Source organism: Triticum urartu, chromosome 1A, assembly GCF_056163025.1.
Source record: "Triticum urartu cultivar PI428250 chromosome 1A, HENAU_Tu73, whole genome shotgun sequence".
NCBI lineage: Eukaryota > Viridiplantae > Streptophyta > Magnoliopsida > Poales > Poaceae > Triticum > Triticum urartu.
In genome coordinates this window covers 145,692,501-145,764,589 of record NC_141873.1, presented here as the reverse complement: position 1 = coordinate 145,764,589, position 72,089 = coordinate 145,692,501, and the positions used below count along the sequence as shown (strand labels likewise).

Here is a 72,089-nt window from a genome sequence, read left to right as displayed (position 1 = left end):
AGGCCCAGCCAACTCCAACTCCCCAGGCGTCGCCAGCGTTACGCAGGCTTCGCAAAGGACCAAGGCCTCCAGTCTCTGAGTCTGAAGCTAAAGCTGCTGAAGACATTCCGGCTGCATCAGCCGATGAAGAAGAAACACCAAGCGTTGTTACACCCCCGTCTCACCAAGAAGCTGTTCTTGAGGAGAACGTGACTGTGACCGACCCTCCAGCTCATCAAGTGGAGGTTGAGAATCTCGAGGCTGCCACCACTAACACCAATGAAGCCAATGACGTTGTCATGGCTAAAGCTAGTGTGGCGCCTTCACCAACCCAAGCACCAGAAGTCAGCGAAGCCACTGATCCCACTGCTTCTGTTCCTGCGCCTGCTGCTGGTCCTCAGTTCGACTATCATGTTGAGCACGGGCCTCAGGTCCAGAAGCCAATCCCAAGATTGCCCAGGTTTCCCGGTCCTGCATCAGCACCTGGATCCTTCAATATCAATGGCTTCAAAGCAGACAACACTTTCTTCAATAGCTCCAGGAACCCCTACTCAAGGGAAAGAATATCATCTGATCGGTTCTGGAGCTATCCGCAGCGAAGCTATTACTCCTGCATTCTATACAATCAAGGTCGCATCTTCCCACATAAGCGTCTTGACATTGAAGCAATAGTTGGTCTGCCCTGTCTGGAAGAAGCTCTGGATTGCTTCAAAGAGGTTGGATTGCTGCCGTTCGTCACCGACCAAGAGCATTGGAATGAAGAGTTGCTACTCCAATTCTATGCCACACTTCACATATGTGGGTACAACAGAGATCTGAAGACTTGGGTCTTGGAGTGGATGACAGGAAATGTTCATCACGAAGCCAAAGCCTTTGACATCATTGAGCTCACCAGTCTGCCCACTCCTGGCGATCTCTACGAACATGGTTGTCAGCTTCACAGTGAAGCTGTGGAGAGCATCTTTCAGAAGCCTGAACCTAACATGAGTCAGATGCTCAGTATGTTGAAGCCATTGCCCCAAGATGCTGCATATCCCACGGAGTTCTTTGTTGAAGACCTTGAGTATCTGCCAAGGACTATCTATCACATCATAAGGCGAACTCTCTGGCCCATCAAAGGACATTCTCCACATGCCAAGCTGGAAGGTGCAATGAAGACTTTGGTCTTCTATATTCTTCATGGCAAATGCTTCAATGCACAGGACTTCTTCATCCGCCAACTTGCTGCATCAGGCTCTGATCTTTTTGGCTTGAAGTTCTACGCTCCATGGATAATGCGGCTGATCAAACTCCACTCCGCCATCTCATATCAGCCATTTGCTCGCAATCATCGGATCTTTCTGCCTGATGTGGATATGTCTGTTGAAGCAATTTATCCTGAGCCGGCCAAGGAACCTCTAAGTCTTCAGAATGCGGAGCATCAAAGTTTTTCTCAGAACATTGAAGGAGTTGAAGCAGTCACTCGTGTGTATCCTTTGGCTGGAACTACACGTGCACCGCATCCTTCTCTCACTGAAGCCACTGATAGCACAATTGCCCAACGACCCAAGAAGTGCACTCATGTTCTCAATGATCGAGATCTTCTTGTGGCTCTTCATCAGAAACAGGATAGGCATCATGACTGGCTGAAGCGTCAACTGCAAAGCCTCTTGGTGGATGTTAATCGCATTCGCAATCTTGCCACCAAGAATGCTTTTGTTGCACAAGAAACCTCTCGACGCACCTGGAAAGGGCTGACGCTAATGTGCTCTGAAGATGATCTTCAAGAGGATGGCTTCTCTGAACGCTTTAAGTTTGACTCCACACCTCCTCGAAGGGCAGTGCTGCGACGAACTCCATCTCTTGAAGACACTGAGTTCTCTTCCTCTGCTGCAACTGTGAATGCCAGAGTGATCGAGGATGAAGACGATGCTACTTCACCGCCACCTCCTTGAGCACGCTTCGACACTGCTCCAAGTTCTTCTGCACCGCCGAACACCACTGACGACCCTGCTGCTTCACCGACTCTTCATGGGAACGAGTAGATGCTCTTTGTCTTCGAACCTTTTTGGTCCTTACTGACAAAAGGGGGAGAAGCATATGAGTTTGATAGTCTTCAAGCGGGTCCATATGGGCGGGTGCTTTATATTTTGCTTCGTGTTTACAACTCTCGTTTTGAAACATTTGGTTCTTTGAGTTGTAACACTTAAACTCGATGGTCGTCTGCTACTTATTTGCCACCTTGTGATGCGATGATAAATTCCGCATGTGCGACGATAAATTCCGCACTTAGATCATTTTGCAGACGTCCATTTTCCATTATGCATGTCATTATCTTCACATACCTTCACATGCATAGTGGATTGTCATCATAAGTTGAAGAGGATGTCCACAAGCACAACCTGCCATGTGCATTTGCATTCCAAAAGCAAATTACTTATATGCACATCTTTAGGGGGAGCCCTTGCAACTTATGAAGACAACCTTATCCTTTACAATTTCACATATTATATTCCCCGTTGAAAACTTCAACTAGTTTGTCATCAATCACCAAAAAGGGGGAGATTGTAAGTGCATCTAGTGCCACCCCTAGTTGGTTTTGGAGTATTGACGATAAACCTAGTTGAGGGACTAATGTGTTTGTGAGAATTGCAGGATAACACAGGTAGAAGTCCCTCATTGATTCGGTTTTCCTACCAGAGATGGCCCCTAAAAATGTATGAAGACATCGATGGCAAAGGTGGTATATGAAGATATTCACATTGAAGACTATGACAAGAGAAGACGTGACATGAAGCATATGGAGCTCGAAAACTTAGATCTTTCGTAGTTCTGTTTCTTCTTTATTGAGTCATAGGAACCACCGTACTGTTAAGTGGGGTCCAAGAGAACCAGTCAGAATGACTGAAGTGATGCTTAACCAAAACCTATGTCTTCGAGTGAATACTATGAGAGCGAATCTTGTCCAGAGTCGGACAAGTCAGCTTTGCTTGTAGCCCAAGTAAAGTTGCCGTGTGAGTTTGAAATCTGACCGTTGGAACACGTGTCAGTTCCTTAGTGACCTAGGGTCATTTCGGACAAATCAGGTCGGGTTTCCTAGTGGCTATAAATAGCCCACCCCCTACAACCATAAACGGTTGGCTGCTCAGAGTTAGAGTACGGCTTTTGTCGTTTGAGAGCAACCCACCTCGAAGCCTTTGAGAGAGAATTCCTTGCGAGGATAAAGCCCTAACCACCCAGAGCCAGAGAGAATTGGGCATCACTTAAGTCTTCTTGTCTGTGTGATCTGAAGACTTATTACACTTGAGGACTGTGCATCCTCCAGCCAGTTAGGCGTCGCGTTCTGAGCATCCAAGAGACATTGTAGATTGCCGGTGAACAAAGTCTGTGAAGGTTTGGGAGTCTACCTTGAAGACTTACCAGAGTGATTGGGCGAGGTCTGTGTGACCTTAGCTCAAGGGGATTACAGTGAGGACTGGGTGTCCTGAGCTGCGTGTTCAGGACTGGGTGTCCGGGACTGTGTGTCCTAAGGTTTAAATACCTAGCTGCCCCAACCAGACGTACAGTTGTCACAGCAACTGGAACTGGTCCAACAAATCATTGTCTTCAACGAGTCACTGGTTTCATCTTCCCTTCCCTTTACTTACTGTTGCTCCTTGTGAAGTCATTGTATGTTTGCACTATCTTTTGTCTTCACTCAGTGACTGCATGTTCTGTATGGCTTCATAATATCTTCCTACCTGATCCTTACTACACTGCTGCTATTAAGTCATTGTGCTTTCACTTTATTGAATACTTGACTATGGCTTGCCTAGTGTAGTATTACCTTCCGCTGCATGGTAATAGGTTTATTTCTATCGTTTGTCTTCATAACTTCCACGTTTTGAAGACTTTCATAAAAATCGCCTATTCACCCCCCCCTCTAGTCGATATAACGCACTTTCAGCCCATAACCGCGGGCACGGCTTTCGAAAGTTCAAATCCCTGCAGGGGAGTCCCAACTTAGCCCATGACAAGCTCTCACGGTCAACGAAGGAATAGACCTCCTCCCGAGACGTTCCGATCAGACTCGGTACCTCGGTTCTTCAAGACACTTCGACGGGTTAAAACAAATCCAGCAACACCGCTCGGATGTGCCGAAAAATCCCGATAGGAGCTGCACATATCTCGTTCTCAGGGCACACTCAGATAGGTCAAGCTACGAGTAAAACCAACCCTCGAGTTTCCCCGAAGTGGCCCCGCAGGCTGCCTGGTTCGGACCAACACTCAGAGGAGCACTGGCCCGGGGGGGTTTAAAATAAGATGACCCTCGGGCTCCGGAACCCAAGGGAAAAAGAGGCTAGGTGGCAAATGGTAAAACCAAGGTTGGGCATTGCTGGAAAAGCTTTAATCAAGGCGAACTATCAAGGGGTTCCCATTATAACCCAACCGCGTAAGGAACGCAAAATCCGGGAACATAACACCGATATGACGGAAACTAGGGCGGCAAGAGTGGAACAAAACACTAGGCGAGAGGCCGAGCCTTCCACCCTTTACCAAGTATATAGATGCATTAAGATAACATGGCAATATAATGATATCCCAACAAGAAAATAATGTTCCAACAAGGAACGGTCTCCAATCTTCACCTGCAACTAGCAACGCTATAAGAGGGGCTGAGCAAAGCGGTAACATAGCCAATCAACGGTTTGCTAGGACATGGTGGGTTAGAGGTTTGGCATGGCAATTTGGGAGGCTTGAAAGCAAGTGGTAGGCATCGTAGCATTGGCATAGCAAAAGAGCGAGCAATCTAGCATAGCAAAGATAGTAGTGATTTTGAGGGTATGATCATCTTGCCTGCAAAGTTGTCAGAGTTGACTGGATCCTCGAAAGCAAACTCAACGGGCTCCTCGTTAGCGAACTCGTCTCCCGGCTCTACCCAAACAAGACAAAAAAGCAACAAGGACACAATCAACCACGTGCAAGGATCAAACAATATGATGCAAGGATGGTATGCTATGCGGGATGCGATGCGGGATGCATATGCAAGATTTGACAAGGGATGCATGAACCTGGCCTCAACTTGGAAACCCAAGTGTGCCACTGGAAAGATGAGATGAAATCGCTTGAAAACAATATAAAGAACGCCGGAATCGGAGTTACGGTTTGGAAATGGCAAGCGATTCAAATATGACACCAGTCTGTGATTTACAGCAAGTAGCCATCTAAATGCAACAAGATGAACATGCTACAGCACCCAAACATGACAACAAAATACATGGCAGGGATGCATTCAAGATGCTTAACAAAAGTCTAGCACGGAGCTATAGACAAATCATCCATTAACAGGTTCAAACAAGCATGGCAAAAATGCATATGGTAAACAGATCTCAGACTTAGTGAAATTAACACTTGTCTGGAATTTCAGATCAGATAGCACTCTTCGGAGCAACAACACTACATGCTACAGGACCTGAACATGGCAAAGTAAAGCATGGCATGGAGCTACTCAAAGATCTTAACAAAAGTCCCTTAGTGACCTTGAGCCAAAAGGGATCAGAAAATACAATTGCAAGCATGTGAACATGGCAAAAACATAATCAGTTCTCAGACTTTGTGAAAACTGGAGCATGCTGAAAACAGATATCAAATAGGCATGTTTACGAGCTCGATGCACTCACTACGGAGAAAGTCACGATAATCTAAGCATACACCATCAAGAATACACAAAATGCAAGCTAGAAATGGCAAGAACAATAACATAGCATGCACGGAGCAACTACAACATCATCGGCGAAATCGCTAACAAGTAGACAATCTGCCCAGATTCACGAAGTAGAAAAAGTAGAGCTCGATTGACTCAAGCTAGGGTGCTCCATAATTGCAACCAAAGACATGGATGGATAGAGCACTACAAGATTAACAAAACATCCTTACTGATCATCCTCAAAAGAGGCACGGATCACTAGGAAACAACATGAGCATATGGCCATATGAGATAAACATGTCAAGGACTTAGTGGAAATGCTAAGTCCCTGAAATCAGCATTACCAAGTGCCTCACTTGGCAAGCTTGTACTAGTCACCACACACATCACAAAAATACATGGTTTGCACCTCTGGAAAGATGTCAAAACCCTTAACAAAACATATGTAGAGCTCCAGGTCATATCATGCACACAATAATCATGGCAAAAATGACAAATATCTAAATGGAGCAGCAGATCTGGCAATTATCTCAAGTAGCCCTCCTCTAACAGCATTTCGGGCATCAAAATGAACTCAAATGAAAATTATGCAATGGAATGAAATGATGTGCTCTCTGAGACAAACATTTTGATATGCTATATGCCCAAAACGGAGTTACGGATGCAAAGTTACGATGTGATGAACAGGAGCATATGAACTAGGATTTCGGGAGAAAGTCAACCACGTCTGGATCTGGATCTGGGATCACTGTAGCATCACGCGAACCGAGGATTGCCGGAAATGGCGATGGGGCCGCCGGAGTTGACGAGGAGGCGGCGGGGAGGCGCTCCCGGGCCGGATCTCGCCGGATCCGGCCGCCGGGGAGCCGGAGTGGCGGCGGGACGGCGCCCCGCGGCGAGGTGAGGCGGCGAGGGGGCTCCGGCCGGCGCGGGCGCGGCGCGGCTGAGGAGTTTCGGGCGGCGGCCGGCAATGGCGCCGCGGCGGCCGGGCGCGGCGAACGGCGTCGGGCGCGGGGGCAGCGAACGGTGGAAGGAGGCGGCGGAGGCCGGGCCGGGAGGGCCCCGCACGGGCCTCGGGGGCCCGCGGGGTCGGCGGCGAACTGGGGACCGGCCCAGGGACACGTGGCGCGGTGCGATTCGTCCGGCGGAGCCGGGCGGACACGTCCGACGCGCGGATTTTTGTCCGGCGGCGGCGGGAGGAGGTTTTCTAGGGTTAGGGGGAGAGGAGACCCGGGATTTTCAAGAGGGGATCTATATATAGGCATAGAGGGAGCTAGGAGAGTCCAAATGAGGTGCGGTTTTCGGCCACGCGATCGTGATCGAACGCTCTAGATGATGGAGAGGGTTTTGGTGGGTTTTGGGCCAAATTGGAGGGCTGTTGTGCTGCAACACACACGAGGCCTTTTCGGTCCCTCGGATAACCGTTGGAGCATCAAACGAAGTCCAAATGGTACGAAACTTGACAGGCGGTCTACCGGTAGTAAACCAAGGCCGCTTGGCAAGTCTCGGTCCAATCCGGAAATGTTTAATCCCCACACACGAAAGAAAGGTAGAAATGACCACCGGAGGAGAACGAAGCGCCGGAATGCAAAACGGACAACGGGGAAAAAGCTTGAATGCATGAGATGAACACGTATGCAAATGCAATGCACATGATGACATGATATGAGATGCATGACAACGACAACAACACACGGAGACAAAAACCCGAACCCGAGAAAATAAAATAACTTAAAGCCGGAAACGTCAAGAGTTGGAGTACAAATTGGGTAAGTTACATCCGGGGTGTTACAACACTCCACCACTACGAAAGGATCTCGTCCCGAGATCTAGGACTGAAAGAACGCCGGGTATTCAGAACGGCGGTGATCCTCGCGTTCCCAGGTAGCTTCACGGTCGGAATGGTGTGACCACTTGACTTTGAGGAATTGGATTGACTTGTTGCGAGTCTTGCGTTCAGTCTCTTTGAGAATAGCAACGGGGTGCTCACGATAGGAGAGATCTTCTTGGAGCTCAATGTCCTCGAAGTTGACGGTGCGGTCAGGAGTCTTGAAGCACTTTCAGAGCTGAGAGACATGGAACACATCATGAACATTTGCAAAGTTTGAAGGAAGCTTGAGTTGATAGGCGAGATCGCCTCTCTTGCTGACAATCTTGAAAGGTCCCACGTATCTGGGGGCAAGCTTCCCTTTGATACCGAAGCGACAAGTACCTTTCATAGGAGAGACGCGGAGGTAAACATGATCTCCGGTCTCGAAAGCCAAATCACGGTGCTTACTGTCATAGTAGCTCTTCTGGCGGGATTGGGCTGCTTTGAGGTTATCTCGAATGACTTTGCACATTTCCTCTGCCTCTGTGATTAACTCATTACCCAAAAGCTGACGTTCACCGGTTTCGGACCAGTTGAGAGGGGTACGGCACTTCCTGCCATACAGAATTTCAAATGGGGCCTTGCCCGAACTTGCTTGAAAACTGTTGTTGTAGGAGAATTCAGCATAAGGAAGACAATCCTCCCACTTCATGCCGAAGGAGATCACACAAGCCCTGAGCATATCTTCAAGAATCTGGTTGACACGCTCGACTTGACCGCTAGTTTGAGGATGGAAAGCTGTGCTGAAGCGGATGTTGGTGCCCATGGCCTTCTGAAAAGAATCCCAAAACTTGGAGGTAAAGATGCTGCCATGGTCTGAAGAGATCACCTGTGGAATACCGTGCAGAGAGACAATTCAAGAGGTATAGAGTTCCGCCAATTGAGTGAAGTGATTGACTCTTTGATAGGCAGAAAATGAGCCACTTTAGTGAGTTTGTCGATGACAACGAATATAGCATCATTGCCATGCTTGGACTTTGGAAACCCAGTCACGAAGTCCATTTCAATGTGGTCAAACTTCCATTCTGGAATGGCAAGAGGTTGGAGGAGACCAGCTGGCCTTTGGTGTTCTGCCTTCACTCTTCTACAGACATCACATTCATTCACGAACTGAGCAATCTCGCGCTTCATTCGAGTCCACCAATAAGCCTGCTTGAGGTCCTGATACATCTTCGTGCTCCCAGGGTGGATGGAGAGGAGAGAATTGTGAGCCTCGTTCATGATCACTTTACGGAGGTCACCTTTGGGTACAACAACACGATCCTTGAAGAAGAGAGTGTCCTTGTCGTCAAGGCGGTAGCACTTGTACTTGGGTTGACTCTTGGCAATCCCAATCTTCACCTTTTTCACCATAGCATCAAGAAGCTGAGCTTGGCGAATCTGGTCTTCCAAGGTAGGAGAGACTTGAAGGTTGGCGAGGAAACCTTAAGGAACAACTTGCAGATTAAGTTTGCAGAAAGCTTCACAAAGCTCGGGTTGATAAGGCTTGAGAATAAGACTGTTGCAATAAGCCTTTCTGCTCAATGCGTCAGCAATCACATTGGCCTTGCCTGGAGTATACTCGATACTCGGATTATACTCTTGAATCATTTCGACCCATCGAGTTTGCCTGAGGTTGAGATTAGGCTGAGTGAAGATGTACTTGAGACTCTTGTGGTCAGTGAAGATGTCCACTTTTCTTCCCAATAAGAGATGTCTCCAAGTCAAAAGAGCATGCACAACTGCCGCCAACTCGAGATCATGAGTGGGGTAGTTCTTCTCATTAGGCTTCAACTGGCGAGAGGTATAAGCAACAACTTTCTTCTCTTGCATCAATACTGCGCCAAGACCTTGGAGAGAGGCATCACAAAAGACCTCGTACGGCTTGGATTCATTAGGCGGAGTCAGAACTGGAGCAGTGATCAACTTCTCTTTCAAAGTGTTGAAAGCAATGTCACACTCCGGAGACCAAACGTACTTGACGTGCTTCTGGAGAAGATTTGAGAGAGGCTTCGCGATCTTAGAAAAGTTTGCAACGAATCTTCAGCAATAGCTTGCGAGACCGAGGAAGCTACGGAGTTGCTTCATGTTCTGAGGAGGTTCCCAATTCACAATTGCAGACACCTTCTCAGGATTCACCGCAATGCCCTTGGCAGAGATGATATGACCAAGATAAAGAACCTCATCGAGCCAAAATTCGCACTTGGAGAACTTGGCGTAGAACTTGTGTTCCCTCAACTTATCGAATACCAAACGCAAGTGCTTGGCATGATCTTCCTTGTTCTTCGAGAAAACCAGAATGTCGTCGAGATAGACCAAAACGAAGTCATTGGTGTAGGCGTTGAAGATGAAGTTCATCATGCGAGAGAACGTCGGAGGAGCGTTGACAAGGCCAAAAGACATGACAGTGTATTCATATGAACCATAGCTTGTTCTGAAAGCCGTCTTGGGAATATCTTGCTCACGGATTCGAATCTGATGATAACCCATACGGAGATCAAGCTTGGAGAATACTTGGGAACCTTTGAGTTGTTCGAACAGCTCATTGATGTTGGGAAGTGGGTATTTGTTCTTTATGGTCTTCTTGTTCAATGGACGGTAATCAACACAAAGTCGGTCCGTTCCATCCTTCTTCTTCACAAAAAGAACACCACAACCCCACGGAGAAGAACTAAGCCGGATGAGACCCATTCTCTCTTGAATATCGAGTTGCTTCTTTAGCTCCTTCAACTCTTCAGGTCCGAGCTTGTAAGGACGCTTGCACGCTGGTTCCGTGCCAGGCTCAAGATCAATGACGAATTCAACTGGCCGGTGTGGAGGCATTCCTGGAAGCTCTTCTGGAAAGACGTCTTGATATTCGCAAACGACTGGAATTTGCGAGATAGCATCGAGTTCACCCTTCTCATTGAGAGAAAACAGACGGATGGTATCATCACGAGCGGCAAAGACAATTACATCCTCAGACGAATGAGTCAATTGAATATGCCTGGCTGCACAGTCAATATGTGCCTTGTGCTTAGAAAGCCAATCCATTCCGAGAATAAGATCAATATCTGAGTTGCCAAGAACCATTGGGGAAGAAAGAAACTTGTAGTCGCCCAAGGTGATAGTAACATCTGGCACCTCCAGACTTGCACTCAAACGTTTTCCAGGAGAAACGATATCCATTTGTTTACCCAAATAAGACGAAACGAACTCATGCTTGGTAAAAAATGGCTTTGACATGAAACAATGCGATGCACCAGTGTCAAAAAGAACTCTTGCAGGAATATTGTTAACAGGAAGGTTACCCATGATGACATCTGACGAGTCCTCTGCCTGAGCTGCATTCATCAAGTTGACCTTGGCGTGCTTGGGGTTATGCTTGACCACAGCTGTACTTGCCAATCTGACAGGAGGAGGAGGAGGAAGACGCCTCTGGTTGAGACACTTGTTGGCATAGTGACCCTTCTGTTGGCACTTGTTGCACGTGACCTCTGAAAGCGGACGGTGGTACGGAGCACTCGATCTTGGAGCTTGAGACGAAGTCTTGTTCTGAAAGCCAGGGTTGGGTGGGTGGGAAGATCCACTGCCACCTTTGCTCTTCTGCTGATACGGCTGACGGAACGGAGGAGGAGTAAGCCAATACTTCTGGTGCTTGGCCACTTGAGTAGAGGAAGAAGGAGTAACATCTCTGACTCGCTTCTTGGAAGCATCACACCTCAATTGAGCAGCCTCTTGCTTCAACGCCATGTTGTAGAACTCATCGTACCTCAAGGGATCAAAGAGAACAAGAGCTAGCTGAATTTCTTCTCTGAGACCACCCCTGAACTGGTATATCATGCTCTTCTCATCAGGCACGTCCTTCTTGGCAAAGCGGGCGAGCTTCTGAAACAACTTGTTGTAGTCATAGACAGACAAAGAGCCTTGCTTCAGGTTGCGGAATTCCTCACGCTTGCTTTCAACCATGCTCTGAGGGATATGGTGAGCTCTGAAATCTTGACGGAATTCATCCCAGGTAATCACACGTCCACCTCTGGAATCCTTGTACTGCTGGAACCATTCTGCAGCTTGATCTTTTAGTTGGAAGGAAGCGAACTTGACGAAGTCCTCAGGCCTGACGTTACTGCACTCGAAATGCTTGCACAGATCCACGAGCCAATCGTCAGCATCAATTGCCTCAACACAATTGTTGAAAGTCTTTGGCCCGTTAGCAAGGAACTGGTTGAGTGTAGCAAAGTGATTCTGATTGTTGCCTTGGTTCCCTTGGTTGCCTTGATTGCGCTCTTGGAGAATCTGCATGATCAACTGTGTGTTTGCATTGGTTGCGGCCATCACAGCTTGCCATGCCTCCGGAGGAGGTGGAGGTGGTGGCGGATCAGGATTCGGAGTCGTGCGCGTTGGAGGAGCCATCCTGAAGAGGTTGACATCCATTAGCACATTGATAGACAAATATTGAAGCTGAATCCAACGGAATGAAAATTGCAACATATAGTCTTCACATCCGAACAAAATGAACGAATGCATTCCTCTTGAAATGGTCACATATTCATAAATTGAGAAGCCACGTAGAATTTAGGTAGAGAAATAAATCAACAAGGTACGGATCAAGAACGAATAATCGGTAAGAAATCCCAATCTCAAACCAAATATCCGTGGAAGAAGAACTAGAGCTACGAGAATTCCCACCTATGAAACTCCCGAACCTTTCCGGTTATGCAATCAGGTGTTGGGGATACATGGGAAGCATAATATCTCACCCAAATCTAGCAAAACCTACATCCAGCTGTATCCATCCTTCAACACATAACCGAGAAAACTTCGGAAACCATCTACCTCAACCTTCGAAAAGCATCCGTTATACAAGTTATGGCGATACTCCCGAACTCCTGCCCCAGTACTGGGTGGCGTCGAGGTTATCTCACCAACGAACTGCATAAAAGAGATTTTCGATGTCGGCGTACTAGACTCAGGTATTCCAGAACTGCAACGATAAAATTATGACGACAACACCTCAGAGCTCAACTCCCCGGGACACTTCCACAAAACCCCTGACAGGAGGCACCAAGACAATGTTCTCGTCATAAAACCATCGGAACGATTCCAAGATACCCGCGTGATCCTAAAAAAAATTTAGTGAAATTTGAGAAGAGAAGAGTCAAAACTCTATGTCAAGATGCCTTACCAGAGCTATGAGGAGACTGGGAAGTAAAAAGAATTCCTAAACTCTCCGATATATAATTCCTAAATGACTCAAAAACATTTTTATAGGCACAACTCGGCTGCTAAAAACGATCAAGCAATGGGGCTCCTAAGGTCGGGGAAGGCTCTGATTACCAACTTGTAACACCCTCGATGCGACTATATCTCCCACGTGTCGAGGCACAACTTAGAGGCATAATCGCATTGAAGGCATATGTCGCAAGTTGGACAATCTTCACAACATCCCATGTAATATAGATAATAAAAGGGGAGATAACATAGTTGGCTTACACTCGCCATGTCAATCAAGTACATAAATAACATTACATCATCCAAACACTCATGGCCCGACTACGGCGCCAAAATAAAAGATAACCCAACATGCGACACGGTCCCGATCACCCCCAACTGGGCACCACTACTGATCATCAGGAAAGGAAACATAGTATCGTTGAGAGTCCTCGTCGAACTCCCACTTGAGCTTGAGCGCGTCACCTGGAGCAGAATCGCCAGGCCCTGCATCTGGTGTAATAGTAATCTGTGAGCCACAGGGACTCAGCAATCTCGCACCCTCGCGATCAAGACTATTTAAGCTTAATAGGTATGGCAAGGTAAATATATGTGGAGCTGCAGCAAGCAACTAGCATATGTGGTGGCTATCCTGTTCGCAAAAGAGAGCGGGAAGAGGAGGCAAAGCGCGAGCGAGAAACTAGAGAGCAACCTGCGCAAGCATTACTCCAACACCGTGTTCACTTCCCGGACTCCGCCGAGAAGAGACCATCACGGTAACTCACACTGTTGATTCATTTTAATTAAGTTAAGGTTCAAGTTATCTACAACCGGACATTAACAAATTCCCATCAGCCCATAACCACGGGCACGGCTTTCGAAAGTTCAAAGCCCTGCAGGGGAGTCCCAACTTAGCCCATGACAAGCTCTCACGGTCAACGAAGGAATAGACCTCCCCCCGAGACGTTCCGATCAGACTCGGTACCTTGGTTCTTCAAGACACTTCGACAGGTTAAAACAAATCCAGCAACACTGCCCGAATGTGCCGACAAATCTCGATAGGAGCTGCACATATCTCGTTCTCAGGGCACACTCAGATAGGTCAAGCTACGAGTAAAACCAACCCTCGAGTTTCCCCGAGGTGGCCCCGCAGGCTGCCTGGTTCGGACCAACACTCAGAGGAGCACTGACCCGGGGGGGTTAAAATAAGATGACCCTCGGGCTCCGGAAACCCAAAGGAAAAAGAGGCTAGGTGGCAAATGGTAAAACCAAGGTTGGGCATTGCTGGAAAAGCTTTAATCAAGGCGAACTATCAAGGGGTTCCCATTATAACCCAACCGCGTAAGGAACGCAAAATCCGGGAACATAACACCGATATGACGGAAACTAGGGCGACAAGAGTGGAACAAAACACTAGGCGAGAGGCCGAGCCTTCCACCCTTTACCAAGTATATAGATGCATTAAGATAACATGGCAATATAATGATATCCCAACAAGAAAATAATGTTCCAACAAGGAACGGTCTCCAATCTTCACCTGCAACTAGCAACGCTATAAGAGGGGCTGAGCAAAGCGGTAACATAGCCAATCAATGGTTTGCTAGGACATGGTGGGTTAGAGGTTTGGCATGGCAATTTGGGAGGCTTGAAAGCAAGTGGTAGGCATCGTAGCATTGGCATAGCAAAAGAGCGAGCAATCTAGCATAGCAAAGATAGTAGTGATTTTGAGGGTATGATCATCTTGCCTGCAAAGTTGTCAGAGTTGACTGGATCCTCGAAAGCAAACTCAACGGGCTCCTCGTTAGCGAACTCGTCTCCCGGCTCTACCCAAACAAGACAAAAAAGCAACAAGGACACAATCAACCACGTGCAAGGATCAAACAATATGATGCAAGGATGGTATGCTATGCGGGATGCGATGCGGGATGCATATGCAAGATTTGACAAGGGATGCATGAACCTGGCCTCAACTTGGAAACCCAAGTGTGCCACTGGAAAGATGAGATGAAATCGCTTGAAAACAATATAAAGAACGCCGGAATCGGAGTTACGGTTTGGAAATGGCAAGCGATTCAAATATGACACCGGTCTGTGATTTACAGCAAGTAGCCATCTAAATGCAACAAGATGAACATGCTACAGCACCCAAACATGACAACAAAATACATGGCAGGGATGCATTCAAGATGCTTAACAAAAGTCTAGCACGGAGCTATAGACAAATCATCCATTAACAGGTTCAAACAAGCATGGCAAAAATGCATATGGTAAACAGATCTCAGACTTAGTGAAATTAACACTTGTCTGGAATTTCAGATCAGATAGCACTTTTCGGAGCAACAACACTACATGCTACAGGACCTGAACATGGCAAAGTAAAGCATGGCATGGAGCTACTCAAAGATCTTAACAAAAGTCCCTTAGTGACCTTGAGCCAAAAGGGATCAGAAAATACAATTGCAAGCATGTGAACATGGCAAAAACATAATCAGTTCTCAGACTTTGTGAAAACTGGAGCATGCTGAAAACAGATATCAAATAGGCATGTTTACGAGCTCGATGCACTCACTACGGAGAAAGTCACGATAATCTAAGCATACACCATCAAGAATACACAAAATGCAAGCTAGAAATGGCAAGAACAATAACATAGCATGCACGGAGCAACTACAACATCATCGGCGAAATCGCTAACAAGTAGACAATCTGCCCAGATTCACGAAGTAGAAAAAGTAGAGCTCGATTGACTCAAGCTAGGGTGCTCCATAATTGCAACCAAAGACATGGATGGATAGAGCACTACAAGATTAACAAAACATCCTTACTGATCATCCTCAAAAGAGGCACGGATCACTAGGAAACAACATGAGCATATGGCCATATGAGATAAACATGTCAAGGACTTAGTGGAAATGCTAAGTCCCTGAAATCAGCATTACCAAGTGCCTCACTTGGCAAGCTTGTACTAGTCACCACACACATCACAAAAATACATGGTTTGCACCTCTGGAAAGATGTCAAAACCCTTAACAAAACATATGTAGAGCTCCAGGTCATATCATGCACACAATAATCATGGCAAAAATGACAAATATCTAAATGGAGCAGCAGATCTGGCAATTATCTCAAGTAGCCCTCCTCTAACAGAATTTCGGGCATCAAAATGAACTCAAATGAAAATTATGCAATGGAATGAAATGATGTGCTCTCTGAGACGAACATTTTGATATGCTATATGCCCAAAACGGAGTTACGGATGCAAAGTTACGATGTGATGAACAGGAGCATATGAACTAGGGTTTCGGGAGAAAGTCAACCACGTCTGGATCTGGATCTGGGATCACTGTAGCATCACGCGAACCGAGGATCGCCGGAAATGGCGATGGGGCTGCCGGAGTTGATGTGGAGGCGGCGGGGAGGCGCTCCCGGGCCGGATCTCGCCGGATCCGGCCGCCGGGGAGCCGGAGTGGCGGCGGGGCAACGCTCCATGGCGAGGTGAGGCGGCAAGGGGGCTCCGGCCGGCGCGGGCGCGGCGCGGCTGAGGAGTTTCGGGCGGCAGCCGGCAATGGCGCCGCGACGAACGGCGCCGGGTGAGGGGGCGGCGAACGGTGGAAGGAGGCGGCGGAGGCCGGGCCGGGAGGGCCCCGCACGGGCCTCGCGGGCCCGCGGGGTCGGCGGCAAACTCGGGACCGGCCCAGGGACACGTGGCGCGGCGCGATTCGTCCGGCGGAGCCGGGCGGACACGTCCGACGCGCGGATTTTTGTCTGGCGGCGGCGGGAGGAGTTTTTCTAGGGTTAGGGGGAGAGGAGACCCGGGATTTTCGAGAGGGGATCTATATATAGGCATAGAGGGAGCTAGGAGAGTCCAAATGAGGTGTGGTTTTCGGCCACACGATCGTGATCGAACGCTCTAGATGAGGGAGAGGGTTTTGGTGGGTTTTGGGCCAAATTGGAGGGGTGTTGGGCTGCAACACACACGAGGCCTTTTCGGTCGCTCGGTTAACCGTTGGAGCATCAAACAAAGTCCAAATGGTACGAAACTTGACAGGCGGTCTACCGGTAGTAAACCAAGGCCGCTTGGCAAGTCTCGGTCCAATCCGGAAATGTTTAATCCCCACACACGAAACAAAGGTAGAAATGACCACCGGAGGAGAACGAAGCGCCGGAATGCAAAACGGACAACGGGGAAAAAGCTCGAATGCATGAGATGAAAACGTATGCAAATGCAATGCACATGATGACATGATATGAGATGCATGACAACAACAACAACACACGGAGACAAAAACCCGAACCCGAGAAAATAAAATAACTTAAAGCCGGAAACGGCAAGAGTTGGAGTACAAATTGGGTAAGTTACATCCGGGGTGTTACACTCAGGTACCTTAGGCAATTCATATCTAGGGGGAGAATCGTAATCTTTAGTTTCAGTAAAGCACTGTTCGGAGTCCCTCAACTCCGCTGCTCCGCTCCGGGAGCAGGGCGGAGCTGCAGTCCCTTCACTCCCCAGCTCCTCGTATTTTTAGGAGCTAGTGGGTTGCCGAACACTGCCTAATTTTGTTCTCTCTAACCCTAGAAAGTTGTTCATCAACAAATTCACCTAGTGGCACAGTATTATCAAGCAAAGCAGTAGTATCATCATAAGCATCATTCATAGTAGAAGTAGCATCATCAATAAATTCCCCCAGGCTTGTGGCCAATGGGTGGACCCCCTCTGGTTGATTCTTTTGCCAGTATTTTTTATATATTCCAAAAAAATTCTCCGTAAATTTTCAGGTCATTCCGAGAACTTTTATTTATGCACAATAATAATACCAAGGCAATTATACTAAAAAACAACTTTAGTCCGGGTTAGTTCCATTCAAATCATGCAAATTAGAGTCCAAAACAAGGGCAAAAGAGTTTGGAAAAGTAGATGATGGAGACGTATCAGACATTTGGGTCCGTTGTTAGTATCTAGATGGCTTCCTCTCCCTCTTTTGATTCTCAATACAATGGTCTCTTTGAGATCTATTTGATGTAACTCTTTTTGCGGTGCGTCTGTTGGGATCCGGTGAACTTCGAGTTTATGATCAGATCTATTTTATCCATGAAAGTTATTTGAGTTTTGATCTCTTATATGCATGATTGCTTATAGCCTCATATTTCTTCTTCAAATATTTGGTTTAGTTAGGCCAACTAGATCGATTTTTCTTGTCATGGGAAGAGGTGCTTTGTGATGGGTTCGATCTTACAGTGCTCAATCCTAGTGACAGAAGGGGCATGACACGTATGTATCGTTGCTATTAAGGATAACAAGATGGGGTCTATTCCTACATGATTAGATCGTGTCTACATCATGTCATAGTTCTTATTGCATTACTCCATTTCTCCATAAACTTAATACACTAGATGCATATTGGGTCAATGTGTGGAGTAATAGTAGTAGATGCAGGCAGGAGTCGGCCTACTAATCTTGGACGTGATGCCTATATAATGATCATTGCCTGGATATTGTCATAATTATTTGAAGTTATATCAATTGCCCAACAGTAATTTATTTACCCGTCGTATGCTATTTTTCTCAAGAGAAGCCACGAGTGAAATCTACGGCCCTCGGGTCTACTCTTTATCATATTTTCCTTCGAGATTTATTTTTATTCGCTTTTATTTTTAGATCTATTAATCCAAAAACCCAAAAATACCTTGCTGCATTTTTTTGTTATTTATTTTATTTCGTGTTTCTGCGAGGTCTATTTATCCAATCTACTACAAATTTCTCTATCTTTTTACCCGGGAGGGATTGACAACCCCTCTTACACATCGAGTTGCAAGTATTTGTTTTTTGTGTGCAGGTACCATTTACATAGTGTTGCGTGGTTCTCCTACTGGTTCGATAACCTTGGTCTCATCACTAAGGGAAATACCTACCGTAGTTGTGCTGCATCATCCCTTCCTCTTTGGGGAAATACCGATGTAGTTCAAGCCGCATCAAAAGGAATTTCTGGCATCGTTGTCGAGGAGACATCATCAACATCTATCAGGTTCCTAATCACAAATCTCATCTCCTTGAAATTTACATTATTTGCCATTTGCCTCTCGTTTTCATCTCCCCCACTTCACAAAAAATTGCCATTTTATTCGCCCTCTTTTTTGTTTGCCTTTTTCTCGTCGACCTTATGTTTGGTTGTGTTTCCATGTGCCTTTTATTTTGCTTGCATCTTTGCTTGCTAAAAAACTATTGCTATGGATCCAATCGAAGTTTTCTAGTCGGATCATCTTTGATCCATATGTGCTCGTGCTGAAACCCCAACTAGTTTAGTTGAGGGAAAATCATTAGATGAGCATGCTCATTGTGCGCGTCATCCTTTGTCTAAAAAGGGGAAGCTCTTGGAATCAAATAAATCTTTTGTTGTGCTATGCTTGGAATCTTTGTGAAATTTGTGATTTTACTTGTTGCTCTAAGAACCCCCAGAACACCTCCCCTATCTATGTGAGTTTAATGACAATGAAATCTTATCTTCTTATGCCAAGGAGGTTTATAGTTACTATGATATCGAACAAATTGAAGAATTTTTTGCTTTTAAGGGTGCTTATGAAGTTGCTTCTTTGATTTAAAAGTATGATATTACTCTATGTAAATCTAAAATTTTTGACATACTTAAATATTGCTATGAAAACTATGCTCATAATGCCTATGTTAAAGAATTTATTGAGAGAATGTCTGCTGCTTTGGAAGAAAATAATGATATGCATGTAGCTATGGATAATTATGATTCCGTTCATTTGACTGAATTATCCCAACATGATGCTTGCTATTCTTGTGGCCATGATGCCAATATTAATCATGCTTATGGAGATGAACTTGCTATAGTTCCTTATGTTAAACATGAAATTATTGCTATTGCACCCACACTTGATAGCTCCTTGAATGAAAAGCATGATTGCAATGGTGTTATTATAAATTATATTAATGTCAATTGTGCTAGTGACATGCAAAACCCGAAGCTTGGGGATGCTTGTTTTGTTATGTCCACTACTTATTGCAATGATCATGATTGGGGTGATAATGATTCTTATGATCTTGAAAATTTATTTAAACCTCATGATGAGTATGCTTGTGATAATATTAAAAGTGGGTTTGGAAGAGCGTCAACTTTAGGTAAAAATAATCCCACATATTTGGAGAGTGTTCAATCTTACGATTTTTTGATAAAAGTGGGTTTGGAGAGGTCATGACTTTAGTTGATGTTAATCCCACTATCTTGGAAGATTATAAAACCTTTATGCATGTGGATCCTGAAGAGAAAATTTTATGTGATATATATATATATATATTGTTGAATTTGATTATGATCTTACATGTAATTATTATGAGAGAGGAAAATATGGTTGTAGAAATTATTATGTTACTAAATTACCTCTCGTCATGTTGAGATTGCTATTGTTTCTTTCTTCTTCCTCGCATATGCTAGATATTTCTTATCTTGATAATTTTTTGCCTACAAAATGCCTATGCATAGGAAGTATGTTAGACTTAAATGTGTTTTCACATGTACTATGATGCTATCTTTGTGTTTCAATTTTTATCTTTCATGTGAGCATCATTGAAATATTTATGCCTACTAGGGGCATAAAACGATAGCGCTTGTTTGGAGGCAACCCAATGAATAAAATTTATTTTTGTATTTTTCTTTATGTTCTTGAGTCTTTGCACAATTATGCTACTGTTATGCTACTGTTATGATTGTGTTTTTTATGTTTTAATTAATGTTTGTGCCAAGCAAAGCCTTTGGGATCATGTTGGGTGATAGTTGATTTGATCTTGTTGAAAAACAGAAATTTTTTCACCCAGTAAAACAATTTTATTTATTAACTTAAGTGCGATAAAATCCTGATTTTTGTACAAAATATTGATATACAAATTTCCCACGCTGTCCTACTTTTCTAGAATTTTTTGAGTTACATAAGTATTCAAAGTTTTTAGATTGCTACAGGTTGTTCTGTTTTTGTCAGATTCTGTTTTCTTTGCGTTGTGTGCTTATTTTGATGAATCATGGTTTGTATTGGAGGGTATCGATAACCCACAAGTATAGGGGGTCGCAACAAATTTCGAGGGTAGAGTATTCAACCCAAATTTATAGATTCGACACAAGGGGAGCCAAAGAATATTTGAAGGTATTAGTAGTTGAGTTGTTAATTCAACCACACCTGGAGATTAATTATCTGTAGCAAAGTGATTAGTAGCAAAGTAGTTTGATAGTTTTGATAATAGTGACAGTAGCAACGGTAACAGTAATAGTGATAGCAGTAATTTGTAGCAAGTGTAACAGTGATGATAGCAATAGTAACACAACAAGATCAATAAGGATAAATTCATAGGCATTGGATCAGTGACTTGTTGGATGATATTCATCATGAGACAGTTATAACCTAGGGCGATACGACACTACCTCCAGTTCATCGATATAATGTAGGCATGTATTTCGTAAATAGTCATACGTGCTTTATTAAAAGAACTTGCATGACATCTTTTGTCCTACCCTCCCGTGGTAGCGGGGTCTATATGGAAACTAAGGGATATTAGGGCCTCCTTTTAATAGAGAACCGGAACAAAGCATTAACACATATTGAATACATGAACTCCTCAAACTACGGTCATCACCGAGAGTGGGCCCGGTTGTTGTCACTCCGGGGTTGTCGGATCATAACCGTAGTAGGTGACTATAATTTACAAGATCGGGTCTAGAATATAATAATGAATTCATAAACGGTTCAGATCTGAAATCATGGCACCTGGGCCCAAAGTGACAAGCATTAAGCATAGCAAAGTCATAGCAACATCAATCTAACAACATAGTGGATACTAGGGATCAGGCCCTAACAAAACTAACTCGAGTACATGATGAATCTCATCCAACTCCTCACCGACCAGCGAGCCTACGAAGAGATTACTCACTCCCGGTGGGGAGCGTCATGGAATTGTCAATGGACAAGGGTTGGTGATGAGGAAGAACGAAGATCCCCCTCTCCGGAGCCCCAAACGGACTCCAGATCTGCCCTCCCAAGGAAGAACAGGGCTTGGTGGTGGCTCCGTCTCATGGATTATGATAATTCTTTCTCCCTGATTTTTTGGACATATGTGATTTTGTAGTATCAGGGGGGTCGTCTGTGGGGCCACCAGGTGGGTACAACCCACCTGGGTGCGCTAGGAGATGGGGGCGCACCCTGGTGGGTTGTGCCCACCCACGGGCCCCCCTCTGGTGGGTCTTGGCTCCAGAAATTCTTATTATTGATATAAAAAATCCTCGCAAAGTTTCGTTCCATTTCGAGAACTTTTATTTTTGCACAAAAACAACACCATGGTAGTTCTGCTGAAAACAGCGCCAGTCCGGGGTTAGTTTCATTCAAATCATGCAAATTAGAGTCCAAAAAAGAGGAAAAGCATGAGAAAAATTAGATACGTTGGAGACGTATCAACTCCCCCAAGCTTAAGCCTGCTTGTCCTCAAGCAAATCAGTTGATAAACTGAAAGTGAGAAAGAAAAACTTTTACGAACTCTTTTGCTCTTGTTTGCATAAATAAACTTAAACAACACCCAGGTTTTCAGCCAACATTATAACTAACCATGTTAACAATAACTCTTAAAGATTATAATGACTCAAATCAATGACATAATCAGCTAACGAGCAATAATAAGATATCTCAAACGGCAACACATTGTCAAAACAACCATGATATAATATGACAATAGTGGTATCTCGCTAGCCCTTTCTGAGACCGCAAAACATAAATGCAGAGCACCTCCAAAGTTCAAGCAACGACTAAACATTGTAATTCATGGTAGAAAAGATCCAGTCATGATGCACCCAACATTAGCTACACACAATGCATAAATCATGACAGTTGTGCTCTTCTTAGTTTCTGGCGCTTGTTTTTTAGAAGGTGATGACACAACATAAAAGTAAAATAGAAAGTCCCTTCGTAGAGGGAAGCGGTGATTTGCAGAGGTGCCAGAGCTCAATTTTTGAAACAGAGATAAATGATATTTTGAGACATGCACCTTTCTTATTCACTTCACGACCATCAGTTATCAACATCTTCCATGCTAAGCACGCTAGTGGCGGTTCCCAAGCGGTAAAAGTAAAGGTTTTGACTCCATTGGGAGTTTTTGTTTAATTATTTCAGAGATGAACTCTTTTTCATGTTTGTAGTTTGGGACTAGGCATCCCTGTTACCGCCCATTTTCTCGTGTGATGGCGAGTGAATAAACACTCGACCTGAGAATAACCCGCTTAGCATGGAAGATATCAACCACCTCCTGTCGTTCCATGAACGATCCAGGCACACAAAACGGATAATTTTAGAAGTTTTTAGAGGTGGCACATGCAAATTTACTTAGGATGGCAGGGTAATACCGCATATAGGTAGGTATGGTGGACTCATCTGGAATAACTTTGGGTTCAAGGTTTTTGATGTACAAGCAGAATCCCCACTTAGTACAGGCAAAGGCTAGCAATTTAGATTGAGAAGCGGACAGCTAGAGAGCAACAACGATCACAACCATGCATTATGCATAAGTAACATTGGACACTAGCATGAGTAGGATATGAACACCATGAACATAAATATCATAGAGGCTATGTTGGTTTTGATTCAACTACATGCATGAATATGTACCAAGTCAAGCCACTCGAACATTCAGAGGAGGATACCATATCATCATACTACATCACAATCATTTTAACGCTATGTTGATATCCAAGATAAATCATTATTAACTCCCAGCTACTTATTCATGGCATGAGAAACTATAATCGCTAATTGTCATTGCAAACATGTTTAATCATAACGGGCTGAATCATGGACTCTAGGTTAAACATATTTACACAGGCAGGACAAGTCGAGTTCATACCAGTTTCTCTTTGCCACGGCCAGTTCATCGAATGTCGTCATTATTGCCTTTCACTTGCACGACCAAATGATATGAAAATAATAATAGTGCATGAGTGCCATGGACTGAGCTGAAATCTACAAACATTTTATTCAATAGGAGAAGACAAGGTAAAATGGGCTCTTTATTAGTTCAACAATTATTCATATGAGAGCCACTCAACATTTTCATCGCGGTCTTCTCCTCGGTACAACTCGAATAAAAGAAAAGAAGTTCATAGAAACACACTGAAATATTTTTGGAATTTTTGGTTTTATTTCGCAAGCAAATAAGGAAAAAGCAAAAACAAGAAAAACTATTTACACTGGAAAGCTCCCAACAAGCAAAGGAAGAACAAGGAAATCTTTTTGGATTTTCTTTTTAGTACTACTACTAAGCATGCATAGAAAGTAAATTAACTACAACTAATTTGTTTGGTTTTTCTAAAGTTTTTCAAACACACAAGAAGAAAGCAAGAAAATAAATCTAAGCATGGATGATACAATGAAAAAGTGTGAACACCGACAAATAGAATAAGTGGACATGAATGTAATGTCGGTGAGAGACACATACTCCCCCAAGCTTAGGCTTTTGGCCTAACTTGGTAGTCGATCAGTAGCTTCGGGGGTAGTAGTCAGCGTGGTAGCTCACAGAGGCTCTCGGTGCGGATGCCTCAGCATGCCGTGCCGCCACCACTGCTGCGTTATGAGCTCAGGCCTCGCTCTCAAGAACAAAATATCTTCTCTTGATGCTATAATAAAAAAGAGTAGGCGCAGGCAAATATGTGTCCATAATAGATTTTTGGTTGTAATAGATTTTTGGTTAAACATTAGATTGTAAGTGAAGTTATCAACCCTTCCCTTGAGAATCTTATGATCTTTTAAAGTGTCGAAATCTAAATATCGCGTGGGTAGGATAGGATCAAAGGGCAAAGGTGAAACACCCAGTCCTCGTGCTAAATGTGTGGCATAAATTCCACCATAGAACCAACCATTTGTTAGCATTGTGCTGAAGTCTACGTGCAACAATCGCTCCAAGGTTATAATTCCTTTCACCAGTGAGAGCGGTGTGAAGGAGGCTCAAGTCTGGTGCACATAGTATGCTACAGTCTTGCTTGCCTACTATGCATTTCCCGTTAAATAATGCAAAATACTGAATTGCGGTAAAGTGAATGCTCTTTATTCTTCCTTGCCTCACTCCACTATTTTCACCATAGCACATGCTAGTTAAGAAAGAATCATACTCAACTGTTGGTGGCTCATCAAGCGAACCCCAAAATGGAAGTTTGCAATGGTAAGCAAAATTCTCCAGTGGGATAGTATAAGGATTATCATAAAGCATAAACGACACCCTAGACTCACGTTGAAAATATTTAAATCCTTTGACAAATGATTCAGTGAGAAGGTGGTGGTGTACACACTTATCTGATAGGTAGGGACCGAGGCCAGCATTGTGAACATATTTCTCAAATTCGTCCTTAATGCCCACACACACCATATATTCATCGCTAGGCCATAAACATGTCTTGGTGGTGGCATCTCGCGTGGAACTTTCACTTGGTTCAACATAAGACCGACGAGAAAAATTATCACTAGAAGATGCCCCCAAGGATCGTATGCTCGAAGAGCTCCTTCCAAAAAGGTTCATCATGTCCGCGTACAATTATCTGACAATAAAAAATTTGGAGTGACAAAAATTTGTCAACAAAACTTTGTAAGATTGATAACAACTACTCATAGGGATACATAGAAGCCATAGCAAGCATTCAAACTACTTAGAACACTAAGAATTCAACATGCAAGCACATCTACAGCAGCACCAAGAGTAGCTAATTATTCAAAGTATAGACCACTAAAACAAAAACTAATTGGACAAATGGTGGAGTCGCATACCAAGCAACAATCCCCCCAAACAGTTTCGGAAACGGATCTTCGAGCAAAGAGATCGAAATCCGCGGGTTTGAGCTCAAGAACACGTGAGAGAGAGCAAAGGGGATTTTTTCTGGAGGTAAGTGATGATGTGGTATGAAAAGATAAGTGAGGGGACCCACGTGGGGACCACAACCCACTAGGGCGCGCCTGGGGGTGCTGGCATGCCCAGGTGGGTTGTGCCCACCTGGTGCACCTCCCTTTGATGTTTATTGCACCAAAAATTCTCAAATATTCAGAAAAAATCGTATTAAATTTTCAGGGCATTCTGAGAACTTTTATTTTTTGGTCATTTTTTATTGCACGGGAAATTCAGAAAACAAGCAAAACATGGCATTTTATTTTATTTAACTAATAAAAATAGAGAATAAAAAGTAGGGACAGAAAGTAGTGCTTACTAAATTCATCAACTTCATACCGTTCAAAAATGATCCATTAATAAGGTTAATCAAGTCTTATTAACAACCACTTTCGATTGGCATGAAACCGAAGAACTTTCGTAAATCACTAAGTTACCTCAAGGGGATATGCATTTCCCCAACAATAAGCATTTCATATTTCTTTTTGACGATAGGTAGAGGTATTTGAAAACTTCAATAGTGATTGTCAGAGTTTTTTCAATAACATTAATACCATTCACTTGGAATTGTTTATTCGGAAAGTGCGTTGTATGCTCATTGCCATTAATATAAAAAGTGATCTTGCTTTTATTGCAATCAATAACGGCCCCTGCAGTATTCAAGAAGGGTCTACTAAGGATAATCGACATGTTGTCGTCCTCGAGCATCTCAAGTATAACAAAGTCAGTCAAAATAGTAACATTAGCAACAACAACGGGCACATCCTCACAGATACCGATAGGTATGGTAGTTGATTTGTCAGCCATTTGCAATGATATTTTAGTAGGTGTGAGTTTATTCAAGTCAAGTCTTTTATATAAAGAGAAAGGCATAACACTAACACCAGCTCCTAAATTACACAAAGCAGTTTTCACATAATTCTTTTTGATAAAGCAAGGTATAGTTGGTATTCCCGGATCTCCAAGTTTTTTAGGTACTCCATATTTAAAAGTGTAATTGGAAAGCATAGTGGAGATTTCAGCTTCTGGTATTTTTCTCTTATTTGTGATGATGTCTTTCATATATTTTGCATAAGGAGGCATTTTCAAGATATCAGTCAAGCGAGTACACAAAAAGACTGGCCTCAACATTTCAGCAAAGCGTTCAAATTCTTCATCATCATTCTTTTTAGTTGACTTGGGTGGAAAAGGCAAAGGTTTTTGAACCCACGGTTCTCTTTCTTTACCGTGTTTTCTAGCAACAAAGTCTCTTTTGTCATATCTTTTATTCTTAGCTTCTGGGTTATCAAGATCAACAGGTGGTTCTATCTCAACATCATTGCCTGGTTCTTTATCATTGTTTGGTTGAGAGTCTTCATGAACCTTAGCATTATCTTTTTCATTATCACTAGGTGAGTGTTCATTACCAGATTGAGTTTCAGCATTAGAGATAGAAACTTCATTTTCATTATTAGGAGGTTTTTCTATGTCAAGTTCACTAGAAGTGTGCAAAGTCCTATCATTTTTCTTTTTCTTTTTATTCCTAGAAGGACTAGGTGCACTAGTATTAGCTCTTTGTGAATCTTGTTCAATTCTTTTAGGAAGTCCCTAAGGATAAATTGGTTCTTGAGTCATTTTACCTCCTCTAGTTGCAATTGAGCACAATTTTCCTTTCCATCATTTTCACGAAACACATTATAAAGATGAATAATATGATGCAACCTCAATTCCATTTTTTATAGTTTTCTTTTATAAACCAAACTAGTGATAAAACAAGAAACTAAAAGATTCAACTGCAAGATCTAAAGGTATACCTTCAAGCACTCACCTCCCCGGCAACGGCGCCAGAAAAGAGCTTGATGTCTACTACGCAACTTTATTCTTGTAGACATGTGTTGGGCCTCCAAGCGTAGAGTTTTGTAGGACAGTAGCAATTTTCCCTCAAGTCGATGACCTAAGGTTTATCAATCCGGGAGAGGTGTAGGATGAAGATGGTCTCTCTCAAACGACCCTGCAACCAAATACAAGAAATCTCTTGTGTCCCAACACACCCAATACAAAGGCAAATTGTATAGGTGCACTAGTTCGGCGAAGAGATGGTGATAAAAGTGTAATATGGATGGTAGAAATATATTTTTATAATCTGAATAAATAAAAACAGCAAGGTAGCAAATAGTAAACGGGCACAAAAACGGTATTGCAATGCTTGAAAATGAGGCATAGGGTCCGTACTTTCGCTAGTGCAATCTCTCAACAGTGCTAATATAATTGGATCATATAACCGTCCCTCAACGTGCAACGAAGAATCACTCCAAAGTTCCTATGTAGCGGAGAACATAAGCCGGAATATTTTGTAGGGTACGAAACCACCTCAAAGCTATTCTTTCCGATCAATCTATCCTATAGTTCGTACTAAAATAACACAAAGCTATTCTTTCCGATCGATCTAACCAAGAGTTCGTACTAAAATAACACCAAAGCAAATTCAGATTCATAATATTCAACCCAACACAAAGAACTTCAAAGAGTGCCCCAAGATTTCTATTGGAGAAACAAAGACAAGAACGTTCATCAACCCCTATGCATAGATTACCCCAATGTCACCTCAGGAATCCGTGAGTTGAGTGCCAAAACATATATCAAATGAATCAATATGATACCCCATTGTCACCACGAGTATTCAATTGCAAGACATATATCAAGTGTTCTCAAATCCATAAAAAGTATTCAATCCGATAACAACGAAACCTCAAAGGGAAAAACTCAATTCATCACAACAAGATACAGAGGTGAAAACACCATATGATCTGACTATATTAACAAAGCCCGGGATACATCAAGATCGTGACATCTCAAGAACAAGAGAGAGAGAGATTAAACACATAGCTACTGGTACAAACCCTCAGCCCCGAGGGTGGACTACTCCCTCCTCATCGTGGTGGCCGCCGGGATGATGAAGATGGCCACCGGAGATGATTCCCCCCTCCGGCAGGGTGCCAAAACGGGGTCTAGATTGGTTTTCGGTGGCTACAGAGCCTTGCGGCGGCGGAACATCTGGGCTAGGTTAACCCCGAGGGTTTTTGGAATATTTGGGAATTTATAGGGTAAAGAGGGGTGCGGGAGGCCACCGAGGTGGGCACAACCTACCTGGGCGCGCCTGGGCCCCCAAGCACGCCTTGGTGGGTTGTGCCCCCCTCGGGGCACCCCCCAAGTGCTGCTCTGGCCCATCCTGGGTGTTCCGGTCCATAAAAATTCTCCAAAAAGTTTCGCCGTGTTTGGACTTCGTTTGATATTGACTTCCTGCGATGTAAAAAACAAGCAAAAAATAGCAACTGACACTGGGCACTGGGTCAATAGGTTAGTCCCAAAAAATGATATAAAGTTGCTATAAAATGATTGTAAAACATCCAAGAATGATAATAAAATAACATGAATACTTCATAAATTATAGTTACGTTGGAGACGTATCAGCATCCCCAAGCTTAATTCCTACTCGTCCTCGAGTAGGTAAATGATAAAAGAAATAATTTATGAGGTTTGAATGCTAGCAAAGTGCATAAGTTTGATCAATGATAATTTCAATCACTTTTTCTAGCATCATAACAACAATTTTTTTCTTATAAAACTTCTCATGTTATAGTAGCAACCAATTCACATGTTAAGGTTCAAACAATGAACTCTCTTGAAACTCAACAACCTATGTTCTTAGTCACCAAGCAATTGCAATTCAACTTATTCAACAGAGTTTAAGTAAGAGCTCCACATACTCAACCATCTTATAGTTTTCTATGATTTCTAACACTCACCGCATACACATGAGCAAAATGTTTCAACCGGACACATAGGAAGATAGGGGCTTATAATTTCTCCTCCCAACGTATTACCTCAAGGGTGATGTCAACAATAATAACTCATGCTACCCATATCCAACTAGATATATGTGCCTAGATCTTTCCTCACCACATGATGCTTGCCAAAAGAGAAAAATAAAAGGGAATAGAGAGAAAAACTTTGAATCTTTGCATATATAATGATCATTGCATGGATATCATCATAATTATTTGAAGTTCTATAAATTGCCCAACAGTAATTTGTTTACCCGCCGTATGCTATTTTTCTCGAGAGAAGCCACTAGTGAAATCTATGGCCCCCGGGTCTATTCTTTATCATATTTTCCTTTGAGATCTATTTTTATTCGCTTTTATTTTCAGATCTATTAATCCAAAAACCCAAAAATACCTTGCTGTAATTTTTTGCTATTTATTTTATTTCGTGTTTCCGCGAGATCTATTTATCCAATATACTACAAATTTATTATCTTTTTACCCGGGAGGGATTGACAACCCCTCTTACACGTCGGGTTGCAAGTATTTGTTCTTTGTGTGCAGATACCGTTTACATAGTGTTGCGTAGTTCTCCTACTGGTTCGATAACCTTGGTCTCATCACCGAGGGAAATACCTATCGTAGTTGTGCTGCATCATCCCTTCTTCTTTGGGGAAATACCAGCGTAGTTCAAGCCACATCAGATCCAAATGTCTAATCACCAAGAGGTGCATCGTCGATCTGGCGGTTGTGTGCTCCTGATTTGGCAGCGGCAGCGCTTTGCGTGGGCAATATTGATATGACTTTCATGCTATGGCTCCGACCATGTTGGCGCCTAGGGAGACGAGTCTGTGTAGGGCTCTCTCTGGCAGGTGGTAGTCGGCGGTAGTGTGCTCTGCCATCGGGGTTGGTCCTTATGGCGACCACTCCGGCCTGCAGCAGCGGACTCGCCGCAGATTGTTGTGGCCACAGAAAGGTCTTCGTGAGAGTTCCTCTCTCTAGACCCGATGGTTGACTTTGATAGGAAGATGTAAACTACGGATGGCGACTTGACGCAGATGGATGGTTGTGCAATGGTAGCGGCCCACTTCGCATGCACCTGCCCGGATCGCGAAAAAGTGATGGTGAATACACATAAATGGCATCAATCTTGAGTTTTGATGTGAAAGCCTAGGTTTGACACATGTTGGTTATACCTCACAATGACTATGTTTTTATGTCATTACCTTGTTGAAGGCATTGCTCGGATATGTTTAGACTAATTCTTCAGGGTGAAAATCTAGATTCTGGCTTTGGGTGGTTGGATTCGATGATGGCAACACTTGAGCGTCGATCCCTTCTTGAAAGCCTTGCTATTGAAGAAGCTCGTCGTCTGTGTGGTGTCATGAGATGCCTGGTGTGGATACGATCATTGTTGTAGTTTGGCAATCGCGAATCTAGTCACTTTACTTTTTTTCCTCGCCTACGCGTAGCTTTGGTCACACATGACTTTACTATCTGCTCGCGTGTTTTTTATGTGCATGGGTTGGTGTTGGTTGTATGCATCCTAACTATACAGATGCCACGTGTGTGGTTATTGCGTGTGTGTCCTCTTGTTGCTCCATTTTAAGCCAATAAAATCTATCATTTATCGGCAAAACTTCCCACATGCAAATTCCATCGCATAGCAAATAGAGAATCGGGAGTAATAATCTACTTTTTAAGTCTAATCCCTCAAAAAGCTTCCTCCTTAAAGTCGCATTCCCTTTTCCTTAGCTTGCCAAACATGCCCGGAAAGGAAGTGTTCGTAAGAGCACCTTCAACAACAGCTCTATAATAATGTATCAAAAAGTTGTTATTGGGCATCAAAAAATGCATTTTACACCATCTGGATTTTTCTCCCTCCAACAGCAGCCCTATAAATAGGGCACCAAACTGCTCCAAAAACTATCTTATATTGGGCACGACAACTGCATACATATTGAAACAAATATGCCTACACATATATTGAATTCTTTGCCCTTCTTCTCTTTTAGCTCCACAATTGCATATGTATCACCACTCACATAAGCAACAAACATATTAAATTTATATAAATAGCTATAAAATCCATTGTTGTTGTAGAACTTGGCTCATTATTTTTCTATGCTAATTCACTTTAGTCTGCATACACACACTAACTGCAATGAAGCAAAGCTTTAGAGCATCTACAACCGCAGATCAAAATCCATCTCCACACACCCGCGGATAGTGACCGGGCAACACACCAAAAACATCTGTCACAACCATAAACCTCAAACTTCGGAGCATCAAATCCATACTAGTCATGCAGATAAAAACTACATGCTACGTACACAACTAAAGCTACTCATCATCGGAGATGTCGACGATCTCCGTGCCGACGCTGGGTAGACGGGCAAGTGCGGCAGCTCTTGCGCCCGTGGAGGCTCCGGTCCTCCTCCCCTCTGCCTACGCGTCTAGTTTGGCGAACACCGCCTTCGTCGCCGCTTGTTCTTGCCGGATGAACTACATGTTGGCCTCGACGTAGACCTCATTCTTGATGGACTCCAGGATGGTGGCATACTCCGCCATTTTCATCGCTTGGACAACCTCTTACTCCGCCTGCACGTCCGCCATGGCGTAGCTCACAGTCGGCTTTGCCTCTTCCTTCCTCGTATGCTCCTCCTCCTCCTCCTCCTCCTCCTCCTCCGGCTCGGGCCAATCTGGAGGAAGGCCCGCAGCGACATGAGCATCTTGCCTTGCCCTAATCTCCTCTAGCAGTTGCAGACGGCTCTTCGGAGTGAGCATGGTGTAGGTGGTGATCTGATGCCTCGGTATAGTGCGGCGGGCAGATTGGAAGTGGCGGCATGGGAAAGAAGAAATGGGGAATGGGACATATAGGGTTTGGATACCGCCGTCCGGCTTAAATAGCCGTCCTCCTTCCTCGGGCGGCACGCCAAAGCGACACCACGCAACATGGAGTGGAGGAGGCGCTCATCGGACCAGCGGTCTCTTCGTTTCCCCATGTGGGCCCTATCCATCAGTCAGACGTGGCGGGCGCGTCTGAACGTCTCCATATTCGCCCCATATATAAACCGGATATTAGGAGTGTCGTTCAGTCCGGACGTTTGGACCGGCTGTGGGAACTTGGTTGGATGGCCAAAAATCGTCTGGCACTGAGCGGGCAGCCCGCCCGGACGTTTATGGCGGCTATGGGTCCGGTTGTAGTTGCCCTAATACCTGCATACAGATTACGGTATCTAGGTTTGATTTAACATTTTCTATTAATATACCCTTTCTTTAACAGTAGGCATAGGGTGCATAGTCTTGTGATGAACAATCAGATCGTTGTTTAAATTGATTCGGCACCAAAACACCTTGATCCATGTGACTATGACTGTGACCGATGGTAGCCACGATTCCTGAATAAGGCTAGGCTGCTATGAATAAAATGATAGTTTCTCCTTTTCAAAATATAAGCCGCACTTTGATTTTGGTCTTTGTCGTATAACTTTGACTATAATTTTCATTTATTATATGCCAAATTATTATAGACATATGAAACAGAATTGTTTTGCCAGACAAATATGATGGTATTGTTGATACACGTTTAATTCATGTATTTTCGTATATGTTAATGATAAAAATCATGCATCAAAGAATATGCAAAGTCAAATGCATCTTATATAGTACTGCTATGGCAATTTCAGCCAATATATCAGCTGTTTGCTGACACAAAAATTCAGAAAAAGGCAACGGTCTGTATATGCATCAATTGTTCGAAAAGTCAATTTGGCTCCTCAGAGCACATCTCTGTAGCCGGATCCTCTAACTTACAGAAGGGAAGTCACTATGCTACAGTGCTCGTCTAATGTAAAATGAAGAAGGAATGTTAGAGACTATTATCAGGTTATTTACTTTTGATAATTACTGTAGATATAAAAAAATCCAAAAATTAATTTTATCTCACCATCAACTTGTTTGTATGTAATTATTATGAATGTGCATACTAGATCTGTAATTTAAAAATTAATTTAAGTTATTTTAGCCTTAGTTGTATGAATTAACAGAAGGAAAGTTAAGATAATGTAGTTTGTCAAACATCTCTTGTATATGTTAAAGGATCTACTCCCTCCGTCCTATAATATAAGAGCGTTTTTAACACTAATATAGTGTCAAAAACGTTCTTATATTTCACTAGTGTCAAAAACTTTCTTATATTATGGGACGGAGGGAGTAGTTCCCACATCTCCTGGGTCCAATTGTTTTTTTTTTTGAAATGAAAAAAGTTAAAACAAATTTTTTATGTACTTAGTCACATTCAAATGCTACTTGCAGATTTTGAGACAAAAAGGTTAAATATTTTGATTTGTGCAAGAAGACAAATTAAACACCAAAAGTTACCCTAAAATGTCCGCAGCTCCGTTTCACATGAAAAATATTATACATGCTTGCGACACTAACACAAACATCTACAGAATTTTTCAGAATTTTTCGAAAACGTTCGTATTTGGTCAGAAATTCAGCTAACCAAAGGGCAGAAGACGCAGCAAGCCGGCGGCTGGATGTGGAGCAGCGCCGGGGCTGGGGCTGAGCCCGCCGGCGGCTGGATGTGGAGCACGACGAGCGCGCCGTCAGGGCCGGGCGGCGCACGCACGGGGCCCGGCCAGGAGGCGCATGTGGCACGGGGCTCGCGTTGCGCAGGCGTGTCCGATCTCGGGCCATGGTGTCATGGCGGCCAGCCTCGAGCAGGGTCCTGTTTCTAAGGGGGAAAGAGGGGCCATGGCGCCATGGCGGCCAGCCTCGAGCAGGAGCAGCAGCAGCGTCACATCGTCCTCCGCCGGCCGCAGCTCACTCTGTGTAGGATATACCATGAGGTCACCATATAGATGCTCCTTTTCAGTTTTCACTATAGATGCAGGATATACCATGAGGTCACCATATAGATTAGTAGCCTTAGATATGAAATGGGCGATATACCAGAAGTTCACCATATAGATTGGTAGGCTTAGAAAAATATAAGCATGTGTTTCGCCAGTAGATACCTAGGTGATGTAAATCTGAGTCACTGCCTCACCAGCTGTGTCGATCTCATCTTTGGAAACTACTCCCTCCGTTCCTAAATATAAGTCCTTTTAGAGATTCCACTATAGACTACATACGGAGCACAATGAGTGAATCTACACTCTAAAATAGATCTATATACATCCGTATGTAGTTCGTATTGAATTTTTTTCTCTAAAAGGACTTATATTTAGAAATTGAGGGAGTATGATTTATGTTTGCATGGTGACTATATATCCTCGATATAGCAATGAAATGTAGTGCCAACCTTTGCCAATTGATCCCAGATCAATGGTTTTCATTATCTTTTGTTCCTTGTTTCAATGATTGTGGTACTTGGTTAAATTATTTGAGTGATTGTAATACTTATAAGAATGATTATGTTGTTTAGTAATAAAATTGTGTGTTCCAGGAGTACCCAAACCAACTAAAGCCCAAATGAAATCACTTAAATAAGTGCTCAGATATCATAAATAACCAGCGCAAATGAAATCACTTAAGAGCACTAGAAGTTAATTCAAATTTTTGATAAGTTCAATCTGGATATATTCCAGGCCAGTAACTCACAACTTCACTGTGTTGAGGACAGCAGGTCAGTCAACCATGGTCAGCGTTCTCTATCAGGAGACAAAAAATCAGAACGGAGTGACAGTTGAGCTGGCCTGACATGGTTCCTGAAATGGTAAGGTATTCATGGTTGTCTTGCTGCTGATTTTTGACACGGCAAGCTCTTCCTACCGATTATTAATGCATTTTGATTTGTGTCTTGTAAAGTGGGTTCTGTTCTATGATCCCTGATCCCTCTGTTCTGGGACTTGCCACAAATAATACCATCACTAGGTGTCAAGGAGCAGCTTATGTTTACACTTCTCTTGGTGAACCATAATTTTTTAATCAGCTACCAGCTTTATATCTGGCAGAAGCCAAGTTCAGGGAACCATGGAAACATGATGAATCTAAATTCAGGGCCTTCGCTGATGTTGTCCCACACTGGAAAAAAGTTACAAATATATTCTTTCAGCAGCACCACTGCCCTTATATCACCAACATTCTAGTTCCACCAAGTCATCACCTCATTGGCCTCCAGTAGCCAACAAACCTTATATTACATTGATTTATGTTAAGTTTTTTGCTCTCCAGAAAATATCATATGTAGAGGAGGTAATGTCCTATGAACCTCTAATATTTGAAGATTGAGCTCAATATCATTTGGGTGATATGTAAAATTCAGTTTCAGAATGAATACTTATTTTTAACTGCTATTGCTGTCGCTGTTTATCTTTTTCATATTTTCCAAATGCGGTTCAGTTTGATGTTGAAATTTTACAAGTTTGTACAATATTACATATGCCATTTATTTTGAGAAACTATTATAACTTCAACTCATGGTTTCCGTGGAGATTTCACCGGATATCTATTCTATCAACAGAAGATGCCTGCGTCAATCTAAACTCGGCCAGCTGGGTTAGTGAACGGCTTACCTGATTGGCGGCACATCCTTCAGAGTTAATCGCATCCTAGTTTGTGGCCTTTGTCATGGAGAAGTAGAGGCATGTATGTCACCCACAATATCTCTTACCTTTAATAATCTCAGAATATGTTTTGCCTGTAGCATGCGATCTTCCTTTCTTACTTGCTATATTTCTGTGTAGCAGGCAAATAATTTTGATTATGACAGTTAGATGGGTATATTGTCTTTAATAGCTTGAAAATTCATTAGTATCTTACCTGCACAATAGAAGATTTAAAACCGGTCCATAAAACTACACATAATGGAAAAGCAGCACAATTTAATCATGTTCTTAGAAAACAAGTAAATTGGCCAGAGAGACAAATTTATGAATTATAAGGAATGAGTTGGTTTTATTTTCTCAGTAGTTAATATTCTCCTATCTATAGAAGACATATGTCACATTTGCCACCACACTCAGTGAAAAGAAGAGGGTTCACCAAGACAACACGGTCGTGTAAACCTCACACCCAAAGAGTGAAATTAGCCAGGTAACAATGAATATAAAAAGGGTTCCATACAAAATCAAATGGTCCTGATCTAAGATGAGCTCTTGAGCAGTTGCTCATATTGGCATATATCACATCTGCCATTCAACGGGCCTGAACAGATGCATTGGAAGTTGGAACAATTTTTCATCTTTGTGTAAGAGCTCCTTGGTTGATTTTTATTTTGTTACTCGTAACAGAATTCTCTAGTGCAGGATCCAATCCTGCGGAGTACAAATGTGAAATATGACCCCGCACCAATTCTGGCTTTATATGTAAGCTTTGCTTAGTGCCCTTCTTCTCATAGATGTCATCTCTCCTTGCTTCAAATTTTATGTGATTGGCAATAGGCTTGTTTTAGAATATGCATTGCAAGGTGCACATGCAGAAAAGCAGTGTAACGATTCTTGCAACTGTTAGAGTAGTGAGGTGATGGTTTTGCCACCTCTTGCTCTATGATCAGATTTGTTCTCTGCGGCTATTGTTTGCTATGCATCTTGTGTCATGATTCGCCAAGATAAGAACTTTACTGACACTAACCATTTAAACCAATACCTGTCGTTTTAATATGCTGTTCCAGGTTAAGATTCTCTTATCACTATCCTGTAGAGATACCAACAAGTCATTATCACCGCTCCAATTATGCATTATTCCTCTTCCTTTTCAGCACTTATCGAAAGTAGTGGATGGAACCAAACAAATACACAACTACTCGTATAACCCCAAAACCATGGGTGTAGCTACTGGAAAGGTTTATCCATCCTTTTCTGTATGAAGTGGAATAAAGGGAGAATTTCCTGCCCACCATGCATCTTCCTTTTTATCGTCCAGTTTTTCCATTTGCTTTCAGTGTGAAAGCATGGTGATGACACTGTTTCTCTTCTTCCTTTTTGGTAGGATGCCTGTTTCGTCCAATCTTTGCTGTTAGCCTTTCCTGACATTGTTTTACGAATGTGAGATGTGGAGAAAAGGAGCCGATAGTTGAGCTTCTGTGGTTCATCAGATGATGGATCTATCTGAGCTGTCAAGCTTTAACGATCTTACATCTTTTTCTTGCATCTGAGATGCTTGTAGTTGTTTTTACAATCAAACTTATTTAATTGTAGGAAGTGTACAGCTCTCATTGATTGGACATCAAGATATATACACATGTATGTATTACATATTTTAAAACCCATCCGATGTTGAAATGGGTATTACCTTCTTTCCCCATGTGTTGGGTCTGTGCATGTTTTAGTTCCCCACTATTCCTGTCTTTCGGATAAATGGCTATAACAGTTGTCTGATGACTTTGTAACAGCCAATTTTCATTCAGAAAAAAACATTTTTTAAAGGTTTCTCCAATCATTGTCTGATTCACACCCACTTTTCTTGTAGTGGGAAGTTCCTGTTTCTATTCTACCTGTACCAATCAATCCAATCATCCATAGCATTCGAGAGTCGTAGCTCTAAGCTCATTGACGCTGACAAATTTCTATGCTTCAAGAAAATTCAGCTGTAGTAGGAAATACGTTTTTTCAGGATACAGAAACTACGCCCTGGAGATTCATTCTGTGTAACATAGTAAACAGCTTCAATCTTCAACACAGTGTAACGTTTTAGTTTGTCAAGAACCAATCTTTAGAAGGTTTGCACAGAGTTTAGTACTCCCAGCTATTTGTTATGTAAGAATAAATGTCCTTTCTGTTTCTTATTCGCAGGGAATTTTAGCTGTTGATGTCATTTTATAGTCACTTAAATTCCTTCAAAATTCTTTAGTAGTAAATATCTTGTAAAGGTAGAATTTTTTGATTTAGTGAATATGTTCTCCTTGCATTAAACGTTCATCGTTCCCTCATTAACTTTTAATTTAGCCAAATTGCTGGATCCCTGCTCTCTGACAAATATCTTGTAAAGGTATTTCGTAAATTTCAGTGGCAGACGTGGTTTCTTTATTTGTAAAAGATTAACAGTGTAATTGGATATTTATAATTGTATCCTATCTAGAAATGTTTATTTATCTTATTTCTAGGTTTGCTTATTTGGGAACATGTTCTAGGGCACTTTACTTCTGCGCATTTCTGCGGTGCAGCGTCATCATATTCTGAAATCCTTTTCCTGTCTAGGGTGTAAACCACACAAGCCACATGAAAGAGAACTCATAGATCAACTTGCAGAATTTGTAGTTGGGTTTTTATTTGATCAGTTTCATGAAAAAGAAAAGTACTTTGTCTTTTTGTTATGCTTTATTCACAGGACATTATCAATTAGAATAAAGATTTTGCATGCATAAATAAAATTCTGTTTCCCTCTATATATACGGCCTCCTTCGGTTTGCATGTCTCATTGCAGCCATCTCAATTCTCTCTGTGTGCTTGTACTGACATATAAGGCCAACTATGGACTACTCAAATTTGCGTCGCCAAATTACCTTCATGAAGAAAAGTTTCTTTGATCAGGTTTATTTGCTCCCCCTTTGTTCATTTGAAATCTGGGTTTATAATCAATTACAGTGTTGCACATGTTAAGCTCTTCTCCCAAGAGCTGCAAGTTTTGACTGGATAACTTGTAAGCCGAATTACTCTCGTGGTGATTTTCTTCTGATAGAATGATGACCTTTGGACATCTCCACATGACATATCCACTGAGGCTCTGAAAACTTTGATCTACTGCATTTTTTTTCTTTCAAATATATGGAGTTTCTCTCTGGTGGTGGGACTCAATGGATTCTTCACTCATTCTGTTTCAAAATTTTACTTCATTGCAACTGCATAACTCATTCACTTTGTAATCTGGTCTAATGGAACAATATGGGGGCAAATGCCAACTTGGATACTATTTTCCCACACAATAGTTATGGCACTCTTTTTTTTTTCCACAAACGCATCGCCTGCTGAATGCATCATGATGTTTAAAATTAGATATATGGGCAAGGATGTAATAGACCATACGAATAGAAAATCACTCTCTTTATTTCCTTCGTTCTATTCCTTTGAGAATATACAAAAGGTTGGGGTGTTCAAACTTTACAGAGTAATCATAGAGGTAGGATCATTTTGATGATACATTAGTATCTTCTAGGCAAATATTAGGGTGCCCTTTATACCTAAGCCAGGTTGACACCTAAAACCACCTTGATGTAGCTGACTCAGTTTGATTTTTGACAAATATTAAGGTGTTTGTTATACTTAGCTAGGTTGAAGCCTATAACAACTTGCTGGGACTTTGTTTGATATTTGACTAATTATTTTGATTCACCCATGTAATCGAGAATCTTTTTTTCTGCCATGGACCACACAAATGGTATTTTATTATATGTTGTATTTCAGGCTTCTATGATTTGCCTAATAATCTACTTTGGGCTATTCCTGCAGGGTTACCTTGATGAACAGTTCAATCAGCTGGAAGAACTGCAGGACGAATCAAGCCCCAATTTCGTTGAGGAAGTTGTGGCTTTGTTTCTGAAAGATTCGCCGAGATTGTTGTCAAACATAGAACAAACAATGTAAGCAATACGTCTGTAAGTCAGGCCATAACTGTCGTTTTTTTTTGGTGGAACAGTTCATACAAATGGTTTCAAGACATATCATATCTGCCAAAAATGGAATCATATTTAGTGCATTCACTTTCCAGTTCCTTTTGATGCAGTGGGAAGTACCCTCAGGATTTCTACCGGTTAGATTCTCTTGTGCACCAGCTCAAAGGCAGCGGATCCAGGTACAGGACCTGTGAATATGCTCAGAAAACACCCGGTGTGAATAATCTTATTGCGGGTCTCATCACCACAGAATCACCCATTCAGTATATACATGATTTAAGAGTGCTTAGTGTGAGAGAACGAATATTATTAGCAAATGGAAAGGCTATCACCGACAACTTTACCTTTTGCCTGCCTTATGTGTTCTAATTCACTGAAGATGACTTGTGTTTGGCGCAGCATTGGAGCAGTGAGGATGAAGAACGAGTGCTCGGTGTTTAAGGCACACTGCAATGACAGGAATCTGGAAGGGTATTGCATCACTCGTGCTTTGTTTTCATCTCTTGTCGCCAGGCGATTTGCTCATCTCACCTGTTGTAGTGTGTCCATGGTTGTGCTTCAGATGCCGCAGGTCACTGCAGAAGATGAAGAGGGAGCATGCCACTCTGAAGCAGAAGCTGGAGTCATATTTTCAGGTACATTAGACACCTTTCCCTTGAAAATCTTTCGTGGTTAAACAACATTTTACTTATCTTGTATTTAATGCATGCCAATGATGATACAGTTACTGCGGCAAGTCGGGCCTCGCGAGCATGCCGTGAACTCAAGGAAGTAAGAAGATAGCATATGGAATGCAGTTCCAAGGGAACTAAGGGACCAAGCTACCTCTCTCCCTTGGGAGCTTTTATCATCCATAATTTTTGCTTGCTTTTAACCTGGGCCCTTTTGTCGTTCATGGGTGGCCTAGTTCTTTGTTGTGTGAAGCTTGCTCATGCATACACAGCCCCTGCCTTGCTGGGGAATGCCATGATGTAATCTAACTCCTTTCTTTTACGAATACGCAAAGCTTGCTTTCGCGAATCACGTGTTGTACCACCCCTATGTAATCTAACACCGAGTAGTTGTGCCCCAAATATAATGATACTAATATGAGTTGTGCCATACTGGAGTCTCTTCTCATGTGTTCGTTCAGATTACAAATCATTGCAGCTAGCCTTCAAACTCAGGAGTAAACCCATTAATCTAGGAATCATAAGCCTTTTACTCCGTATTTTCTTAAACCTGATTTAGCTGTGTTTCATACTTTCATGATTTTGGTAATAATATCCCTGTACTAGCATCATGTTGTTCTGTTTCAGAATTCATTAGAGGGCACGAAAAGCTCATTGGACGAATTAAAGTAGCTAATTTCCGTCAAATAGTTGGCAGCGGATTCTCTGGTATTGCCACTAAGTGGAGCACACATCCAATGATACCAACACTCATATCAGACCGTGATACTAACTCTTGAATTTCAAACTCGGAAGTTCTCAAAAATATTGTCAATGCTTACATTATACTTGTGTCTATAATATCTTTCAAATCCGATTCAAAATACACATAAAGAAACAAAAGAAACTTTTAGCAGTTATAGATACATCTTGTCAACATTTACATTAAAAAAAATGAATTCGACATTCGAAGGTTGGTACCATGGTATCATCTAAACCTTGGTTTCATGACATACTTTGTCGCACTAAGAGTGTGTTTGGTTCATGTCCAAGGTTGCCCCACCAAAACATCCGCTAAGGACAATTTTGGTTTCCCATGATGAGTTGGTAAAAGAGCATTGACATGTCAAAAAGTTGATGACCATCCAAGCAAAGATAAATTTGGAAGTCATTGCCAAAAATTTGTAAGGTACACTTTAGACACAATCTAAATAATACCCTAACTATTGTTGAAAAGTAAATAGTAATACCCTAACTAATTTTGTCCTGGACATGTAACATCTCTCGAGTTGCAATAGTCCGTTTGAGGTACATATGCGTTGTCTGCCTCACCTACTTTCTTCTAATGATATATAAGGTTACGAAATGCTCAAAGTCACAAAAAGTTCTTTAAACACTAACTCTAGTAGTATTATCAAGAAGATTATGGAACTAGGAGGTAATCAAATTAAAGGCAGTGGGTTGGAGAAAACTCTAGAATCCTTATTCTCTTACTCAGCTACTATACATATAGATATATGCTACAGGTATGGGCCCTTTTGGCCATAGCACACACAAACACACACAAACACAACCCAATACCCTGAGTGATAGATATCGATCGTCCCCATCTTGCTACATGCTGAATCACACTTCCTAACTCCTAATCCTTTGGTAAGACAATCTACAGCTTGTTCTTTTGAGCTTACGTGACTGGTCTTGATTGTGTCATCATCCACCTTCTCCGTGATGAAGAAACGATCTATCTCCACATGTTTGGTTCTGTCATGTTGGATTGGGTTGTTAGCGACACTAACCACTGATTTGTTAACACACCATACATTTAGAGGGCCATTTCTTAACACCTTTAGTTCTGATAAGAGGTTTCTCACCCAGAACATCTCACTAAGCCCATGTGACATAGCTATATACTCTGCTCCAGCTGTCGACCTTGACACTACCTGCTGCTTTTTGCTCCGCCATGACCCCAAGTTCGCTCCAACAAATACACAATAGCCAGAGGTTGATCTTCTGTCATCAAGGCAACTAGCCCAATCCACATCACTACAACCATCTACATTCAGATGGCCATTCTTCTTGAACCATAGTCCTTTCCCTGGACTACCCTTGAGATATTGGAAGATCCGATATATAACAGCCAAACATCCACTCCTGGGATCATGCATGTATCGGCCCACCACACTAACTATATGAGATATCTGGTCTCGTATGACATAGGTAGAGGAGTCTTCCAACAAGATTTTGATACTTCTCCTTGTCCATGGATTCCCCGAGCACATAACTTGTGATTTTGATCAATGGGTGTGGATGCAACTCGACACCCGAGCATACCTGTATCATCTAGCAAATCCAAGGTATACTTTCGTTGCGACAGAACTATCCCCTTGGAAGACCTCGCAATTTCTATGCCAAGAAAGTACCTAAGCTGGCCCAGATCTTTGACTTCAAACTCCTTGCTCAAACTTCCTTTCAATCGTGATATCTCCACCTCATCATCTCCTATGATTATAATATCATCCACACAAGGATTGTACGACACCCCAAGTGTCTGTAAAGTACAGTGTGGTCTCCATTGCATTTTCTATATCCCATATGACAAAAAGCATGCCTGAACCTAGCAAACCATGCCTGGGAGATTTCTTCAGACCATAAACAGGCTTCCTCAACCTACATACTTTCCTCTTGTTTTAGGAGTGGAGAAACCAGGTGGAATTTCCATATATACCTCCTCTTGTAGATCACCATGCAGGAATGCGTTCTCAACATCAAGTTGATGGAGAGGCTATCCAAAGTTAGTTGCACAAGAAATTAGAGTCCTCACTGTACTCATTTTTTCCACTGGTGCAAATGTGTCATCATAGTCAATACCATATGTTTGACTATATTCCCAGCAACAAGTCTTGCCTTATATCGCTCAATTTTCCCTTTTGGATTTTGCTTTACCGTGTAGACCCACTTGCAACTCACAACCTTCTTTCCTGCTGGAACGTGTACAAGTTCTCATGTCTTATTCTTGTCAAGAGAATTTAGTTCCTCCATTAGGGCTCCATACCACTTAGGATCTTGCTTTGATTCCTTACAGTACTTTTGGGATGGCCACTGATTGTAGCGATGCAACAAAAGCTCTGTATGTGGGAGACATAGATATATAGAAAACATAATTACTTATATCATTCTCAAATCCATACCTTTCTAGGGGCTTTCCAACATTAGCCCGAGCTTCCTTCCTCAAGGCAATCGGTAACTCTAGTGAATCATCTATAGCACCTAGATTATCATTGGATGGTTCGACACCTTCAGCAATAACATGTGGTTTCTACCCTTAAACCTGCTGCAATTTTCTTCCATATACACACTTAAATTAGCTTCCTCATTGGGCTTGCTCCATATCTCGTCACTTACAGGTTGTTGAAGGAAATATGCCCTAGAGGCAATAATAAAGTTATTATTTATTTCCTTATTTCATGATAAATGTTTATTATTCATGCTAGAATTGTATTAACCGGAAACATAATACATGTGAGAATACATAGACAAACATAGTGTCACTAGTATGCCTCTACTTGACTAGCTCATTGATCAAAGATGGTTAAGTTTCCTAACCATAGACATGAGTTGTTATTTGATCAATGGGATCATATCATTAGGAGAATGATGTGATTGACTTGACCCATTCTGTTAGCTTAGCACTTGATCATTTTTGTTTACTGCTATTGCTTTCTTCATGACTTATACATGTTCTTATGACTATGAGATTATGCAAGTCCCGAATACCGGAGGAACACTTTGTGTGCTACCAAACATCACAACATAACCGGGTGATTATAAAGGTGCTCTACAGGTGTCTCCGATGGTACTTGTTGAGTTGGCATAGATCAAGATTAGGATTTGTCACTCCGATTGTCGGAGAGGTATCTCTGGGCCCTCTCGGTAATGCACATCACTATAAGCCTTGTAAACAATGCAACTAATGAGTTAGTTGAGGGATAGTGCATTACGAAACGAGTAAAGAGACTTTCCGGTAACGAGATTGAACTAGGTATTGGGATACCGACGATCGAATGTCGGGCAAGTAACATACCGATGACAAAGAGAACAACGTATAGTGTTATGCGGTTTGACCGATAAAGATCTTCGTAGAATATGTAGGAACCAATATGAGCATCCAGGTTCCGCTATTGGTTATTGACCGGAGACATGTCTCGGTCATGTCTACATAGTTCTCGAACCCGTAGGGTCCGCACGCTTAAAGTTCTGTGACGATCGGTTTTATGAGTTTATATGTTTTGATGTACCGAAGGAATTTCAGAGTCCCGGATATGATCGCGGACATGACGAGGAGTCTCAAAATGGTCGAGACATGAAGATTGATATATTGGAATCCTACATTTGGACATCGGAAGAGTTCCGGGTAAAATCAGGATTTTACCGGAGTACCGGAGGGGTTACCGGAACCCCCCGGGGGCTAATGGGCCTTGTTGGGACATAAGGGAAAGAGAGAGGGGCCGGCCTAGGGCAGGCAGCGCGCCCCCTCCCCTCTGGTCTGAATTGGACTAGGAGAGGGGGAGGGGGCGCCCCCTTTTCCTTCTCTTTCTCTCCCTTCCTTTCCCCCTCCTAGTAGGAGTAGGAAAGAGGGGGGTCCTACTCCTACTAGGAGGAGGATTCCTCCTCCTGGTGCACCAACAAGGGTCGTCCGGCCTCCCCCTTGCTCCTTTATATACAGGGGCAGGGGGCACCTCTAGACACACAAGTTGATCACAAAGATCTTTCCCAGCCGTGTGCGGTGCCCCCCTCCACCATAATCCACCTCGGTCATACTGTAGCGGTGCTTAGGCGAAGCCCTGCCACGGTAGCTTCATCAACATCGTCACCATGCCGTCGTGCTGACGAAACTCTTCCCCAAGCTCTACTGTATCGTGAGTTCGCGAGACGTCACCGAGATGAACGTGTGCTGAACGCGGAGGTGCCATACGTTCGGTATCGAGGATCGGTCGATCGTGAAGACGTACGACTACATCAACCGCGTTGTCATAACGCTTCCACTTAACGGTCTACGAGGGTACGTGGACGACACTCTCCCCTCTCGTTGCTATGCATCACCATGATCCTGCATGTGCGTAGGAAAATTTTGAAATTACTGTGTTCCCCAACAGTGGCATCCGAGCCTGGTTTATGTGTAGATGTTATATGCACGAGTAGAACACAAGTGAGTTGTGGGCGATACAAGTCATACTGCTTACCAGCATGTCATACTTTGGTTCGGCGGTATTGTTGGATGAAGCGGCCCGGACCGACATTACGCGTACGCTTACGCGAGACTGGTTCTACCGACGTGCTTTGCACACAGGTGGCTGGCGGGTGTCAAGGGGTGGCAATGGGTACCCATTTACCCGTGTACCCTGTGGGTAAAAACCCTATTAGGGTAAGGGTATGGGACAAAAAATTAACCATGGGTACTTAAATGGGAAAATATCATACCCATCGGGTAGAGAGGGTACGGGTATGGGATCGTATAACCCATGCCCGCGTACCCATGTACCCATCTAAAAGGTGGGTTTCCGTTAATATCCCAATGTATTCATTTCCCCGCCTAATCACGCTAGGTAAAAGCTCTAATGTGTATTCAAATTATCTCTGTAATTTATCATGATTTCGTGAACTTAAAGTGTATGCATATGTGTTGTTATTTATGATTATGTTTTGTTGTTTAACATTTTTATATGTCACTTTATAGGCAAGTACTTTTGTTTATGAGAATATGTTGTTGTTACAATATGTTGTTGTACATTGTTGTTTAAGATGTGTTGCTATTAATAATTTATGATTATATGTTGCTTTTTACAACTATTTTCTACTCAATTGATGTGTTGTAAACGTGAGTATTTTTACCTGCGGGTACCCATATACCCTGTCGGGTGACGAGTATGGGAAAAAATTGTACCCTTGACGGGTATGGGTATGGGTGATGGGTAAACTCACGGCGGGCGGGTAAGGGTATGGGGTAGCTCCACCCGTACCCATACCCTGCGGGTGCAATCCCTAGGTGTCAGTTTCTCCAACTTTAGTTGAACCCAGTGTGGCTACGCCCAGTCCTTGAGAAGGTTAAAACAACACTAACTTGACGAACTATCATTGTGGTTTTGATGCGTAGGTAAGAACGGTTCTTGCTCAGCCCGTAGCAGCCACGTAAAACTTGCAACAAACAAAGTAGAGGACGTCTAACTTGTTTTTGCAGGGCATGTTGTGATGTGATATGGTCAAGACGTGATGAGATATAAGTTGTTGTATGAGATGATCATGTTTTGTTGAAGTTATCGGCAACTGGCAGAAGCCTTATGGTTGTCTCTTTATTGCATAAGATGCAAGCGCCAAATAATTGCTTTACTTTATCGCTATGTGATAGCAATAGTTGCAAGAGAAATAGTTGGCGAGACGACCATGTGATGACACATTGATAGAGATCAAGATAATGGAGATCATGGTGTCATGCCGGTAACAATGAAGATCATGACAGTACTTTGGAGATGAAGATCACAAGCACAAGATGATGATGGCCATATCATATCACTTATATTGATTACATGTGATGTTTATCCTTTATGCATCTTATCTTGCTTTGATTGGCGGTAGCATTATAAGATGATCTCTCACTAAATTTCAAGATAAAAGTGTTCTCCCTGAGTATGCACCATTGCCAAAGTCCGTCGTGCCGTGACACCACGTGATGATCGGGTATGATAAGCTCTACGTCCATCTACAACGGGTGCAAGCCAGTTTTGCACACGCAGAATACTCAGGTTAAACTTGACGAGCCTAGCATATGCAGATATGGCCTCGGAACACTGAGACCGAAAGGTCGAGCGTGAATCATATAGTAGATATGATCAACATAGTGATGTTCACCATTGAAAACTACTCCATCTCACGTGATGATCGGACATGGTTTAGTTGATATGGATCACGTGATCACTTAGATGATTAGAGGGATGTCTATCTAAGTGGGAGTTCTTAAGTAATATGATTAACTAAACTTTAAATTTATCATGAACTTAGTCCTGATAGTATTTGCATATCTATGTTGTAGATCAATAGCTTGTGATATAGCTTCCCGTTTATTTTTGATATGTTCCTAGAGAAAATAAAGTTGAAAGATGTTAGTAGCAATGATACGGATTGGATCTGTGATCTGAGGATTATCCTCATTGCTGCACAGAAGAATTATGTCTTGATGCACCGCTAGGTGACAGACCTATTGCAGGAGCAGATGCACACGTTATGAACGTTTGATAAAGCTCGATATGATGACTACTTAATAGTTTAGTGCACCATGCTTTACGACTTAGAACCGGGACTTCAAAAACATTTTGAATGCCACAGAACATATAAGATTTTCTAAGAGTTGAAATTGGTATTTCGTACTCATGCCCGTGTCGAGAGGTATGAGACCTCTGACAGTACTTTGCCTACAAGATAGAGGAGAATAGCTCAACCAGTGAGCATGTGCTCAGATTGTCTAGGTACTACAATCACTTGAATCAAGTGGGAGTGAATCTTCCAGATAAAAAGGTGATTGACAGAGTTCTCTAGTCACTATCACCAAGTTACTGGAACTTCGTGATGAACTATAATATGCAAGGGATGACGAAATTAATTCCCAAGATCTTCGCGATGCTCAAATCGGCGAATGTAGAAATCAAGAAATAGCATCAAGTGTTGATGGTTAACAAGACCACTAGTTTCAAGAAAAGGGCAAAGGGAAAGAAAGGGAACTTCAAAGAAGAATAGCAAGCAAGTTGCTGCTCCCATGAAGAAGCCCAGAGCTAGACCCAAGCCTGGAACTGAGTGCTACTACTGCAAAGGAAATGGTCACTGGAAGTGGAACTGCCCTAGATACTTGGCGAATAAGAAGGATGGCATAGTGAACAAAGGTATATTTGATATACATGTTATTGATGTGTACTTTACTAGTGTTTATAGCAAACCCCTCGGTATTTGATACTGGTTCAGTTGCTAAGAGTAGTAACTCGAAACGGGAGTTGCAGAATGACCAGAAACTAGTTAAGGGTGAAGTGACGATGTGTGTTGGAAGTGGTTCCAAGATTGATATGATCATCATCGCACACTCCCTATACTTTCTGGATTAGTTTTGAACCTAAATAAATGTTATTTGGTGTTTGCGTTAAGCATGAATATGATTTGATCATGTTTATTGCAATACAATTATTCATTTAAAGTCAGAGAATAATTGTTGTTTTGTTTACATGAATAAAACCTTCAATGGTCATACACCCAAGGTGAATGGTTTATTGAATCTCGATCGTAGTGATACACATATTCATAATATTGAAGCCAAAAGATGCAAAGTTAATAATGATAGTGCAACTTACTTGTGGCACTACCGTTTAGGTCATATTGGTGAAAGCGCATGAAGAAAATCCATGCTGATGGGCTTTTGGAATCACTTGATTATGAATCGGTTGATGCTTGCGAACCATGCCTCATAGGCAAGATGACTAAAACTCCGTTCTCCGGAACAATGGAGCAAGCAACTGACTTATTGGAAATAGTACATACTGATGTATGCGATCCGATAAGTGTTGAGGCTCGTGGCGGGTATCGTTATTTTCTGACCTTCACAGATGATTTGAGCAGATATGAGTATATCTACTTGATGAAACATAAGTCTAAAACATTTGAAAGGTTCAAAGAATTTCAGGGTGAAGTGGAAAATCATCGTGACAAGAAAATAAAGTTTCTATGATCTGATTGCGCAGACGAATATTTGAGTTACGAGTTTGGTCTTCAACTAAAACAATGTGGAATTGTTTCACAAATTCATGCCACCTGGAACACCACAATGTAATGGTGTGTCCGAACGTCATAACCATACTTTATTGGATATAGTGCGACCTATGATGTCTCTTATTGATTTACTGCTATCATTTTGGGGTTATGCATTAGAGACAGCTGCATTCACGTTAAATAGGGCACCATCTAAATCCGTTGAGATGACACCGTATGAACTATGGTTTGACAAGAAACCAAAGCTGTCATTTCTTAAAGTTTGGGGTTGTGATGCTTATGTGAAAAAATTTCAGCCAGATAAGCACAAACCTAAATCGGAAAAGTGCATCTTCATAGGATAACCAAAAGAAACTGTTGGGTACACCTTCTATCACAGACCCAAAGGCAACACATTTGTTGCTAAGAATGGATCCTTTCTAGAGAAGGAGTTTCTCTCGAAAGAAGTGAGTGGGAGGAAAGTAGAACTTGATAAGGTAATTGTACCTTGATACGTCCATTTTGCATCATGCTTTTATATCGATATTTATTGCATTATGGACTGTTATTTCACTTTATGTCACAATACTTATGGCTATTCTCTCTTATTTTACAAGGTTTACATAAGGAGGGAGAATGCCGGCAGCTGGAATTCTAGGCTGGAAAAGGAGCAAATATTAGAGACCTATTCTCCGCAACTCCAAAAGTCCTGAAACTCCACAGAACATCTTAAAATAAATAAAGAAAAATCCTCACCAAAGATGAAGGCCAGGGGGCCCACACCCTGCTCACGAGGGTGGGGGCGCGCCCCCCCTAGGGCGCGCCCCCTACCTCGTGGGCCCCTTGGTGGCTCTCCAACGTCCATCTTCTCCTATATGAAGTCTTTCGATGAGAAAAAAAATAAGAAGTAACTTTTCGGGACGAGACTCCGCCGCCACGAGGAGGAACCTTGGCGGATCCAATCTAGAGCTCCGGCAGAGCTGTTTTGCCAGGGATACTTCCCTCCGGGAGGGGGAAATCATCACCATCGTCATCACCAATGCTCCTCTCATCGGGAGAGGGCAATCTCCATCAACATCTTCACTAGCACCATCTCATCTCCAAACCCTAGTTCATCTCTTGTATCCAATTCTTGTCTCAAAGTCCGGGATTGGTGCTAGTAGGTTGCTAGTAGTGTTGATTACTCCTTGTAGTTGATGCTAGTTGGTTTATTTGGTGGAAGATCATATGTTCAGATCCTATATGCATATTATTACCCCTCTGATTATGAACATTAATATGCTTTTTGAGTAATTACGTTTGTTCCTGAGGACAAGGGAAAAGTCTTGCTATTAGTAGTCATGTGAATTTGGTATTCGTTTGATATTTTGATAAGATGTATGTTGTCTAGCCTCTAGTGGTGTTATGTGAACGTAGACTACATAACACTTCACCATTATTTGGGTCTAGAGGAAGGCATTGGGAAGTAATAAGTAGATGATGAGTTGCTAGAGTGTCAGAAGCTTAAACCCTAGTTTATGCGTTGCTTCGTAAGGGGCTGATTTGGATCCACATGTTTCATGCTATGGTTAGGTTTACCTTAATACTTTTGTTGTAGTTGCGGATGCTTGCAATAGTGTGCTGAAATCTACTGTCACCTGTTACTATGGAAAGTAATTCACTGAGGGGCTTGTTCGGGGTATCTTCACCCCATCAAGTAGAGGAAAGAGTTGCTCCTCAACCTACTGAACCTATTGAAAATGAAACTCCTTTTGAATTTCCTTCGGGTATGATGGAAAAACTGCTAGCTAACCCTTTTACAGGAGATGGAACAAAGCATCCTGATGAGCACTTAATATATGTGGATGAAGTTTGTGGACTATTTAAGCTTGCAGGTATACCCGATGATGTTGCTAAGAAGAAGGTCTTCCCTTTATCTTTGAAGGGAGACGCATTGATATGGTATAGGCTATGTGATGATATGAGATCATGGGACTATAAAAGATTGAAGTTGGAATTTCATCAAAAGTATTACCCTATGCATCTTGTTCATCGTGATCACAATTATATATATAATTTCTGGCCTCGTAAAGGAGAAAGCATCGCTCAAGCTTGGGGGAGGATTAAATCAATGTTATATTCATGCCCCAATCATGAGCTCTCAAGAGAAATGATTATTCAAAATTTATATGCTCGGCTTTCTGATAACAATCGCATCATGCTCGATACTTTTTGTGCTAGCTCTTTTATGATGAAGACTATTGAATTCAGATGGAATTTATTGGATAGAATTAAACGCAACTCTGAAGATTGGGACCTCGGCGAAGGTAAGGAGTCAGGTATGACACCTAAGTTTGATTGTGTTAAAACTTTTATGGACACCGATATTTTCCGTAAGTTTAGCACTAAATATGGACTTGACTCTGAGATAGTAGCTTCTTTCTGTGAATCTTTTGCTACTTATGTTGATCTCCCTAAGGAGAAGTGGTTTAAATATCATCCTCCCATAGAAGTAAAAGTAGCTGCACCTATTAAAGTTGAAGAAAAGACTGTCACTTATAATGATCCTATTGTTCCTACTTCTTATATTGAGAAACCACCTTTCCCTGTTAGAATAAAGGATCATGCTAAAGCTTCAACTGTTGTTCGTAAAAGCAATATTAGAACTTATACACCTCCTGAGCAAGTTAAAGTAGAACCTAATATTGCTATTGTTAAAGATCTCTTGTCTGATAATATTGATGGGCATGTTATTCAGTTCGAAGGTGAAACTGCTAGAATTGCTAAACCTTGTGATAAAGATAAACATAGACCTGTGGTAGGCGTGCCTGTTATTTTTGTTAAAATAGGAGATCATTGTTATCATGGCTTATGTGATATGGGTGCTAGTGCTAGTGTAATACCTATTGACTTATACGAAGAAATTAAGAATGAAATTGCACCTGCTGAGTTAGAAGGTATTGATGTCACAATTAAACTTGCCAATAGAGATACTATTTCACCAATTGGAATTGTTAGAGATGTTGAAGTCTTGTGTGGGAAAACTAAATATCCTGCTGATTTTCTTGTTCTTGGTTCCCCACAAGATAGCTTTTGTCCCATTATATTTGGTAGACCCTTCTTAAATACTGTCAATGCTACCATAGATTGCACAAAGAATGTTGTTACTATTGGCTTGGATTATATGGTTCATGTGTTTAATTTCTCTAAATTTAGTAAACAACATCTTGAGGAAGAATTACCTAGTAAAGATGAAATTATTGGTCTTGCTTCTATTGCCGTACCTCCTAGTGATCCTTTAGAACACTATTTGCTAGACCATAAAAATGATATGTTCATGAATGAAAGAAGGGAAATAGATGAAGTATTCTTTAAACAGGAACCTATTCTGCAACATAATTTGCCTGTTGAAATTTTAGGGGATCCTTCTCCACCCAAGGGTGATCCCGTGTTTGAGCTTACACCTTTGCCTGATAATCTTAAATATGCTTATCTTGATGAAAAGAAGATATATCCTGTTATTATTAGTGCTAACCTTTCAGAGCATGAAGAAGAAAGATTATTGAAAACTCTGAAGAAGCATCGTGCTGCTATTGGATATACTCTTGATGATCTTAAGGGTATTAGTCCCACTCTATGTCAACATAAAATAAATTTGGAAGCAGATGCCAAACCAGTTCATGATCCTCAACGACATCTGAATCCTAAAATGAAAGAAGTGGTAAGAAAAGAAATACTAAAACTTCTGGAGGCACGTATAATCTATCCTGTTGCTGATAGTGAGTGGGTAAGTCCTGTCCATTGTGTCCCTAAGAAGGGAGGTATTACTATTGTTCCTAATGATGAGGATGAATTGATTCCACAAAGAATTATCACAGGTTATAGGATGGTAATTGATTTCCGCAAATTAAATAAAGCTACTAAGAAAGATCATTACCCCTTACCTTTTATTGATCAAATGCTAGAAAGATTATGCAAACATACACACTATTGCTTTCTAGATGGTTATTCTGGTTTCTCTCAAATACCTGTGTCGGCTAGAGATCAATCAAAGACTACTTTTACATGCCCTTTTGGTACTTTTGCTTATAGACGTATGCCTTTTGGTTTATGTAATGCACCTGCTACCTTTCAAAGATGCATGATGGCTATATTCTCTGACTTTTTTGAAAAGATTTGTGAGGTTTTCATGGATGACTTTTCCATCTATGGTTCCTCTTTTGATGATTGCTTGAGCAATCTTGATTGAGTTTTGCAGAGATGTGAAGAAACTAATCTTGTCTTGAATTGGGAAAAGTGCCACTTTATGGTTAATGAAGGTATTGTCTTGGGGCACAAAGTTTCTGAAAGAGGTATTGAAGTTGATAAAGCCAAGGTTGATGCTATTGAAAAGATGCCATGTCCCAAGGACATCAAAGGTATAAGAAGTTTCCTTGGTCACGCTGGATTTTATAGGAGGTTCATTAAGGACTTCTCAAAAATTTCTCGGCCTCTGACTAATTTATTGCAAAAAGATATACCATTTGTCTTTGATGATGATTGTGTAGAAGCATTTGAAATACTTAAGAAAGCATTAGTCTCTGCACCTGTTGTTCAGCCACCTGATTGGAATTTACCCTTTGAAATTATGTGTGATGCCAGTGATTATGCTGTAGGTGTTGTTCTAGGGAAAAGAGTTGATAAGAAATTAAATGTTATTCATTATGCTAGTAAGACTCTAGACAATGCTCAAAGAAATTATGCTACTACTGAAAAAGAGCTCTTAGCAGTTGTATTTGCTTGTGATAAGTTTAGATCTTATATTGTTGATTCTAAAGTAACTATCCACACTGATCATGCTGCTATTAAATATCTTATGGAAAAGAAAGATGTTAAACCTAGACTTATTAGATGGGTTCTCTTGCTACAAGAATTTGATTTGAATATTGTTGATAGAAAGGGAGCAGAGAACCCCGTTGCAGACAACTTGTCTAGGTTAAAAAATATTCTTGATGACCCACTACCTATTAATGATAGCTTTCCTGATGAACAATTAAATGTTATAAGTACTTCTCGTAGTACTCCTTGGTATGCTGATTATGCTAATTATATTGTTGCTAAATTTATACCACCTAGCTTCACATACCAGCAAAAGAAAAAGTTTTTCTATGACTTGAGACATTACTTTTGGGATGACCCACATCTTTATAAAGAAGGAGTAGATGGTGTTATTAGACATTGTGTACCTGAGCATGAACAGGAACAGATCCTACGCAAGTGTCATTCCGAGTCTTATGGAGGACACCACGCTGGAGATAGAACTGCACATAAGGTATTGCAATCTGGTTTTTATTGGCCTACTCTCTTCAAGGATGCCCGTAAGTTTGTCTTGTCTTGTGATGAATGTCAAAGAATTAGTAATATTAGTATACGCCAAGAAATGCCTATGAATTATTCACTTGTTATTGAACCGTTTGATGTTTGGGGCTTTGATTATATGGGACCTTTTCCTGCCTCTAATGGATACACACATATTCTAGTTGCTGTTGATTACGTTACTAAGTGGGTAGAAGCTATTCCAACTAGTAGTGCTGATCATAACACTTCTATTAAAATGCTTAAAGAAGTTATTTTTCCGAGGTTTGGAGTCCCTAGATATTTAATGACTAATGGTGGTTCACACTTTATTCATGGTGCTTTCCGTAAAATGCTTGCTAAGTATGATGTTAATCATAGAATTGCATCTCCTTATCTCCCTCAGTCTAGTGGTCAAGTAGAGTTGAGCAATAGAGAGCTCAAATTAATTTTGCAAAAGACTGTTAATAGGTCTAGAAAGAATTGGTCTAAGAAACTTGATGATGCATTATTGGCTTATAGAACTGCATACAAAAATCCTATGGGTATGTCTCCGTATAAAATGGTTTATGGAAAAGCATGTCACTTACCTCTCGAACTAGAACATAAGGCGTATTGGGCTATTAAAGATCTCAACTATGATTTTAAACTTGCCGATGAGAAGAGGTTATTTGATATTAGCTCACTTGATGAATGGAGAACCCAAGCTTATGAAAATGCCAAGTTGTTGTAGCGACCAGACCTCAAACGGTCCAATCTCTGTGCTCCAGTGTCATCCCTGGATCAGTAATGCTGACACCACACAGTACTTTGAAGGATTTATAACAGAGTAGCAATCACACACTTATTACATCGAATGTCTCAAAAGAGAACTTATTACAATAAATATGGCTTAAGGCCATCTAATAACGATAATAGCGGAAGGCTTGGAAGATAATTGAGTCCATCAACTCCAACGGCATCACTGAGTATAGAACCACGACCTAAAACTCCTTAATCATCGTCTGAAAAGTCTGCAACATTAACGTTGCAGCCCGAAAACGGGTCAGCACATGGAATATGCTGGCAATGTAACACATAGAGAGTAATGGAATGAAACAGCTATTCTATATGCATATTTGGCTGGTGGAAAGCTCTATGGTTACAGTTTTGCGAAAAGCCAATTTTTCCCTACTACAAAGGAATAAATTTATTTAACTATCATGGTGGTTGTTAAACATTGAGAATGGTTGACAGCATTCTCAATCCCAATTAAACATCATTAAACAAACCCATCAAACTTAATTTTATAGTAACATGCTGAGATTCACATGATAATCCAGGTACTAGATACTCAAGATGTCCATAACCGGGGACACGACTAACCATGATTAGTTTATACACTCTGCAGAGGTTTGCGCACTTTTCCCCACAAGACTCGATCTCCTCCGTTGGATATCTCGCACTGCATGGTGTTTGAGAAACGGATGACCGAGACATAGTCTTTCAGAAATGCTAGCACCTTACGATCGGGTAGACTGTACCACCTACATCCCCTACATCTGCTAGTCTACCACTGTAAGAGTTCGCATGACTTAGTCAACTATGCTAGAGCCCATAATAGCTTGTGGCTGCACACGGAAGTTTCTAGCATGAATAATCTCATGATCCCTTTGAGCCTGGGTGGCGGTCCAAAAGAAAACAGGCAATCCTGGAATACCCAGGTACCTCAATCCACCCAGATGTGTGTTTAAGTTGCCACCTTAGATAAACCATTAATTAACAATACTCACATCTGTCATGGATATCACTCACCCAATCCACGTCTACTAGCATAGCATGGCACAATAAGCAAACGTAGAAGTAACTCCCAAAGGTTTGATAATAAACAGGTAATAGGTACTACCTCAACTACTTCCCATCCCACAATTCAATTAGATCCTAATCATGCAATGTGAAAGGATTGATCTAATGCAATAAAACTGGGTAGTAGGAGGTATGATCAAAGTGTTACTTGCCTTGCTGATGATCCGCGAAACCTAGAGATTCGAAGTAACAGGCGACGCACTCCGGGTATTCTATCGCAGGCAAACAAACAGACATACAATAAGTACTCATCTAATGCACAGGTAAAAGTCAAATAAGAGAACTAACCAGAAAGTTCAACTTAAGAACTCCGGTTTGCAAAAAGAATCAAATCGAACGAAGCAACGAAAGTCAAACGGCGAAAGAAAACAACTTCGTTCTACTAATATGGATCTAAGGCAATTTTTACAGTGGCAAAAACTTGTTTAAGTGGGTTAAACGGATAGAGGGTTTCGAGACGAAACTCCAGGCGCTTGAATCGCCCGATTCCGATAAACGAGCGAAAAGTTATACTAAAACGAAAATCGAATCAGAAATCGCGATCAGAAAATAATCGCAGAAAATCCAAGAAAAAGAAAAACGACGAACGGATTAACGAACGAACGTTCGTTAACCGGATCTAAACGACGAATACGTTCGTTGAAACGAACGAACGGGCAAACGCTCGTTATTTAGACTAAACCGAAAATAAAACCGATCTAATAAAAAAAGCGGAACCTAAAAAAACCGACGGAAAACCGATCAGTTTTTCGAGAAAAACCGGGGCGCGGAAATCAAGGTGAACCACGAGCGGTGTGCGGCGAGGCGGCGGCGTCGGCGACGGCGGCACGATGACGGCGGCGGGGTCCGGCGAGGCGGCGGCGGGGTCCGGCAGGCGAGGCGCGGCGGCGGCGGCGCGACGGGCGAGGCGCGGGCGGCGGCGTCGCGTGCGGGGCGGGGCTAGGGTTTGGCTCGGGTGGGCTGCCCTGGCTTATAAAGCCTGCCGGGCCAGAGTCCCAGGCGGACACGGCCCGGTTAGGTCGGTGCGCGTTTTTTTTAATAATTACGCGCAGAAGAAAAATAAAAAGAAATACTAAACGGACTCCAAAAATCCCGAAATAAATTTTCCCCAACTCCTAAAATCAAGCCGGACAAAGTGAACGTTTATTTGGGGCCTAAATGCAATTTTGAAAAATGCATATTTTTCCTAAATTCAAATAAAATATCGAAAAACTCCGAAATAAAATCTTATTTGATTTCTTTATTAAATCCTCAATATTTCTTTATTTTGGGAAAGTCATTTTATTCCCTCTCTCATAATTTTGTAATAGAAATAATTGATGATAAAATAAATAAAAATCAAATGATCCTATTCTCAATTTTTGAGAAAACTCAAATATGAAAATAACGAAATCCCCAACTCTCTCCGTGGGTCCTTGAGTTGCTTAGGATTTCTAGGATCGAAACCAAAAGCAAAATAAAATATGATATGCATTGATGATCTAATGTATAACATTCCAAATTGAAAATTTGGGATGTTACAGTTGTTTAAAGAAAAAGTTAAAAGATGGCATGACATAAGGATACAAAAGCATGAGTTTAATGTAGGTGATTATGTATTGCTATACAACTCTCGTTTAAGATTTTTTGCAGGCAAACTTCTCTCTAAATGGGAAGGCCCCTATGTTATCGAAGAGGTCTATCGTTCTGGTGCCATAAAGATCAACAACTTTGAAGGCACAAATCCGAAGGTGGTAAACGGTCAAAGAATTAAACATTATATCTCAGGTAATCCCATAAATGTTGAAACCAATATTATTGAAACCGTAACCCCGGAGGAATACATAAGGGACACTTTTCGGAGCGTTTCAGACTCCGAAAAAGAATAGGTATGTGGTACGGTAAGTAAACCGACTCCAAAACAATTTTTAAGGCAATATTTCTCCGTTTTGGAATATTTAGAAAAATAGAAAAATAAGTAGCAGCCCGGGAAGGACACGAGGGTCCCACGAGGGTGGTGGGCGTGCCCTACCCCCCTGGGCGCGCCCCCTACCTCGTGAGCACCTCGCGTGCCTTCCGGACTCCGTTTTCTTACACGATACGTATTTTGGTCGGTAAAAATTCATTATATAACCTCCCGAAGGTTTTGACTCCCGTATCATGCAAACCTCCTCTGTTCTTGTTTCGAGTTGTTTTTTTGACAGATCTAGGTTATCATGACAGCCCCAAGCGCCTCTAAGGACAAGTTCTTCGAGAAGGTCATCAACCCTTACCTCGCGGAGGTGCTGCGACACCCTCAAACCATTGAGTTGCGTGATGGGTTGCTGCACATCCGCGACGAAGAGGGACCAAAGGGAACCGGAAGCGTGGAGACAAGGCTCGAAGCAATGGAGCAACAAGTTTTCAAGTGCCAGGGGATGGTGGAGCGTGGAATCGACGCTAGCCACACAATGCTCGCGGAGTTCACTAACAACTACAAGCCGGATGCCAAGAACACCGATGAGGCCATCTTCAAGCTATATGATAAGATCGAGCACCTCCAAGCCCAAATCTATGACCTGCAAAACCAAAACTGTGAGTATGAATATAGATTCAAAAGAATGAGTTTGGCTGCAGATTCGAGGATTCCGGAGACTCGATCATCCTTCTATGATGGTGAACCTATGCCTTGGAAGATGGATGACAAGCCCGCATCATCAACAACACCTCCACCTTCTTCACCAACCAAGGAGACATAATCACATGGGTATGGGCACTCCCCTTGGCAACTGCCAAGCTTGGGGGAGGTGCCCCGGTATCGTATCACAATCACAACTCCTATCTTTACCGTTTTTCTTAGTCCGATCCTATTAGTAGTATCTTGATCTAGTAGAATAAAGTTTATGGCATGATCTAGTTTTGAGTTTTGCTTTATGATCTCTCTTTATAATCGAGTCCGTGAGCTATATATAATAAAGATTAGTGTTGAGTTAAGGGCTTGATTATTTTTCCATGATCTTGGGTGAATAAAAGAAAAGAGAAAAAGAATAAAAAGAAATAAAGAGTTCATATTGATCTTATTGAGAGTAATGACTTCACATAGAAAGAGTATGATGATTAAAAGTTGTTGGGAATTGGCAGACATAGCTTTGGTCATTGTTGCAATTAATAGGAAGTAATAAGGAAAGATAGGTTTTCACATATAGATATATTATCATTGACATCTTTTATGATTGGGAGCACTCATTAAAATATGACATGCTAAAGAGTTGATGTTGGACAAGGAAGACAATGTAATGAGTTATGCCTTTCTTATATCTGAGATAAAGTATGTTGTCATGGATCCTCTAACCTGTTGAGCTTGCCTTTCCCCCTCATGATAGCCAAATTCTCAGCACCAAGTAGAAATACTACTTGTGCTTCCAAATACCTTTAAACCAGTTTTGCCATGAGAGTCCACCATATCTACCTATGGATTGAGTAAGATCCTTCAAGTAAGTTGTCATCGGTGCAAAGCAATAAAAATTGCTCTAAATATGTATGATTGATTGGTGTGGGATAAATAAGCTTTATACGATCTTGTGATGTGGAAGTAATAAAAGTGACGAACTGCATAATAAAGGTTCATATCACAAGGGGCAATATAAAGTGACGTTCTTTCACATTGAGATTTTATGCATCCAACCATAAAAGCGCATGGCAACCTCTGCTTCCCTCTACGAAGGGCCTATCCTTTATTATTATGTTCTACCTTATGCAAGAGTCATGGTGATCTTCACCTTTTCTTTTTCATTTTATCCTTTTGCAAGCTCAGCATGTTGGAAAGAACATGATATATATATATATATATCTAATTGGATGTAGGGGAGCATGAACCATTATTGTTGACATTACCCTTGAGGTAAAAGGTTGTGGGGCAAAATATAAGCCCCTATCTTTCTCTGTGTCCGATTAAAACTCCGTAACCACAAGTATTGCGTGAGTGTTAGCAATTATGGAGGACTAAATGATAGTTGAGTATGTGGACTTGCTTTTTAGCTCTGACATAGACTCTTTCCGATGTTACGATAAATTGCAATTGCTTCAATGACTGAGATTATAGTTTGTCGGAGACCAATAAGGCTTATGATTGATACTTTTGCATTGTGAATAGATCATCACTTGAACGTAAGTAATCATATGACAAGATCTATATATGTTGATGTTATGAGAATAATCATGATGCCTTCATGTCCGTATTTTATTTTTATCGACGCCTCTACCTCTAAACATGAGGACATATTTATTGTTATCGGCTTTTCGCTTGAGGACAAGCGAGGTCTAAGATTGGGGGAGTTGATACGTCCATTTTGCATCATGCTTTTATATCGATATTTATTGCATTATGGACTGTTATTTCACTTTATGTCACAATACTTATGGCTATTCTCTCTTATTTTACAAGGTTTACATAAGGAGGGAGAATGCCGGCAGCTGGAATTCTGGGCTGGAAAAGGAGCAAATATTAGAGACCTATTCTATGCAACTCCAAAAGTCCTGAAACTCCACGGAACATCTTAACATAAATAAAGAAAAATCCTCGCCAAATATGAAGGCTAGGGGGCCCACACCCTGCTCACGAGGGTGGGGGGCGCGCCCCCTACCTCATGGGCCCCCTGGTGGCTCTCCGACGTCCATCTTCTCCTATATGAAGTCTTTTGATGAGAAAAAAATAATAAGGAACTTTTCGGGACGATACTCCGCCGCCACGAGGCGGAACCTTGGCGGATCCAATCTAGAGCTCCGGCAGAGCTGTTCTGCCGGGGATACTTCCCTCCGGGAGGGGGAAATCATCACCATCGTCATCACCAATGCTCCTCTCATCGGGAGAGGGCAATCTCCATCAACATCTTCACCGGCACCATCTCATCTCCAAACCCTAGTTCATCTCTTGTATCCAATTCTTGTCTCAAAGTCCGGGATTGGTGCTAGTAGGTTGCTAGTAGTGTTGATTACTCCTTGTAGTTGATGCTAGTTGGTTTATTTGGTGGAAGATCATATGTTCAGATCCTATATGCATATTATTACCCCTCTGATTATGAACATGAATATGCTTTGTGAGTAATTACGTTTGTTCCTTAGGATAAGGGAGACGTCTTGCTATTAGTAGTCATGTGAATTTGGTATTCGTTTGATATTTTGCTAAGATGTATGTTGTCTAGCCTCTAGTGGTGTTATGTGAACGTCGACTACATAACTTCACCATTATTTGGGCCTAGAGGAAGGCATTGGGAAGTAATAAGTAGATGATGGGTTGCTAGAGTGACAGAAGCTTAAACCCTAGTTTATGTGTTGCTTCGTAAGGGGCTGATTTGGATCCACATGTTTCATGCTATGGTTAGGTTTACCTTAATACTTTTGTTGTAGTTGCGGATGCTTGCAATAGAGGTTAATCATAAGTGGGATACTTGTTCAAGTAAGAACAACACCCAAGCACCGGTCCACCCACATATCAAATTATCAAAGTATCGAACGCGAATCATATGAACGTGATGAAAACTAGCTTGACGATATTCCCATGTGTCCTCGGGAGCGCTTTTCCTATTATAAGAGTTTGTTCCGGCTTGTCCTTTGCTACAAAAGGATTGCGCCACCTTGCTGCACTTTATTTACTTTTTTTACTTGTTGCTCATTACAATCTATCTTATCACAAAACTATCTATTACCCCCTATTTCAGTACTTGCAGAGAATACCTTGCTGAAAACCGCTTATCATTTCCTTCTGCTCCTCGTTGGGTTCGACACTCTTACTTATCGAAAGGACTACGATAGATTCCCTATACTTGTGGGTCATCATACCTTCTCCCGAATTGGAAAGTAGTTCATCATAGAAATCAGTTCCAGTGATTCCTACACCAATTAGTGAGGAAGCTAATGATGATGATCATGAAACTTCAGATCAAGTTACTACCGAACCTTGTAGGTCAACCAGAGTGAGATCCGCACCGGAGTGGTACGGTAATCCTGTTCTGGATGTCATGTTACTTGACCATGACGAACCTACGAACTATGAGGAAGCGATGATGAGCCCAGATTCCGCAAAATGGCTTGAGGCCATGAAATCTGAGATGGGATCCATGTATGAGAACAAAGTATGGACTTTGGTTGACTTGCCTGATGATCGGCAAGCCATAGAAAATAAATGGATCTTCAAGAGGAAGACGGACGCTGATAGTAGTGTTACTATCTACAAAGCTAGACTTGCCGAAAAAGGTTTTGACAAAGTTCGCTGACTACGATGAGATTTTCTCACTCATAGCGATGCTTAAGTCTGTCTGAATCATGTTAGTAAATTGCCACATTTTATGAAATCTGGCAAATGGATGTCAAAAGTACATTCCTTAATGGATTTATTAAAGAAGAGTTGTATATGATGTAACTAGAAGGCTTTGTCGATCCTAAAGGTGCTAACAAAATGTGCAAGCTCCAGCGATCCATCTATGGACTGGTGCAAGCATCTCGGAGTTGGAATATATGCTTTGATGAGTTGATCAAAGCATATAGTTTTATACAGACTTGCGGTGAAGCCTGTATTTATGAGAAAGTGAGTGGGAGCACTACAGCCTTTCTGATAAGTATGTGTAAATGACATATTGTTGATAAAAATGATGTAGAATTTTGTGGAAAGCATAAAGGAGTATTTGAAAGGAGTTCTTCAAAGAAAGACCTCGGTGTAGCTACTTACATATTGAGCATCAAGATCTATAGAGATAGATCAAGATGGTTGATAAGTTTTTTCAATGAGTACATACCTTGACAAGATTTTGAAGTAGTTCAAAATGGAACAGTCAAAGAAAGAGTTCTTACCTATATTACAAGGTGTGAAATTGAGTAATACTCAAAGCCCGACCACGGCAGAAAATAGAAAGAGAATAAAAGTCATTCCCTATGCCTCAGTCATAGGTTCTATAAAGTATGTCATGCTATGTACCAGACCTATTGTATACCCTGCCCTGAGTTTGGCAAAGGAGTACGATAGTGATCTAGGAGTAGATCACTAGACAACGGTCAAAATTATCCTTAGAGGACTAAGGAAATATTTATCGGTTATGGAGGTGATAAAAGAGTTCGTCGTAAAGAGTTACGTCGATACAAGCTTTTGACACCGATCTAGATGACTCTAAGTCTCGATCTAGATACATATTGAAAGTGGGAGCAATTAGCGAGAGTAGCTCTGTGCAAAGCATTGTAGACATAGAAAAATTGCAAAATACATACGGCTCTGAATGTGGAAGACCCGTTGACTAAATTTCTCACAAGCAAAACATGATCACTCTTTGGGTATAAATCACATAGCGATGTGAAATAGATTATTGACTCTAGTAAACCCTTTGGGTGCTAGTCACATGGAGATGTGAACTAATCAGATAAAGATGTGAACTATTGATGTTAAATCACATGACGAAGTGAACTAGATTATTGACTCTAGTGCAAGTGGGAGACTGAAGGAAATATGCCCTAGAGGCAATAATAAAGTTATTATTTATTTCCTTATTTCATGATAAATGTTTATTATTCATGCTAGAATTGTATTAACCGGAAACATAATACATGTGTGAATACATAGACAAACATAGTGTCACTAGTATGCCTCTACTTTACTAGCTCATTGATCAAAGATGGTTAAGTTTCCTAACCACAGATATGAGTTGTTATTTGATCAATGGGATCACATCATTAGGAGAATGATGTGATTGACTTGACCCATTCCGTTAGCTTAGCACTTGATCGTTTTTGTTTACTGCTATTGCTTTCTTCATGAGTTATACATGTTCTTATGACTATGAGATTATGCAACTCCCGAATACCGGAGGAACACTTTGTGTGCTACCAAACGTCACAACGTAATTGGGTGATTATAAAGGTGCTCTACAGGTGTCTCCGATGGTACTTCTTGAGTTGGCATAGATCAAGATTAGGATTTGTCACTCCGATTGTCGGAGAGGTATCTCTGGGCCCTCTCGGTAATGCACATCACTATAAGCCTTGCAAGCAATGCAACTAATGAGTTAGTTGCGGGATAGTGCATTACGAAACGAGTAAAGAGACTTGCTGGTAACGAGATTGAACTAGGTATTGGGATAACGACAATCGAATCTTGGGAAAGTAAAATACCGATGACAAAGAGAACAACGTATAGTGTTATGTGGTTTGACCGATAAAGATCTTTATAGAATATGTAGGAACCAATATGAGCATCCAGGTTCCACTATTGGTTATTGACCGGGGACATGTCTCGGTCATGTCTACATAGTTCTCGAACCCGTAGGGTCCGCACGCTTAAAGTTCTGTGACGATCAGTTTTATGAGTTTATATGTTTTGATGTACCGAAGGAAGTTCGGAGTCCCGGATATGATCACGGACATGACGAGGAGTCTCAAAATGGTCGAGACATGAAGATTGATATATTGGAAGCCTACATTTGTGTTGGGTAACGTAGTAATTTCAAAAAAATTCCTACGCACACGCAAGATCATGGTGATGCATAGCTACGAGAGGAGAGAGTGTTGTCCACGTACCCTTGTAGATCGAATTCGGAAGCGTTAGCACAACGCGGTTGATGTAGTCGTACGTCTTCACGATCCGACCGATCAAGTACTGAACGCACGGCACTTCCGAGTTCAGCACACGTTCAGCCCGTTGACGTCCCTCGAACTCCGATCCAGCTAAGTGTTGAGGGAGAGTTTCGTCAGCACGACGGCGTGGTGACAATGATGATGTTCTACCGACGCAGGGCTTCGCCTAAGCACCGCTATAGTATTATCGAGGTGGACTATGGTGGAGGGGGGCACCGCACACGGCTAAAAGATCAAATCAATTGTTGTGTCTATGGGGTGCCCCCTGCCCCTGTATATAAAGGAGCAAGGGGGGAAGGTGCGGCCGGCCAGGAGAAGGCGCGCCAGGAGGAGTCCTACTCCCACCGGGAGTAGGACTCCCTCCCTTCCTTGTTGGATTAGGAGAAGGGGGAAAGAGGGGGGAGAGAGGAAGGAAGGGGGGGCGCCGCCCCCCTCTCCTTGTCCTATTCGGACTAGAGGGGGAGGGGCGCGCGGCCCTGCCCTAGCCGCCTCTCCTCTTCTCAAGGCCCACTATGGCCCATTAAGCCCCCGGGGGGTTCCGGTAACCCCTCGGTACTCCGGTAAAATCCCAATTTCACCCGGAACATTTCCGATATCCAAATATAGGCTTCCAATATATCAATCTTCATGTCTCGACCATTTCGAGACTCCTCGTCATGTTCGTGATCACATCCGAGATTCCGAACAACCTTAGGTACATCAAAACTCATAAACACGTAATATAACCATCATCGAAACTTTAAGCATGCGGACCCTACGGGTTCGAGAACTATGTAGACATGACTGAGAAACATCTCCGGTCAATAACCAATAGCAGAACCTGGATGCTCATATCGGCTCCCACATATTCTACGAAGATCTTTATCGGTCAGACCGCATAACAACATATGTTGTTCCCTTTGTCATCGGTATGTTACTTGCCCGAGATTCGATCGTCGGTATCTCAATACCTAGTTCAATCTCGTTACCGGCAAGTCTCTTTACTCATTCCGTAATACATCATCCCACAACTAACTCATTAGTTTCAATGCTTGCAATGCTTAAGTGATGTGCATTACCGAGTGGTCCCAGAGATAACTCTCCGACAATCGGAGTGACAAATCCTAATCTTGAAATACGCCAACCCAACAAATACCTTCGGAGACACCTGTAGAGCACCTTTATAATCACCCAGTTACGTTGTGATGTTTGGTAGCACACAAAGTGTTCCTCCGGTAAACGGGAGTTGCATAATCTCATAGTCATAGGAACATGTATAAGTCATGAAGAAAGCAATAGCAACATACTAAACGATCGAGTGCTAAGCTAACGGAATGGTTCAAGTCAATCACATCATTCTCCTAATGATGTGATCCCATTAATCAAATCAAAACTCATGTCTATGGCTAGGAAACATAACCATCTTTGATCAACAAGCTAGTCAAGTAGAGGCATACTAGTGAAATTCTGTTTGTCTATGTATTCACACTAGTTTTATGTTTCCGGTTAATACAATTCTAGCATGCATAATAAACATTTATCATGATATAAGGAAATAAATAATAACCTTATTATTGCCTCTAGGGCATATTTCCTTCAGTCTCCCACTTGCACTAGAGTCAATAATCTAGATTACACAGTAATGATTTTAACACCCATGGAGTCTTGGTGTTGATCATGTTTTGCTCGTGGAAGAGGCTTAGTCAACGGGTCTGCAACATTTAGATCCGTATGTATCTTGCAAATTTCTATGTCTCCCACCTGGACTAGATCCCGGATGGAATTGAAGCGTCTCTTGATGTGCTTGGTTCTCTTGTGAAATCTGGATTCCTTTGCCAAGGCAATTGGTCCAGTATTGTCATAAAAGATTTTCATTGGACCCGATGCACTAGGTATGACACCTAGATCGGATATGAACTCCTTCATTTGCTGCTTTCGAAGCAGCTATGTACTCCGCTTCACACGCAGATCTCGCCATGATGCTTTGTTTAGAACTGCACCAACTGACAGCTCCACCGTTCAATGTAAACATGTATCCGGTTTGCGATTTAGAATCGTCTGGATCAGTGTCAAAGCTTGCATCAACATAACCATTTACAATGAGCTCTTTGTCACCTCCATAAACAAGAAACATATCCTTAGTCCTTTTCAGGTATTTCAGGATGTTCTTGACCGCTGTCCAGTGATCCACTCCTGGATTACTTTGGTACCTCCCTGCTAGACTTATAGCAAGGCACACATCAGGTCTGGTACACATCATTGCATACATGATAGAGTCTATGGCTGAAGCATAGGGAACATCTTTCATCTTCTCTCTATCTTCTACAGTGGTCGGGCATTGAGTCTTACTCAACTTCACACCTTGTAACACAGGCAAGAACCCTTTCTTTGCTTGATCCATTTTGAACTTCTTCAAAACTTTGTCAAGGTATGTGCTTTGTGAAAGTCCAATTAAGCGTCTTGATCTATCTCTATAGATCTTGATGCCCAATATATAAGCAGCTTCACCGAGGTCTTTCATTGAAAAACTCTTATTCAAGTATCCCTTTATGCTATCCAGAAATTCTATATCATTTCCAATCAGCAATATGTCATCCATATATAATATCAGAAATGCTACAGAGCTCCCACTCACTTTCTTGTAAATACAGGCTTCTCCAAAAGTCTGTACAAAACCAAATGCTTTGATCACACTATCAAAGCGTTTATTCCAACTCTGAGAGGCTTGCACTAGTCCATAAATGGATCGCTGGAGCTTGCACACTTTGTTAACTCCCTTTGGATCGACAAAACCTTCCGGTTGCATCATATACAACTCTTCTTACAGAAATCCATTCAGGAATGTAGTTTTTACATCCATTTGCCAAATTTCATAATCATAAAATGTGGCAATTTCTAACATGATTTGGACAGACTTAAGCATCGCTACGGGTGAGAAGGTCTCATCGTAGTCAATCCCTTGAACTTGTCGAAAACCTTTCGCAACAAGTCGAGCTTTATAGACAGTAATATTACCGTTGACGTCGGTCTTCTTCTTGAAGATCCATTTATTCTCAATGGCTTGCCGATCAATGGGCAAGTCAAACAAAGTCCATACTTTTTTCTCATACATGGATCCCATCTCAGATTTCATGGCCTCAAGCCATTTTGCGGAATCTGGGCTCACCATCGCTTCTTTATAGTTTGTAGGTTCTGAAAGTGCGTTATATCGACTAGAGGGGGGGTGAATAGGCGATTTTTATGAAAGTCTTCAGAACATAGAAGTTTTGAAGACAAACGATAAAATTAAACCTATTACCATGCAGCGGAAGGTAGACTACACTAGGCAAACCATAGTCAAGTATTCAATGAAGTGAAAGCACAAAGACTAATAGCAGCTAGGTAGTAAGGATCAGGTAGGAAGATATTGTGAAGCCAAACAGAACACGCAGTCACTCAGTGAAGACAAATGATAGAGCAAACATACAATGACTTCACAAGGAGTAACAGTAAATAAAGTGAAGTGAAGATGAAACCAGTGACTCGTTGAGGACAATTATTTGTTGAACCAGTTCCAGTTGCTGTGACAACTGTATGTCTGGTTGGAGCGGCTAGGTATTTAAACCTTAGGACACACAGTCCCGGACACCCAGTCCTGAACACGCAGTTCAGGACACCCAGTCCTCACCGTATTCTCCTTGAGCTAAGGTCACATAGACCTCGCCCAATCACTCTGGTAAGTCTTCAAGGTAGACTCCCAAACCTTCACAGACTTCATTCACTGGCAATCCACAATGTCTCTTGGAAGCTCAGAACGCGACGCCTAACCGGCTGGAGGATGCACAATCCTCAAGTGTAATAAGTCTTCAGATCACACAGACAAGAAGACTTAAGTGATGCCCAATTCTCTCTGGCTCTGGTGGTTAGGGCTTTATCCTCGCAAGGAATTCTCTCTCAAAGGCTTCGAGGTGGGTTGCTCTCAAACGACAAAAGCTGTGCTTTCAATCTGAGGAGCCAACCGTTTATGGTTGTAGGGGGTGGGCTATTTATAGCCACTTGGCAACCCGACCTGATTTGTCTGAAATGACCCTGGGTCACTAAGGAACTGACACTGTTCCAACGGCCAGATTTCAAACTCACACGGCAACTCTACTTGGGCTACAAGCAAAGCTGACTTGTCCGACTCTGGACAAGATTCGCTCTCATAGTCTTCACTCGAAGACATAGGTTTTTGGTTTAGGCATCACTTCAGTCATTCTGACTGGTTCTCTTGGACCCCACTTAACAGTACGGTGGTTCCTATGACTCAACACAAAAGAAAAAGAACTATGAAAGATCTAAGTCTTCGAGCTCCATAGGCTTCATATAGTGTCTTCTCTTGTCATAGTCTTCAATGTGAATATCTTCATATACCACCTTTGACTTCAATGTCTTCATACATTTTTAGGGGTCATCTCTGGTAGTAAAACCGAATCAATGAGGGACTTCTACCTGTGTTATCCTGCAATTCTCACAAACACATTAGTCCCTCAACTAGGTTTGTCGTCAATACTCCAAAACCAACTAGGGGTGGCACTAGATGCACTTACAATCTCCCCCTTTTTGGTGATTGATGACAAACTAGTTGAAGTTTTCAACGGGGAATATAATCTGTGAAATTATAAAGGATAAGGAATTGTCTTCATAAGTTGCAAGGGCTCCCCCTAAAGATGTGCATATAAGTTAATTTGCTTTTGGAATGCAAATGCACATGGCAGGTTGTACTTGTGGAGATCCACTTCAACTTATGATGACAATCCACTATGCATGTGAAAGTATATGAAGATAATGACATGCATAATGGAAAATGGACGTCTGCAGAATGATCTAAGTGCGGAATTTATCGTCGCACATGCGGAATTTATCTTCGCAAAACAAGGTGGCAAATAAGTAGCAGACGACCATCTAGTTTAAGTGTTACAACTCATAAGAACCAAATGTAGCAAAAACGAGAGTTGTAAGCACGAAGCAAAATATAAAGCACCCGCCCATATGGACCCGCTTGAAGACTATCAATCTCATATGCTTCTCCCCCTTTTGTCAGTAATGACCAAAAAGGTTTGAAGACATAGAGCCTCTACTCGTTCCCATGAGGAGTAGGTGAAGTAGCAGGGTTGTTGGTGCTGTTTGGCGGTGCAGAAGAGCTTGGAGGTGCTGAAGGAGGTGGCGGTGAAGTAGCATCGTATTCTTCCTCAATAATTCTGGCAGTCACTGTGGTAGCAGAGGAAGAGAACTCAGAGTCTTCAAGGGATGGAGTTCCTAGCAGCACAGCCCTTCGAGGAGGTGTGGAGTCAAACTTGAATCTCTCAGAGAAGCCATCCTCTTGAAGATCAGCTTCAGAACACATCATCGTGAGCCCTTTCCATGTGCGGCGACAGGTTTCATGGGCAACGAAAGCATTCTTGGTGGCAAGATTTCGAGTGTGATTAACATCCACCAAGAGGCTTTTCATCTGACGCTTCAGCCAGTCATGATGCCTATCCTATTTCTGATGTAGAGCCACAAGAAGCTCTCGGTCGTTGAGAACACGAGTGCGCTTCTTGGGTCTTGGAGCAGTGGCACTGTCAGGGGCTTCAGTGGAAGCAGGGTGTGGTGCACGTGTAGTGCCAGCCAAAGGATACACCCGAGAAACTGCTTCAACGCCTTCAACGTTCTGAGTAAAACTCTGATGGTCTGCATTCTGAAGACTTAGAGGTTGCTTGGCAGGCTCAGAATATATGGCTTCAGTAGACATATCCACGTCAGGCAAGAAGATCCGATGGTTGCGGGCTGAGGGCTGATACGAGATGGCGGAGTGTAGCTTGATCAGCCGCATGACCCAAGGGGCGTAGAACTTCAAACCAAACAGATCAATGCCTGATGCAGCAAGTTGGCGTATGAAGAAGTCCTGTGCATTGAAGCATTTTCCATGAAGTATATAGAAGACCAAAGTCTTCATTGCACCCTGAAGCTTGGCATTTGGAGAGTGCCCTTTGATAGGCCAGAGAGTTCGCCTAATGATGTGATAGATGGTTCTGGGCAAGTACTCAAGGTCTTCAACGAAGAACTCTGTGGGATACGCAGCATCTTGGGGCAATGGCTTCATCATGCTGAGTATTTGACTCATATCAGGTTCTGGCCGCTGAAAGATGCTCTCAATAGCTTCAGCATGCAGCTGACAGCCTTGCTCGAAGAGATCGCCAGGAGTGGGCAAGCCAGTGAGCTCAATGATGTCAAATGCATTGGCTTCGTGATGAACGTTGCCAGTCATCCACTCCAGGACCCAAGTCTTCGGATCTCTGCTGTACCCTTTGATGTGAAGTGTGGCATAGAATTGTAGCAGCAGCTCTTCATTCCAATGCTCTTCATCAGTAACAAACTGCAGCAGACCCACTTGCTTGAAGCAATCCAACGCTTCTTCTAGACAGGGCAGACCAGCTATAGCTTCAACGTCAAGGCGCTTGTGTGGGAAGATGCGACCTTGGTTGTAAAGAATGCAAGAGTAATAGCTTCGCTAAGGATAGCTCCAGAACCGATCAGATGATATCCTTTCCCTTGAGTAGGGGTTCCTGGAGCTATTGAAGAACGTGTTGTCTGCCCTGAAGCCATTGATGTTGAAGGAGTCAGGTGCTGATGCAGGACCTGGAAACCTTGGCAGTCTTGGAATTGGCTTCTGGACCTGAGGTTTGTGCTTAACATGATAGTTGAATTGGGGACCGGCAGCAGACTCAGGAACAAAAGTGGCGGGATCAGTGGCTTCGCTGTCTTCTGAAGCTTTTGTTGGGGAGGGCTCCACATTAGCTTCATTGGTGGTTGTGGCAGCCTCATGATTTTCATCCTCCACTTGACTAGCTGGAGGGTCGGTCACAAGCACATTCTCCTGGAGAACTGCTTCTTGGTGGAACAGGGGAGTGGGATCTTGTGGTACTTCTTCTTCTGCGGCTGTTGCAGCCGGAATGTCTTCAGCAGAGACTTGAGGCCTTGGAC

General features: G+C 42.2%; 1 protein-coding gene across 20 annotated transcripts; it reads left to right on the top strand.

Moving 5' to 3' along the window:
• Nucleotides 1–33,856: 33,856 nt before the first annotated feature.
• Nucleotides 33,857–41,064, top strand: LOC125551598 (pseudo histidine-containing phosphotransfer protein 2). 20 transcript variants are annotated; one of them, XM_087516102.1, is made up of 9 exons: nt 33,857–34,244; nt 35,038–35,130; nt 35,881–36,721; nt 37,114–38,884; nt 39,800–39,930; nt 40,074–40,142; nt 40,363–40,434; nt 40,504–40,598; nt 40,688–41,064. In XM_087516102.1, exons 4-9 carry the CDS (start codon nt 38,825–38,827, stop codon nt 40,744–40,746), a joined length of 486 nt encoding a protein of 161 aa, XP_087372228.1. In that variant the 5' UTR covers nt 33,857–34,244; nt 35,038–35,130; nt 35,881–36,721; nt 37,114–38,824; the 3' UTR covers nt 40,747–41,064. The 20 variants fall into 20 exon arrangements, with proteins under 20 accessions (XP_087372228.1, XP_087372209.1, XP_087372223.1 ...); XM_087516083.1 differs by having other exon boundaries at nt 35,878–36,721; XM_087516097.1 differs by having other exon boundaries at nt 35,038–35,135; nt 35,878–36,721.
• Nucleotides 41,065–72,089: the final 31,025 nt, after the last annotated feature.

What these genes read in the sequence shown, in the direction of transcription:
- LOC125551598 (XM_087516102.1), top strand. Translation starts at nt 38,825, where the DNA reads ATGGACTACTCAAATTTGCGTCGCCAAATTACCTTCATGAAGAAAAGT. An exon ending in AATGACAGGAATCTGGAAGG is followed by an intron (nt 40,435 to 40,503) that starts GTATTGCATCAC and finishes CACCTGTTGTAG; the next exon opens with TGTGTCCATGGTTGTGCTTC. An exon ending in AGCTGGAGTCATATTTTCAG is followed by an intron (nt 40,599 to 40,687) that starts GTACATTAGACA and finishes ATGATGATACAG; the next exon opens with TTACTGCGGCAAGTCGGGCC.